Below are 72,089 nucleotides of genomic sequence, written 5' to 3' on the forward strand. Positions count from 1 at the left end.
TCAGATATATGTTGATGATATCATCTTTGGTTCTACAAATGACAGACTTTGCAAGAAGTTTGTCAAACTGATGCAGTCAAGATATCAAATGAGTATGATGGGGGAACTCAGCTATTTTCTGGGCCTTCAAGTCAAGCAGAATGAAGAAGGCACTTTTATTTGTCAAACCAAGTACACCAGAAATTTGCTGAAAAAATTTGGAATGCAAGATTGTTCAAGTGCATCCACTCCCATGGCCACTGCAACAAAACTAGATAAAGATACTGGTAAATCAGTAGATATCACTGATTACAGAGGTATGATTGGCTCTCTACTCTATCTAACTTCTAGTAGACCTGATATCATGTATGCTACCTGTCTTTGTGCAAGATTTCAAGCAGATCCAAGAGAACCTCACTTAACAGCTGTGAAAAGAGTTTTCAAGTATCTTAAGGGAACAGCTGATCTGGGATTGTGGTATCCTAGAGAATCAAATTTTAAACTAATAGGTTACTCAGATGCAGATTTTGCAGGTTGCAAAATTGACAGGAAAAGCACAAGTGGAAGCTGCCAATTTCTTGGAGGCAGATTGGTTTCTTGGTTTAGCAAGGAACAAAAGTCAATTTCTACATCTACTGCAGAAGTAGAATGCATTGCTGTAGGAAGCTGTTGTGCACAGATTCTTTGGATGAAGAATCAGTTACTGGATTATGGGTTAACATATTTTAAAATCCCTATTTACTGTGATAATCAAAGTGCTATTGCTATGACAGGTAATCCAGTTCAACACTCAATGACAAAGCACATCAGCATTAGGTACCACTTCTTAAGGGAACATGTGGATGAAGGTACAGTGGAATTGCACTTTGTTCCAACAGATCAACAACTAGCAGATATCTTCACAAAACCACTATGTGAAGCTACTTTTACAAGATTGGTAAATGAACTTGGAATGGTTTCAGGTTCTTTCTCTAAATCTGCCTAGCTTTTGTTCTGATGCATCAGTTTATGATCAGTATTTACAGAAATTACTCTCTTTGTGTATTCTGTGCTTAATTGAAAATTGCTTAAGTACTGATTGTTGTCTGATGTAAATTTCTAAACTCTGATAGTGATATGTCTATTTATGTGACTATTCAATCCTATGAGGACAACTGTGCTAGATGCTGACCTAGTAGTCTTCAATATACTAGAGATCCCATATTATACGTAGTTATTTATGTGGAAATCCATTGACACAAGCAAATTCTGATATTGAGCTTAGTTAAGTTTACTTTTTCTATCTTATTACTAAGTCAAAAACTAGAAGAATGCTTCTCATCTGTTAAGTTCTGATGTTAGTAAATCTGTTGAATGTACTAAGTGCTGATAAACCTCACTTATCAAATAAAAAATAAAAAAAATAAAAAAATCAGGTACTCCTTTGAGGTCTAGAGTAAAAATGTGGAAGGGACGACCCAAGTGCATTGCTGGTATTAAGTAATATGCATCAGAAAAGCAAATAATTATTTTTCTTGGTGACTTTTCACACTCTATGATTACTAGAGAAATACTCTGTAAATAGCATAAATTTTGACAAGCAGTCGTGACTCACTTACACTGAGAAGCCACTGTAAAATGGAATTTCAAAAGATGCATAAAATAAGCACAAAACAGTTGAGGTGGACTCATGTATGAACTCATTCAATAGTAGGCTTCAGAATAATGACAAATTTTAAGTAAAGTTTTAGTTATGCCTTATTTCTAAGATGTACTGAAGTGAATCAGACTTTACTCTTTGTCTGATATTTAGCTTAATGCACACACTAATATTTCATATGAATGATAAAAATTACTGTGGTGACCAATGTTGTTTTAGATGAACAGTTTATGTGTCAGATTGCATAAATTCTGAGGACAAGTTCTGATGGAAGTTCTGATAAATAAGTCCTGAAGAACCGAAATCAGAATTTGTGTGCAGAATCACAAAGATAGACATTCATTTTTTGAGTTAAGAAATCATGTTCTGATGACTGTTAAGTTCTGATATAAGTCTAAGTTCTGATATTAAATTCTGATCCTTTACTAGACTTATTTGTGGTTAAAATCTGAAACAGTCTCATTTTAAATCAGAATTTGTTTGGGTGGAATATTAACAGTCAATCTAATTAGGGATAGTGGTACACGTACATGCACAGTATTTTTTACTTGTTTCTTGTGCGCATTAAACCCTGTTTTACACTTCCAATGACTGTTTTTCTTCTTCCCGGTCTAGGGAGACGAGGTAGAATTATTTCTACCTGTCAACATTAAATTTCCTTGCGTCTCCTAGCATTCTCTTGCCTATATAAACCAACACCTCAAATCAGCCTACACATCATTTCTTTTCTCACATACTCACTCTTCTTTTCTTCATACCAACACAAACATGGTCAACTACAATATGTTTTTGAACTATGAGACCTTCAACATGGAGCTGAGCTGTGAGGACTGGCAGCAGGAATGGCACGTAACTGTCATTCCTGATGAGATTTGGGACTCGGTTCCCCAGGAGGTTCTCACACACCTCATGTTCTTTTACATGGACTACCATCGCCATCTGGAGCGATTGGAGGAAGAAAGGCTGGAAGCTCTCCGCCAACAAGAGCGAATAATACGACTCGCTATTCATTTTGTAGAGAGTCGGAAGAAGAAATAATTTATTTTCTTCTTCCTGTTTTTCTTTATCGTCAGCTTTGTCCGGCTTCTTAGCCAAGGACAAAAGCTATTGATGTTAGGTTTAGTAGCTTAGGACAGTCTTGTAATGCTCTGATGTAATTTCAATTTCATGAATGTATTCTCTTAATATATTAATGGAATTTTATATTTTTGCAAGATTCTGTCTCTGAGATGTTTGCAATTTTACTGCACTGTTAAATCCTGATATATCCATATTCTGATGACCATTTTTATTATTGATATTAAGTTCTGATTTTAAAATATCAGTACTTGTTTACTTGATTTAATTTTGGTCATCCTTACATTCGAATTTTTTTTAATATTGGTTTTGCAGTGAAAATAATTAAATACGCGGGAACAGTTTAAATTTTGAATTAAAACTGACTTTCCACAATTAATGGGATTACTGGGTAAGTGGAACGGTTTTTCCTTGAAAAACTGCATGTGCTAAGTAATGATTACTGTTTTCCCGTGCCCATTAACTATTCATTATTGATGCATGTCTGACAGGTGTCCAACGGTTATATTTTTTTAACCAAGTATAAGTAAGGGAGAGAGAAGATTATTTAATCTTTTATTTACTTTTACACTTTATCTCTCTTTCTTTGCTTTTACTTTCTCTCATCTCCTGACGTTGGTTTTTCAAATAGACATTTTATCAAACACCTTACAGGCAATCTTAATTTTCAATTTTTCTCATGGCACCTAAGGATTTGATCATCGATGGAGCTAAGTTCGTTCCTAACAACTATGCTGCAATTCTAAATCATGATGAAGCTCCGTCTGAGTTGCATTTTGTGCAAGATCTTCTTGCACACAGTGAAATTGGGTATGCATTGACCCAGCCTTCAGTCTTTTCAAGTCAACAAGTTCTGACATTTTGGCGGACTGGGCATTTTGATAACGGTGGTGCTAATGGTTCTCTCAGCATTGTTTTTGAAGTGGATGATTCTGAACATATGGTAACTCCTGGAACAGTTCGAAAGGCTTTACATTTACCAGAAGGCTGCATTTTCTCAACATCGGATGAACCAGCTCTACAGCAGCTCATGGCCAGTTTGGGGTATGAGAGGAGTTTGGCTAAGCTTGGACAGTTGAAACGAGCACACATCAGAAAAGAATGGAGCTTTTTCTTCGACTGCATCACTAAAGCCTTCGGGAATAAGTGTTCTAACTTTGATGCCATTCCTATAATGAGTCAGCACATCGGGTATGCTATTATTAACCAAACTCATTTTGATTTTGCAAGTGCTGTGATAGGTTTTATTGGGGATAGGATGACAGAGGTTAGGAATGTTGTCTACTTTGCTAGATTTTGTCAGCTTATATATAATTTATGTTGATGAACCCCAACCTACCACTAACTTATACCCACCCTTTAAAATTGCTAAACGAGCCTTTAATGACTTGGTAAATGCTGACCTTAAGAAAACGGTGGTTAGACCTTTACAGATTCCTCAGTCTGTCAAACAGATCCTGGTAAATGTTGATCCTCAAACCTATAGATCTGTTTATCCTGATGTTCAATCGACCACCACATCTCAAACACCATACCAACCATCAGAACTAACCATAGATACATCTATACCTCAACCCTCCCTCAGAACATATCTTAAAACATATCTCACACCTTCACAGACAACTCAACCTTCATCCTCAGCACCTAATGTGAAGCCTTCATCTTTCAAGCCCAAGAGGACAAAGACTGTTCCTCAGACACCACAGAAGAAAAGGAGGATTGTTCTGAGAGATGAGTCTGATAGTGAGGAACTCGTTTCTGCATCAGAACCTGTTGTTACAGAAGCTGAGAAGGTTCCTTCTCAGAAGGATTCTGGAATTGGGGGATCTAAGCTTCTCAAAAGGCTTAGAAGAATGACTTCTGCTGAACCTCCCAAGGACTCCCTACCTTCAAAGAGATACAAGAAACAGAGAGCTAAAAGGCCAGCTTCAGATGATGAGGAAGCAGCAGCTAAGGAAGGAGATCAGGAATCTCTGATCTCAAAAGAGACAGAATTTACTGAAGCTACTGCATCTCCCTCTTCATTGTCCCCAACTCAGGAAGCTGCTATAGACAAGGCAAACACACCATTTGTGTCTCCTGTACATGAAACTGTATCTCCTGTAGACCCAGACACAAGTGCTGAAATTGATATTCAAAACCTGGTTATGCCTGAGGTTCTCTACTTAGAAGCTCCAACAGCATTTAATCCTTCAACAACACATTTTCCTGATGTTACTCAAACTCCAGAATTGTCTACAACACCTTCTCTGCATCTAGATGTTGATGATCAAAATATAGGTGAGCATCAGGATATGGCTGTTGATCAGAACTTGGAAACAGATCAACACTTAGAGGATGATGATGAAGCCTCGATTGCTTCTCATACTGTTATTTTATCAGAAGATGCTGATTCTATAAGTTCTGATGCTGCCAATACTGATGATACTGGTGATGCTGCTCCAAATGCAGATGCTGATGAAGCTGGTCCTTCAGGACATGCACCTCCACAAACTATTTCTAAATCTGAACTAGTCAAGAAGTATGTACGAGGAGAAGCACCAGTACCTTGGAGTGAAACTCCTAGAGGACAGGAGTGGACTCAGGAATGGAACTCAGTTACCTTTGTTCCATCTGAAAAGATTCTTGCTGAGCACTTGGACAAAGCTGATCAGATGTTAATTAATGATGATTTCAAGACACAGCTTCGAGTCACTGCATTGAGTACTAGACATCTTCAAGGTCTCCACTCAACAACTCATGCAGAGTTACATAAAATTCAGGAAGAATTGCTCAAGCAAGAAATAGTTAAGAAACTGGAAAAGAAAAGTTTCTTTCAACCTACCTTTGACAGAGTTGCTTACATTGAGAAGACCCAAGAGAAGCAATAGTCTCAGATTGATGATATTTTGAAAAATCAAGCTTCTCAACAATCTCAACTCGATGAAATCCAAGCTTCAGTGGACTTGCTTGTCTCTCTTCTATTACCTGCTGATGCCAAAAAGGGGGAGAAAGTAATTAAGTCCAAATGCAAAACTGATCAGACACTGAAGGGGAAGGATGATGAAAAAAATGACCAGGGAAACTCTAGAATGGGTGGAGGTCATGGTCAAGGTAGAAGTTTCTCATCAAGAAGAGTTGAAACTACAAGTCATAAGAAAAGTTCTGATACTGGAAAAAGAATTACTTCTGCTACTGGTAAAAGGATAAGTTCTGATGAACTTTTGGATCTTGATGAAGAATTATCAAGACAGTTATTTCTTAAGGAGAATCCAGGAATGGACTTGGAAAGTCTGATGGAAGAAGAAGCTAGACTTAAGTCAGAAAAAGTCAAATCTAAATCTGAAGCATCTGTTGGTAAAAAGAAATTTCCAAAAGTCAAAGGCATTGTGATAAAAGAAAGAACAAATCTTGAAGCAACCAAGGCTAAATCACAATTGCAGATAAATCCAAGGTCTAAGGGCAAAGAGATAGTTGGTGAACCTATCAAGGTTTATGTGCCTCCTGTGGATGAAGAAATTACTGTTGAAGATGATGATCTTGCTCTGACTTCAAGAAAAATTTCCAAGACAACCTCTGACATGTCTCAAGTTGTTCAGAGTAAAGATAGAGTTAGTTCTGATATCTCAAAGAAGCAAGTAACCTCTGATATAGCTCAAGTTAAATTGATATCAGAAGATAAATCAAAGGAAACCTCTGACATTGCTCATGTTAAACCTTCAAAGATACTCCTACCAGGATTCACCAACGCCAAACAGACTCAATCTTTGAAGACTGCTGCAAGTGGTTTTGAAGCAAGAGTGGTTACTGGAAAGGAAGCAAGAGACAAAACTGGATCGGGAAGTGCTGATGAAAGAAGAATACAGAACACAACCAATGATCCAACTTCCTTAAGTGAACCAGGTATTGGAGAAACTCCTGAAAGATTGAATCAACTAGAATCTGTACAGATGGTTTACCATACCTACTTGAAAGAACACATCTTGTTGTACTTCATGACAGATGGTAGGGTTTATCATATAAGGGAAAATGCCATTCCACTGAAGTATTTTGAAGAACTGGAACATGTATTATTCTTACTTCAAGTGAATGACAAAATAACTGAAAGTGCTGCAAACTATGTGAAGAGTCAAATTCAGAGACAGAAAAGACTTTATTCTGTTAAGTCTGACAGCACATATCTTCCAAAGTACAGAGATCACAAGGGTGATATTGTTGAGATGAAGCCTAACTCTGCTAAGATTATAACTACCTTTCTGGGTTACAAGGCTATGGAATTCAATCTTGAGTCTGACAAGGCGTATTTGATCAGACTGGATCAGGACATAAAGAAAGCTAAAATTAATGATCTCAGGGCTGCAATCTTTCAAACTGGTGAAGATTCTGCAGAACTTAAAGATGCTAAAAGGAGGATGATTGATGAACTCAGATATGCTGAGAGATGTTTGTTAAAGAACTATCTCAGAACAACTCCTGACATCAGAGAGATCATAAGATGAAGCCAAGTCAAGATCTACAACTGCTCAAATTCTGATATGTATACAGATTGAAGTTGTTATCAGAAGTTAAAGTTGGTAAAGCTTTAAGGACTGTAAGTTGTAGTTATCTAGTCAAATTCTCATGCATTTGTACTTAATGTTTTTGACATCATCAAATATCTGTTAACTTGTATATTATGCTAATTTACAAGTTGGGGGAGATTGTTAGATATATTTGATAATGTCGTGACTAACTGAAATCAGCACTTATACTGAAGTCAGAACTTAAGTCATCAGTACTTAAGGTTCAGGAGATATTTATCAGAAGATAATATCAGGACTTAAAGGAAACGTTCAGATAAGGAAGACAGCTGATTTACAGGAAGAGAAGATCGAGACAAATATAAGAAGAGATATGCATGAAGAAGGAATTCTATGAAGAATAGAATACTTGGAAGAAAAGATATCTGATTGATATATTTTAGAAAGCAGAATTATATTCCATATCAATTAGCGATTATCTTGTAACTGTGTAGTATATAAACACAGACATAGGGTTTATACTATAAGTGTTATCATTATCGAGAAGATTATTCATTATAACCCTAGCAACTCTCGTCATATTTGTTCATCACTGAGAGAGGATAGTTGATAAGTGGCATTTTATACCACTTAGAACGTCTTAAAATAGCTTAAATTGGTGTCTTGAAATCAAGTATTTTGTGTATTTGATGCGTTTTTCTAGTGTTTGTGCGTTTCAGGGTAATAGTTGCATTTCGGGGGAGTAATCATCAATAATAAGCCTTGGCATGTGTCTAGCATTGCGAGAGGAATGAGTAGAGCAGATTACAGCGAAGAAGCGGAGCAAAATCAGATATTTTCCAGTAGGGGTCTGAGCGCCCGCTCAGAGCGCCCGCTCAGCTATGCTGAGCGGCCGCGCAAGGTCGGGAAATTAAAATATTTATTTTAGACTTTTACTTCTGTTTGGCTTCCAACTTCTGAGTAATCTGAGTTTTATGGGACTTCTATATAAGTAGATTCAGAGACGTTTCACGTGTGTTGGATCGTTGTATTAATCGAGGAGCAAAGGAGATAAGGAAGAAGACCGTTTTAGCACACCTCAACGAAGAGGAAGCATATTTTCTTGTGATTCTTTATTTCGTTGTAACGTTGGATGCTAGTTTTCTTGCTTTGAACCTATTTACTCTTGTGATGTACTCTGGTTTAATATAATTAGTTTAGTTATTATTCTCTTGTGTTTATTTATCATGTTTTCATATGAACCCATGATGACGATAAGTGCTATCATGGGCTAATCGTGATCATGGGGTCGTAACGGATTTACTATGGAATTCTTTAGTTAGTTGTTTAATACCTTAGTGTGTGATAATTGTATGATATCTAGTATTGGTTGTGCGTATTCGTCTTATGTGCGTCGCGAACATATAAGATAGGGTGTTAATCTCTTGTGAAGCGACGGTGGATCTCGAGATTTAGAACTTACCATGCTAGCATAGGTTCATGTATGATGTTGCATGATTAGTGGGTAACTCTAACCATTTTATTCGCCTTGTGTAATCAAAAGGAATAACTTGTGCTTAATTCATTATGTTGTCAATTTCTGTAGACATATAGGGACTCAATATAATTGATGCCTATTCAACTTCTATCTTAATTGTGGATATTTGGTAGAATGGTATTAGTACAATGAAAGTTGACTTTTATCAGTTTCGTGTTATTCGATTAATATCATCACTATTGCATGCTAAGGGTAATAACAATGACTATTGAAGGAAGTAGTAATGAAGTTGTGATCTCATGAGTATTTTAATATTGTTAATTCGAAGTGTTAATTAAGTGGTTAATTTTAGTAGTTAATTGTAGTTAATAATTAGTTAATATAATTCTAAGTGTTTTTGTCTTAACATTGAGAAGTAAATATACATTGGTGAGTGAGTTTAATTGAACATAATTAGTCTGAGTCTCTGTGGGAACGAACTAGAAAGTATTCTATATTACTTACGAACGCATATACTTGCGTGAATATTAGCGCGTGTTTTCACCCTAACAAGTTTTTGGCGCCACTGCCGGGGACTTGGCGTATTTGTTTAGTTTATGTACTTACCATCATTGGTCGTTAGGACTCAGTGATTAAGACGTATTTGTTACTTATTGTTTCTAGTTGTGTTTCAGGTAGTTTAGCGAGCGTTTATGAAAACTCGTTCTCGTACTCACAAGAGGACTTTAGATACAGCTGAGGAGACAGACGAAGTTCTTGATATTCCGGAGAAGATAGATTTTGAAGATTCGGATTCAGGAAGTGAGCAGAAAGAACCAGTAATCATGGGTGATCGTATTGTTCCGGCTGATCCAACTCTTATGGACTTTTCTCGGCCTAAAATTGATGACATTCAGTCAAGCATTCTTCATCCGGCTATTCAAGCTAAAACCTTTGAAATCAAGCCGGGCACTATTCAGATGGTGCAGAATTCTGTTTCTTTTGGAGGAGCTGCGACTGAAGACCCCAACATGCACATAAGGAATTTTGTCGAGATCTGCAGTACTTTCAAATATAAGGGCGTGACTGATGAGGCTATCAAGCTGAGGCTTTTCCCATTCTCACTGAGGGATAAATCTAAGGATTGGTTACATTCTGAACCAGTTGGGTCCATCACTACTTGGCAAGATCTTGCGCAAAAGTTTCTGGTGAAGTTTTATCCAATGGGAAAGACTGCTGCTATGAGGAGTGCTCTTACTCAGTTCGCGCAGCAACCTACAGAATCTATGTGCGAAGCTTGGGAACGTTACAAGGAAATGCTGAGAAAGTGTCCACATCATGGAATGCCCGATTGGATGGTGATCACTGGTTTCTATAATGGTTTGGGGGCCCAATCTCGGCCCATGCTCGATACAGCAGTTGGAGGCGCCTTGTGGGCCAAAAGCTATACTGAGGCTTATAATCTTATTGAGACTATGGCTGCAAATGAGCATCAAAACCCAACTCAGAGGATGATGCCTGGGAAGGTAGCAGGTATTTTGGAAGTCGATGCAGCCACCGCTATTACAGCGCAGCTCCAAGCGCTGTCTTTGAAGGTCGATTCTTTAGCCACCTATGGAGTCAATCAGATAGCTATGGTCTGTGAGCTTTGTGCAGGTTCTCATGCTATGGAGCAGTGTTCTCTTGTTAATGAATCTGTTCAGTATGTGAACAATTATCAGCAACCGCAGCAGCCTGTGCCAGCAACTTATCATCCTAACAACAGAAATCATCCCAATTTCAGCTGGAGAAATACTCAAAATGCTATTCAGCCACCATATCAGCAAGGTGTGAGTAAACATTTCAATCCACTTGGATTCCAGCAACCACAGCAGTATGCTCAAAGGCAATCATATCCTCAACAAGGAAGTGCAGCTACACCCACTAGTGATGATTTTGAGGAACTTAAGCTGTTGTGCAAGAGTCAGGCGGTTTCTATCAAGACCTTGGAAAATCAAATCGGTCAAATAGCTAATGCAGTGCTCAATCGTCAACCTGGAACACTTCCCAGTGACACGGAAGTACCAGGCAGGAAGGAAGCTAAAGAGCAAGTCAAGGCTATTACCTTAAGGTCTGGGAAAGTTGCTGATGCTGAAAGGGCAAAAGAAGGAGAAGCTGAAGTTGGAGATGAAGAAGCTAAGCAAAAGGAGAAAGCGGCGGAACCAAGGAAGACTACTATTGAACACACTCTGCCTGAGGGTAATACAGGGGAGAAACATCTCTATCCTCCACCACCTTTTCCTAAGAGATTGCAACAACAAAAGCTGGATAAGCAGTTCGGTAAGTTTCTGGAGGTGTTCAAGAAACTTCACATCAATATACCTTTCGCTGAGGCTGGAGCAAATGCCTAGTTATGCGAAGTTTATGAAGAGTATTCTTTCAAGGAAGGTGAAACTAGATGACCTTGAGACCGTTGCTCTAACGGAAGAATGCAGCGCTGTGCTGCAGCAAAAGTTACCTCCAAAGCTTAAAGATCCAGGTAGCTTCACCATTCCTTGCACCATTGGCAAGTTGTCGTTTGACAAGTGCCTTTGTGATTTGGGAGCAAGCATCAATCTGATGCCGTGGTCGATCTTTAAAAAGTTGGATTTTCCTGATCCAAAACCCACCTACATGTCTCTACAATTGGCTGATCATTCTACTACTTACCTAAGGGGCATAGTGGAGGATGTGCTAGTCAAGGTGGATAAGCTCTTCTTTCCTGCAGACTTTGTTATTCTGGATTTCGAGGAAGATAAGAAGATTCTCATAATCTTGGGAAGACCTTTCTTGGCTACTGGCCGTACCTTGATAGATGTGCAGAAAGGTGAACTTACTATGCGGGTGCAGGATCAGGATGTGACCTTCAATATATTCAAAGAAATGAAATTCCCTACAGAAGATGAGGAGTGCTTAAAAGTGGATGTTATTGATTCTGCGGTTACTTTAGAACTCGATCATATTCTAATGTCTGATGCATTAGAAAAGGCCTTAGTGGGGGATTTCGACAGTGATGATGAAGATGGCAATGAGCAATTACAATATCTTAATGCTTCTCCCTGGAGGCGAAAGCTGGACATGCCGTTTGAATCTCTTGGTACTTCTGACCTCAAGAATGCTGAAGGAAAGCTCAAACCATCAATTGAGGAAGCACCTACCTTGGAGCTTAAGCCATTACCTGAACATTTGAGGTATGCTTTTTTAGGTGATGCATCTACTTTACCTGTTATTATTGCATCTGACCTTTCAGGTAGTGAGGAGGACAAGCTCTTAAGGATTTTGAGAGAATTATGCATATGACTGGATTAATTTGAGGTTACAGGATTTTAAATCTGTAGCTGAATATAATTATGCTCTTTCAAGATAAGCTCAAAATTAATTTTATGTGGTGAAAATATTATTGATTTTGAAATGATTTAAAAGACCCTCTCAACCTTTTACCCCAACACTATGATCCTAGCTCAACAATGTAGGGAGCGGAATTTTCAAAAATATAGCGATTGAGTTGATATCTCTCCTTTTTGTGGATGAAAAGAATAATGAGTTGCTACTGAAAAATCATCTGATACGTCCCACAAGTTGTACCCAGTTACCTGAAGTACATAACACGTCATTCCTGAAGAATAACGAGGGAAAGGGCATAGAGGAGAACAGGGTTATGGACGAAACCGTGGACGTGGAAATTTACGTGGCCGGTTTCGCAATCAATATCATTCTGGCCACCTGAAGTGGCAACATGATGGTTACAACTCTGGCCACCAGAAATGGCAATGTGAAATTCCAAATAAAAGAAAGGCACCCCAAGAAGGAGGGAACTGAGGCATCTATCATAGGTGCGAATTTGAGGGGCACTGGCAACATAATTGTCGCACACCCAAACATCTTGTTGATCTCTACGAGTCATCCAAAAGGAATAATGGAAAGATAGTAGAAACCAACTTCACTAATTATAATATAGTTAATGAACCAGTCAATAAGGTCTCAAATGAAATAGAAACTGGTGCTAATCTTTATTATGGTTTAGACGACTAGACTTCATATGTATTGTCTTGCTTTACTTATTTCCTTTGTGTTTTACTTATTTTCATTATGTACTCATTTTATGTACTTGTTTCATATTGTTATTCTATGTACTCGGTATGTTTTTAATAAAGATGTTTTTTGTTTATATATGTATAGAGATGGAAGATATATGCATTGTTTACTGCGCAACCACACATATTATTTTATAAAGTCAGAAATACTTCTCACAGTTGACTAAAACCAACTCACATGTCCGGACGGTATCGGGTACATCAAATATAATTGAAGGTTTTGGGAAAGCTAGTTTTCTTCTACCAAATAAGACACACATACACATACAAGAGGCTCTATACTCTACCAAGTCAATTAGAAACGTACTGAGTTTTAAAGATATCCGTCTTAATGGGTTTCATGTTGAAACTACTAATGAGAATGAATACCTTCTCATCACCTCAAACACCGTTGACAATAAAAGGGTCTTGGAAAAATTCCACTCGGTTTCTTCAGGATTATATGTTACGAGTATACCAGTTCTTGAATCTCATAGTGTCAACATCCCCAAAGTCATAGACCCGAAACTACTTTCCCTTTGGCACGAAAGACTCGGTCATCCAGGAGTATCTATGATGCGTCGTATTGTTGAAAATTTTGTGGGACATCCTCCTAAAACTCAAAAGATAATATCCTAACATGAACTTCATTGTTCAGCATATTCCTTAGGAAAACTGATTGTCCGACCATCCTCAGTTAAGCTTCAAACTGAGTCCCCGAAATTCTTAGAAAGAATTCAAGGTGACATTTGTGATCCTATTCATCCATCTTCTGACCCATTTAGGTACTTTATGGTTTTAATTGATGTGTCAACTCGATGGTCTCATGTATGTCTACTTACAACCCGAAATACAGCCTTTTCCAAATTACTTGCCCAAATAATTAAACTCCGAACTCAATTTCCTGACCATCCCATTAAATTAATCCGATTAGATAATGCTGCTGAATTTACATCTGTAACTTTTAATGATTATTGTATGTCAGTAGGAATCTCGGTCGAACACCCGATAGCTCACGTACATACACAAAATGGTTTAGAAGAATCCTTAATTAAAAGACTTCAACTTGTTGCTCGTCCCTTACTCCTAAGAGCAAAGTTACCCATATCTGTTTGGGGTCATGCAATACTTCATGCGGAAAATATAATTAGAATAAGGCCTTCTGCTTACCACAAACAATCCCCTCAAGAATTAGTTCTTGGTTAAGTACCTAATATATCAAATTTAAAAGTATTTGGTTGTGCTGTGTATGTTCCTATATCACCACCACAAAGAACTAAAATGGGACCTCAAAGAAGAATTGGTATATATGTTGGTTTTGATTCTCCGTCTATTATAAGGTATCTGGAACCATTAACTGGTGATGCTTTTACTGCTCGCTATGCTGATTGTCATTTTGATGAATACATGTTCCCTAAATTAGGGGGAGATAATGATTTACATAAATTAAATTCCGAAATATCATGGAATGCATCAAGATTAAATTCTATTGATTCACGTACTAATCAATGTGAATCCGAAATTCAAAGAATTATTTATATGCAAAATATTGCTAATCAAATGCCAGATGCTTTTAGTGACACTAGACATATTAAAGTCACATATACATGCTGTTAATGCTCCGACATGAGTTGAAATCCCTACTAAGAAATCAATTCCTGAAGAATTGATTGGTGATTTAAAGCCACTCCAGAAGCGTGGTAGACCTGTTGGTGCAAAAGATGTACCACGAAAATGGAAATTAATTGGACCTGGCAAGTGTTCCAAAAAATACCCCAGAAGTGGTATTACTTCTGAAGAGGTTCAATCCCATAAAATGGCTATAACAAAACTCCCAGACGTGGGATTTCCTCTAGAAGAGAATGTTACCCCATAAGTGGCACATGCCCCAGAAGTGGCAAATGCTTCCACAGAAGCGGCAAATGCTTCCACAGAAGCAAAGGTACCTGAAAATTATGAGATCTCAATGAATTATGTCCATAACGCGAAATTACGGGATCGTGGGAGTATTGAGATTGATGATGTATATGCTTCTTTCGTGGCATCTGACATTATTATGAACTCCGATCGTGAACCACAAAGTGTGGAAGAGTGTCGACACCGAGATGATTGGACAAAATGGAAAATTGCGATTCAAGAAGAATTGCAATCCTTGCGCAAGAGAAATGTATTTGGACCTGCAGTCCAAACACCAGCTGGTGTAGTCCCCGTCGGGAATAGATGGGTGTTTGTACGAAAACGAAATGAGAGAAATAAAATTGTGAGATATAAAGCCCGGCTAGTAGCCCAGGAATTCTCTCAAAGACTTGGTTTTGATTACCAGGAAACATACTCTCCTGTGAAGGATGGAGTTACTTTTCGTTTTCTAATAGGTATGGTTTATATGGAAAAACTGAAAACACGTTTGATGGACGTTGTGACAGCATACCTATATGGATCACTTGATAGTAATATTTATATGAAAATTCCTGAAGGATTAAATATCGAGGACACTAAGTCTCGACATTTATATTTTTTTAAATTACAATGATCATTGTATGGTTTGAAACAATCTGGTTGTATGTGGTACAACAGGCTTAGTGAATACTTATTGAATGACTGATATGTTAATAATCAAGTGTGTCCTTGCAGTTTTATTAAACGATCATCCACTGGTTTTATTATTATTGTTGTATATGTGGATGATTTGAATATTATCGGTACTACTGAAGATATTACTAATGCTGTTAACTATTTGAAAGATGAGTTTGAAAAGAAAGATATTGGAAGGACAAGATTTTATTTAGGTATACATGTGGAGCACTTATCTTCAGGAATATTTGTTCATCAATCAAACTACACTGAAAAGATTCTTGATCGGTTCTACATGGACAAAACTCATCCACTAACCACACCAATGGTTGTTCGATCACTCGAGGTTGAAAAGGATCCTTTCCTTCCTAGAAAATAAGATGAAGAGGCTCTTGGACCTGAAGTTCTATATCTCAATGCGATTGGCGCTCTCATGTATCTTACAAACAACACACGACCTGATATTGCATTTGCAGTAAACCTGTTGTCAAGATTTAGTTCTGACCCTACTAAAAGGCATTGGGATGGAATAAAACATATATTCGCATATCTTCAAGGGACAATCGATCTTGGACTATTCTTACCAAACAATTCAAGATCACGGCTAGTTGGATATGCAGATGCTGGATACATGTCAGATCCTCACTTTGGGCGATCACAAACAGGTTACCTATTTACATATTGTGATACTGCTATCTCTTGGAAGTCTACAAAACAGACTATGACTGCAACTTCATCAAACTACGCAGAGTTACTAGCAATTCATGAAGCAAGCAGAGAATGTATTTGGCTAAGGTCGTCATTCAACATATTCGAGAATCATGTATATTATCAAGTATTTTAGACAATCCTACAGTTTTATTCGAGGATAACTCGGCATGCATCAAACAACTTAAGGAAGGATATATTAAAGGGGATCGAACAAAATACATATTGCCAAAATTCTTGTACACTCATGAACTTCAAGAAAATGGTGATATTGATGTCCAACAAGCTCGCTCATGCGATAATCTGGCGGATATACTTACAAAGTCAATACCTACATCAACATTTGAGAAGCTGAGAAATAATATGGGTATGCAGAGGTTAAAAAGTTTGCTACATCAAAATATCAAAATGTGAGACATTTTATTCAGGGGGAGGCTGTACTCTTTTTCCTTCGTCAAGGTTTTTTATCCCACTGGGTTTTTCTTTGCAAGATTTTAATGAGACAGTCAATCTTTGCAATAACTCGCATTTGACAATCAAGGGGGAGTGTTATAATATTTGAATAAATATAAAGTGATTGTCAAATCGTATCGAGGAAGACTCTCAAATCTTGCTGAAAAAGACTTGCACAGCTTCTTAAGAAAGAAACTTAATCAAGTTGACATGTAAAACTTATCGAGGAAAACTTGTAAAGCTTATCGAGAAAGTTTTGTAATACTTAATGAAGAAGATTTGAATAATTTATTTAGTAAGACTTATAAACCAACTACTATAAATAGTTCATTTAACTAATTAAATGAGACACAACTTTCTCTTTATATCATCTATTCTCCTATACCTTCTTTACATTAAACATAACTAATATTTTAAGTCAAGATTTATAACAAAATTATTAATTTATGGAGATTTAACAGAATAGATGTTCTAAAAAAGAGAAAATAAAAAAAACTTATTTTACATAAAATTAAATTATTAAAATGAAAAGTAAAACGCGCTAAAAAGGAATAATAAAATATCCCCTTTTCTTTAGTACCGTTACATAAAAATATTCAATATTCACCTCAATAATCATCCTCCGTCTCCATCAGCTCGCGCCTTCTTCAGCCCCTTTCACTCTTTTTTCACTACACACACAAACCCCAAGAGAGAGAGAGAGAGCGAGGAAAAGAGAGAGAAAAGGGGGGAGAGAGAGACATAGAGAGAACGAGAGAGATATATATAGAGAGAGAAGCTTTTGATATAACCCAATGAAAAGCACGAGCCAATGGTTCACAATTGGGCTCGTGTCAGCATGGTACATATCAAACATAGGTGTACTACTACTAAACAAGTACTTGTTAAGTAATTACGGATTCAAATATCCAATCTTTTTAACCTTGTGTCATATGACTGCTTGTTCTTTATTAAGTTATGTTGCTATTGTTTGGTTGAAGATTGTTCCATTACAAACAATAAGGTCTAGACTTCAGTTCTTGAAGATCTCTGCTCTGAGTTTGGTGTTTTGTGCTTCTGTTGTTAGTGGGAATGTGTCACTTAGGTATCTTCCGGTTTCGTTTACGCAAGCTATTGGCTCTACTACGCCTTTTTTTACTGCTGTCTTTGCGTATTTGATGACGAAGAAGAGGGAAGCTTGGTTGACTTATGCTGCACTTGTTCCGGTTGTTACGGGTGTTGTTATTGCCAGTGGGGTAATTTTCTCGATTCTTGTCTTTTGGGTTGTGTGTGTCGGTGTTGAGTTGTTGAGGTGGAATTGGATGCTTGAATTTAAGGGCTTTTCGAGTTTTTACTATTACTAGGGTAATAAATTAAAACTTTTGTTATATTTGTTAAATTGGTAATGTACATGACATTGAGAATATAACAATCAAAGTATGACCTTTAGGAGGGAGTATTATTAAGCAAAATAAGGATGCTGTTTATTTTAGGATTTTTTGTGGGGAAATGAATTGGGGTTTGGTCCACTACGTATGTTTGTGGGTTAAGAACAATTAATAATTATGGTTGGTAATGTGTATTGATCAAGATTTGAATTTTAAAGGATAACCTTCAGCTGGGGAATTAGTTGGTGAAATATTATAAAATATGTTAGATGTTATGTTTACAAGTGATATATAAGAAAGCAGTCCTGATTTATGTTACTTTTGTATCTGACTATTTGTGTATGGGTTAATATATCTCTAACACAATGTGATTTACTAGCGTGACTTCTTTAAGATAGGAACTAGCCTTTCATGGGAACTTCTGGTATAGTAGCAGTGATACTTATGAGTTATGCCCAATAGAGAGATTATGAGTGTGCGGCCATCTTTATCTGCTTCTTGCAACATACCAACATTGAGCGCCTCTGGTCTTATAGATTTATTATTGAAGCGCATTAGTAGATGCAAGAATATTTTTTAGTGACCAAGTCTGGCAGGCTTAACTTGTTTACCAGCGGTTCATATACACATTTATCTTAATAGATAATGAATATAGATTGTTTGAACCAGGAGTTATTTCAGCCTTTTGTAAAAAATGACTAAATGTTTTAAAACAATGAGTAATTCTTTACCAGGATAGACAGTTATTTTGTTTGTATCTGGATTTTCTTGTATACAAACTTGTATCACTGCATGTCACCCACAATGGCATATATTATCTACTATGCTAGTTAAACTTACAAAGTTTCTTTTTCTTTTTTATCATTCCTGTCTGGTTATTGGAATCAGAATTTCATACTGACATCTGCCATTCCCTCACACGGTTTTATGTGATATATATGTATTTATATTTTAGGTACTTACGTTTCTATCGAATCAGGGATAATTCATTTGCAACCCACATCTCGTGCTCTATCTCATCCCCTACTGTTCTTTAAGTGCAGATTGTCCTCTAGCTCTTGTATACTTTTAGGTGAAACATAAGATCTGTTGGATTATTAACTGATTTAATATAAAAACAGCGATCCTTGTGCAGTGAAATGTTTTGTAATCCAATATGCATTAATTCTTATACTTTGGTAAGTGTAGCAAAGCTCGGATCTTAATTAGCAAACAGATCAAACACTTAATTGAGATGCTTTTGTTTTACCGGGGAAACCTTAAAAAGTGTACATATCTAGCAAGTTTCCATTTAGTAAGAAAATAGTAATGTATTAACCTTAACTATCTGCCTGCAGGGTGAGCCAAGTTTCCATTTATTTGGTTTCATAATGTGTGTTGCTGCTACTGCTGCAAGGGCTTTAAAGTCGGTGCTTCAAGGAATTTTGTTGTCCTCAGAAGGGTATTATATCTTCTTTGTTGCTTTCTGTCAATTCTTCTCCAGAATTGCTTCTTTTCTTGTAAAACTTTACTCACTTATTATAGTCATAGCATGCTAATAATTTGAGGGCATTGATTTACTCTACTACATAGCTACTACTTACATTATGCAGCATAAAGGCTGCCGGGTCACTGACTTTTGCAACTTTTTAGGGAAAAGCTGAACTCTATGAACCTTTTACTCTACATGGCACCAGTTGCTGTTATATTCTTACTACCTGCAACAGTATTGATGGAGCATAATGTTGTTGGCATTACAGTGGCTCTTGCAAGAAATGATGTGAAGATAATTTGGTATCTGCTCTTTAATTCTGCCTTGGCATATTGTGTGAACTTGACAAACTTTTTGGTGACCAAGCACACCAGTGCTTTGACACTCCAGGTATTGCTTAATTTATCATTGGATAATTGTTTTATATTCTGTACTATTTATTAATGAGCAATGCTAGTGGCCCCAAAAACTTGTAGCAAAATTCTCCCCAAATGACTCATGTCAAAGTATAAGTTTTGGGCACGTATGTATGCACAATGGGCCTATCATTTTATGAAATCTACCCAACAATTGAATCTTGCTAGGTGTTACTTGGAAAGAATTTTGGGAAACGTTTTAGGTTCTTAATCATTTCTCTTTATTAATTCTCCAGTGTACACTATGGTTATGCATCACTCATGATGAATCTACGTACTATTCTGATCCAAAAATTCTACTCTGTTTTTGAATCAAATACATATTGCACAGAATATGATGCTAAATGCGGGGAGGTGGAAGGGCAAAACTATAGTGAAAACACTCCGTAGTTGAACATTTTTTTTTAATGGTAAAATCATTTTTAAAATGGTGGATTGAAAGCAGTATGTGATATTGCTCCAATAACTGCTGCATTTTTTTAAAAGAAAAAACATATTCCTCTGATTATTTACTACTACAAAGAGTTCCGGTTTCTAGGCGAACTCTTTTCCGGGATTCTATTTGTAACTTTTTTAAAAAGATTAGAATTAAACTACGAACGTGTTAAATCTTGTCTTTCTTAAATTAAGGTATTCAAATATCTTTGTTGCTAGGTCTTGGGAAATGCAAAAGGGGCTGTTGCCGTGGTGGTTTCAATTTTAATATTCAGGAATCCCGTCTCAGTAACAGGAATGATGGGATACTTTCTGACAGTTATTGGAGTTGTTTTGTACAGTGAAGCCAAGAAGAGGAGCAAATAGAACCCTTTTTTTATCATCGTTTGAAACGATCAATTTTTTTCACATCCAAAATATACCTTGATTATGTTGTTAAAAACATATATTACCCCTTCTACCGCTCCTTTCCGGAAAAAAAGGAGATCCTGCCTGTTGGTTCAGAAAGATACCTTGTTTTTTGGTGGAAAAATTGGAAGCAGGCACTTTTGGCTTCCCTTCCGGTAACCTTCAGGTGATGAAGTGTTAAACAATTTTTAGGGAAACTCAATTCAGTCAATTTATTGTTTGCTAAACCAGTGTACCATAAATTCTCAGGCTTGTACACTTGCGCATGATCATATGTATAAATATTATAGTTTATCGATCAAATTTTTTTTCTCAGACTACTGGTTTAGTTGGTGCATTGATGATAATTATGCAGAGTCCGATACTGGGGTATATATAAATTTCCATGTGCTACCATGTTCGAATATAGACGTTCATCAGTCTTTATGAGAACTTCTCTCGTCTGCTATGAGTATACTAGAGTCTGCACGAAAACATATCTTAACTCATCTATGTTTAAAGGCAAGGTCAAATACATTGCATTCTCTGATTTGGTTGGATGAAGTTAAAGTAACAAGTTGAAGCTTGTACGGGTGAATTAAAGATCACCACTCCACCTTACGTAGTTTATGCCTTACTTTACTCAAAGAAACAGGTCCACTTGCGGTTGTTGGTCAAGTATCTGGTGCTGTATAATCTCATTGGCAATTTTGATAATGGCTATGACTATACACCAACGAGGTGGATAGAGGTGTTGTCCATTTGGGACTTGCGGCTTCTTTTGTTCTTCCTCCTCGTGTATAATTAACCATTGCACCGTCAATCTCTTCATCATAATCATCATCATCATTATCTTCTCTCTTCTTTTCTTTATAATAATCTTATAATAGCAAATCATAAAGAATATAAATGATCCCGGAGTTTCTAAATATCTTTTTAAAATATTTATTAGTACGCTTATCAAAGTAGTAGTTATACAGCCGCCGCCTCCCTCCTTTCATCCCTTCAGCTAGGATTTGTCATTTTCGAGTAAATCAAGTAAATTGAGGGGTTTTCACTGGTTTTCTCTGGTGGGAAGGCCAACCCCTTCATTCTATTTTATTCTCGTTAATTTCCTTTCAATAAAACCCAATTTTTTGAGTGTTTGTGTGTCTCTCCTCTTGGAATGTGTTTTTGTCTCTATTTTTGGAGTGTTTGTTATGTTTTTGTTTTAGTCATGCTTGGGTTTATCTGGTATTGGATTTGTTGAGAACGAATTTATTGATATTTTTGTTGATCTGCAAAGCCTGCATCGCATCTGGGACGATGGTGATTATTACAAGAGCCCACCTTTCACAATCAAAGATTGTTCATCTTTCATGGATTTACACTTTCGGCATGTCTATAGCTGGTATCCGGCATGTCTATAGCTGGTATCCGGCATGTCTATAGCTGGGGTGCCTTCGGCATATCTATAGCTCGTGTCCGATATGTAGATAGCTGTGGTGCCGCTTCTCCAATCTCATTTTATGCGGGTGATGTTTCTGAACATTGAGCTAACCATAATTTTTATATGATATGGTCAATTGCGATGTTGCTATTTTCAGAGATGTTTGGGCAATTTGGATCGCTTGGGATGTCTTTGATTTCATTTTTAGCTTCAAGAATTTTAAAATTCTATGTGTTAAACGATCAGGAAACAAATTATCTAATTGTTTTTAGTATGTTATTTGTTTTATCACCGTTTGTATCGACAGTTGGGGGTTTGTCCCGGCTGTACTATATTCAATTTAATGAAAATTTTCTGCATTTGTCAAAAAAATTGAAAAATTGCCCGAAATGTCACTTTGGGCGTAAAATGGTCCGAAATATCTTCTTCTTTTTTTTTTGCTAAATCCGAAATATCATTTTTAAAAATTATGACCTAAATTGTCACTTATAACATTTAAAAAACCACTTAAAACGCTACACGATATAGCGTTTTGTTTATTTTTTTATTTTTAATGTGGCAACATTAATTCATGTAACGTTTTATGTCAGTTTTGTTTTTTTTCTTAGTTTGAGCTTATTTTGGTGTATTGTTTATGGGTCCAGAAACATCACTTAATGTTATATTTTCGATATTTTTTTATTTTAATATTTTTTAAATTTAAGATTATAACATAATTTAAAAAATTTTAAGATTTAAGGTTCACCAATCCCTTTTTAGGTTTTAGAAATATTAAAAAAAAATTAATAAATATTACACCAATTTAGGGTTTAGGGTCCCTAGAGCCTAAACCCTAATTTAAGTTTAGGCCCTAAACTCTAGAAACAAAAAATATAAACTTTAAATTAAACAAATTTAAAATTTACGAGTGTAGTTTTATTTAATTTTTTTTAACATTTTAGGGTTCACCAATCTCCTTTTGGATTTTAGAAACAATTTGAATAATTTTTTAGTATTTTAGGAATTAACAATTTTATATTTGAGGTTAATTTTTTTTATAAAAAAAATTATATGTGTAAAATGCTAGATGAAGTAGTATTTTAGGACCAAAACTTTACATAATGTAGGGTTTAGTGCCAAAATACTGCTTAGTGTCACGTTTTGTACATTCAGGGGAAAATTTGCGCTACACGATATAATGTTTTGGATATCTTGCCTAAATACTACACGATATAGTGTCTTGAGGTGACATTTTGGGGCATTTTTTTTTTAAAAAAAATGACCTTTTAGAACATTTTTCATCACAAAGTAACATGCAGGGCCACCATCTATCAAAATTACAAATTCATGACATCAAACTATATTTTTGATAAACTATAATGTGTCAACGAATCAGAAAAAATAGCCTTTAACAATACGCATGAAATAATGTCAATAAAAGGGTTGGTGCAGAAGATTGGGGTCGAGCGAGTCGAGTTTCGAGTGGGGTGTAATTCGAACCTAGTTTAATCGAGTCGAGCCGACTCGTTTAATATATCGAGTCAAACCTCTTTCTGAACTCGACTCGTTTAGCCAAACGAGCCGGTTTTAACGATTCAAGCAAGCCAGCTCGTTTAATTTTACACTTTAATCGAGACTAAATTTCTACCCGAACTCTACTCATTTAATTTCATGAGTCGAGCCGGCTTGTTTAGCTAAACGAGGGGGTTTTAATGATTCGAGCGAGCGGGATCGTTTAATTTTACACTTAATCGAGTCTAAATCTCTACCCAAATTTGGCTTGTTTATTTTCATGAGTTGAGTCGAGGCATCTCGTTTAATTAAACGAGTCGGAACCTCTTCCCGAACTCATCTCGTTTAGTTAGTGAGTTGAGTCGAGTCCACTTAAACGATCTTGCGAGTTGTTCGACTCGAATTACAGCTTTAACATGATTGGATTGAGCTCTTGTTGCATGTTAGGAACTGTAAGTTGCTAAAACATAATTCAGAAATTGACAACTAAATTGAATGTGTTTTTGTGTGATTAATAAGCTAGATAGAAGATAGAATAATAGAAGAAGTAGAGAATTAGAGATTGAGATAGATTGCAGAGGAAGAAACAGTTTAGAGAGTGATAGGGATAAATAAATCCTGATTACATAATTAAATGTTACAGTTTGAGCTGCAAGACCCAATAAGAAGATGTATGACATTCAGACCAGAAAGGTTAACACGTCGATCAGGCCTGATGGACCAGATCAGGCCTGATGGACCAAAGAAGGCCCAAAAACCCTGATTATCTATTAATTTCGTAATTAATAAATAAGGGAGAAAAACAGCTATTAAGATAAGTCCTAATGGGGATATAAATCCTTGTAGATTGGCCTCCAAGGAACCTCATGGGATAAGGAATCAGCATCCTACTTCCTAGGACTCCTAAGTCTATCCTAATTCAGAGGCTTGACCATAAAGTCTCCTATACTAAGTCCAATTCAAGGACTCCCACATCTATATAAAGGGCCTCACCCCACAAATCAGAACTACATTTTTTGACTTGATCATTGGCAATCAGCAAGGTACGTAGGCATCTTGTTAAGGCATATTGAGTCAGGAAACACAAGAGCAGTCAAATCAAGCTTCGCAGCTCACGTTCCTTAGTATTAAATACAGCAATTATATATATTAGTTTTTTATCCATAACATTTGGCGCCGTCTGTGGGAAACTGAACAACAACCATGGCGAGAACACGGAGAACAACTAGCGCTCTGGAGGAGGGAACACCATCAGGGACAACTCAGGTGATTTCGTCAACCGTGGAGATTCCTCCCCACTCAACTTATGCATCTACTCAAGTGGAAGCCCAGATAGGGGCAACTCAACCTCAGCCACAAGGGACGACTCCCCCGAATATTCAAGGTACGAATCCTTAAGTTCAACAAGTACATATACCTGTGAATTCTCGACCCGTCGGGTATGAATATTCAACTGTTGTTACTACTAACCCCCCGTATGGGATGCCCCTTTACCCCGAGGTTGGAGGAAGTGGATATGCTGGGCGAAGTGAAGCACGAGGGCAATCGCCCCCTTATATACGAGGTTTGGCGCCTATCCCCGAGGATCGGGAATTTTCTGGTCCTTACACTGAGAGAGATTCCGAATCTTCGGATGATGAAGTGGCCCCAAGAAGGAGACGTCCTGGCAAGGAGCCGATGGCCGATGGAAGGCAACGCCCTCGAAGCACCCAAGGGGCGAATCCCCAGGAAGTGCAGGAAAAAATAAGGGCTCATGAGGCTGAGATCCAAAGGCTGAGGCGTGACTTGGAAGCTCACCAGGCCACCAGACCCCAGATACCTCCTAGGGGGAGAAATCCTCCTCCTGTCATAGACCTGGATGGTCTGGTACGAAGAAGGGCTGTTGTCCCAAGAACTGATCCAAGCAATCTCCTTCCCCTTGGAGATCCTGATGATCCAACTGCACCCTTCACAGAAGAGATAATGAATGCCCATATCTCAAGGAAATTCAAGATGCCCACTATCAAAGCCTATGATGGCATTGGAGACCCCGCTAACCATGTCAGGACATTCTCTAATGCACTGCTGCTGCAACCCGTGAATGACGCTATTAAGTGTCGGGCCTTCCCTCAAACCCTGTCGGGTATGGCTCAAAGATGGTATAGTCGCTTACCCCCAAACTCTATTGGATCGTTCAGAGAGTTAAGTCAGGCTTTTATTAAGCAATTCATCAGCGGGAGAGTCCATGAGAAAAGTTTAGCATCTCTTATGAGTATTGTGCAGGGAGCTAAGGAATCCTTGAGAGATTACCTGAATCGTTTCACAAAGGAGGCTTTAAAAGTCCCGGACCTTGATGATAAGGTAGCCATGATAGCACTGCAACAAGGAACTAGGGACGAGTTTTTCAAGATGTCCTTGGCCAAACATCCCCCTGAAAGCATTTTGCAGCTCCAAGAGAGGGCAGGGAAGTATATCAAGGTTGAAGAAAGTATGAGGAAAACCGTAGTAAGTAATGAGCCCACTGGAGGCAAGAAATGGAAAACTGATTTAGAATATATTGCAAAGGACAAATATCCTAGAACCGAACAAAACCCAGATTTAACCCCCAAGAAGGGAGGACCTGGGCAAAAGTTCACTGAATACGCTAAGTTGAATGCTCCTAGAAGTCAGATTTTGATGGAGATTGAGAAAGATAGAGATATTCGCTGGCCTAAGCCCTTGAAGGCTGATCCCGCCAAGCTAGATAAGAGCAAGTATTGCAGGTTTCACAAGGATGCTGGCCATGACACCGATGAGTGTAGGCAATTGAAAGATGAAATTGAGTTTTTGATTCGAAAAGGAAGATTGAACAAGTATACTGGAGATGGAGGGGACATAAATAATAATGGAAGGAAGAACTTTGAAGATCGTAGGAGGGACCAAGACGATCAGGGGCGGAATCCCCAACCTAGAGGGCCGGTTATAAATGCAATTTTTGGGGGACCGCGACGCCCTCGAGGACCTGTGATAAACACGATCTTTGGAGGTCCAACTGCTGCTGGATTGTCCAAAAATTCAAGAAAGGCATATACTAGAGAGGTTATGCATATTGTTGGAGAAGCCCCGAAGAGGGCCAGGACAGAAGTAACATTGGCTTTTGATGATTCTGACCTAGAGGGCGTAAAGTTTCCTAATGACGACCCGTTGGTCATAACACCAATAATAGGAAATAGCCCGGTTAAGAGGGTTCTTGTGGATAATGGTGCTTCTGTGGATATATTGCTCCACGACGCCTTTCTAAGGATGGGGTATAATGATTCCCAGTTGACAGCAACCGACATGCCGATATATGGATTTGCTGGAGTAGAATGTCATGTGGAAGGGATAATCAAACTGCCAACCACCATAGGTACGGAACCAAGACAAGCAACGCAGATGTTGGATTTCGTGGTAGTAAAGGCTAGTTCAACTTATAATGTTATCATGGGGAGAACAGGGATACATGCCTTTAAGGTAGTCCCCTCTTCCTACCATTCAGTTATGAAGTTTCCCACCCGAAACGGGATTGGAGAAGAGAGAGGAGATCAAAAAATGGCTAGAAGCTGTTATGTGGCCTCTTTGAGGGCAGATGGAGTCGGGGGGCAGGTTCTTCCTATTGAAGATATGGATGTCCGAGAAAATGACGAGAAGAGAAGAAAGCCAGCAGAAGACTTGGTTTCGGTTCCTTTAGACCTCGAGAATCCTGAGAGGATGACTTTCATTGGAGCCACATTAGAGGAGCCCCTTAGAGGGAAGTTGGTGAAATTTTTGCAAGAAAATAGTGATGTGTTTGCATGGTCAGCAGCTGATATGCCAGGCATAGACCCGGAATTGATTACTCACAGGTTAAACGTGGATCCAAGACGGAAGACAGTGAAACAAAAGAAAAGAATTTTTGCCCCGGAAAGACAAGAGGCTATAAAACAGGAAGTAGAAAAGCTCTTAGAGGCTGGTTTCATTGAGGAGATCCAATTTCCGGAGTGGTTAGCAAACCCTGTAATGGTGAGGAAGGCTAATGGAAAGTGGAGGATGTGTATAGACTTTACTGATCTGAATGATGCATGCCCTAAAGACTGTTTTCCGCTGCCAAGGATTGATACTTTGATTGATGCCACTATTGGGCATGAGATACTGAGTTTCATGGATGGATTTAGCGGATACAACCAGATCAAAATGCATAAGGATGACATTCCAAAGGTATCATTCATCACTGACTTTGGTGTTTATTGTTATCTTGTTATGACGTTTGGTCTCAAGAATGCAGGAGCCACCTATCAAAGGTTGGTGAATAAAATTTTTAAGGACTTTATTGGAAAAACTATGGAAGTCTATGTTGATGACATGTTAGTCAAGAGTCTAGTAAAGACTGATCATATAACCCATTTGAGGGAAGCTTTTGAGGTCCTGAGGTACCACAAGATGATGTTGAATCCTACGAAGTGTGCTTTCGGAGTAGGATCTGGGAAATTCTTGGGATTGATGGTCTCAAAGAGAGGAATTGAGGCTAACCCCGACAAAATAAAGGCGATCCTGGACATGGAACCACCAAAAACTGTCAAGGATGTTCAGAAACTCACCGGAAGGGTTGCTGCGCTAGGACGATTCGTCTCCAAGTCAGGAGACAAGTGCCTATCATTCTTCAAGTCACTAAAGAACATCAAGGACTTTGTATGGAATGAGGAAAACCAGAAGGCATTCGAAGAGTTAAAGAAGTATATGGCTCAGGCCCCATTGTTGGCCAAACCATCTTTGAATGAAGTTTTATTCTTGTACTTGGCTGCTTCAGAGAGCGCCTTGAGCGCGGTGTTGGTTAAGGAGGAACTGAAAGTTCAGAAACCCGTATACTATGTCAGCAAAATTTTGCATGGTACTGAGTTGAATTATTCAACTATTGAGAAATTCGCTTTAGCCTTGGTAATGGCTTCGAGAAAGCTGCGTCCTTATTTTCAGGCTCACCAGATTGAGGTGCTAACAAATCAGCCCCTGAGAAATATCATTCATAATCCCAAGGCAAGTGGGAGATTGATTAAGTGGGCGATAGACCTGGGAGAGTTCGATCTCAAGTATAAGCCACGTACGACAATAAAAGCCCAGGCACTAGCTGACTTCGTGGTGGAATGTACCATACCCAACCAAGAAGTCGGGGGGCAGGAAGATGCCATACCTCAAGACAAGGGAGTCGATAATAGGGGCAAAGAGAAGGATGATAAATAATATTGGGTTCTCTATTTTGATGGAGCATCAAAAACAAACTCCAGTGGAGCAGGATTGGTTTTGCAAAGCCCTGATGGGTTCTTAATTGAGTATTCTATGAAGCTAGACTTCCCAACCACAAACAATGAGGCAGAATATGAAGCCCTGATAGCTGGCCTTGGTCTGGCTGGGACACTTAGAGTCAAAAACTTAAAGGTCCGGGGAGACTCGAAGCTGATCATATCCCAGGTAAAGGGAGAATTTGAGGCAAGGGATGATACGATGGCTAAGTATGTCGGCCTAGTAAGGGCTGTGATGACCAATTTAATGAATGCCATGTTGAACACATTCCAAGGGAAGAAAATGCTAAGGCAGATGCGCTATCAAAGTTTGCTTCATCTGAGATAGAAGAAAGTTCGGGAAGTGTGTACTTCCGTGTTTTGAAGACACGAAGCATATATGTTAAGCTTGTGGCTCCCATAGGCCTGGGGACGTCATGGATTGATCCTATCAAGGCTCACATTCAAACCGGTTGGTTGCCAAGTGATGCAACTGAAGCACGGAAGTTAACTGTTCGAGCACTAAGGTACTCTTTGATAGATGGGATTCTTTACAAAAGATCTTTTGTGGTTCCCTACTTGAGGTGTCTCAGGCCCGATGAGGCACGCTTGGCTCTTGAAGAAGTGCATGAAGGTATTTGTGGACAACACTTGGGGGGCAGGGCCTTGGCTCATAAGATAACTCGTCTAGGCTTTTATTGGCTGGAAATGATGGCTGATGCCAAAGAATATGTGAAGAAGTGTGACCGCTGTCAGAAGCATGCACCTGTTGTTAGACAACCTCCCGAGATGCTGACATCTATCAACTCGCCTATTCCCTTTGCTATATGGGGGATGGATATTCTAGGGCCTTTCCCTATGGCCACGACACAAAGGAAGTTTCTGATTGTAGCCATTGATTATTTCACTAAGTGGATTGAAGCCAAACCCTTGGCCAAAATCACAACTAAACAGGTTACACAATTCATGTGGGAAAACATTATGTGCCAGTATGGAATTCCCCGTGTCCTAGTCACCGACAATGGAACGTAGTTTAACAACGAGGAATTCAAGAAGTATTGTGAAGAAAATGAAATTGAGTTACGGTTCACCTCCGTGGCTCACCCACAAGCCAATGGGCAAGCGGAAGTAGCAAATCCAATAATCCTGGATGGACTAAAGAAGAGGATCGAGAAGTCAAGAAATAATTGGGTGGATGAGATACTTCCCATATTATGGGCCTATAGGACTACCTGTAGAGTCACGACAGGAGCAACTCCTTTCATGTTGGCATATGGGGCAGAAGCAGTAGTTCCCGTGGAGATATCACATTCCTCTCCAAGGATTCAGGCTTTCAATGCTGAGGAAAATGAGGAAGGACAAAGGTTAGCTCTCGACTTAATCGATGAAGTACGAGATGGGGCACATGCAAAGATAGTAGAGTATTAGAAGAAGGCTTCATTCTACTACAACCTAAGGGTTAAAGAAAGATTTTTCAAACAAGGTGACCTAGTCTTGAGGAAGATAGAAGCTTCTGGGGTAGGACAGAAAGGGAAACTTGCCCCAAATTGGGAAGGGCCGTACAAAGTTAAGAGCGTTCAGGGTAGAGGAACCTACAAGCTGGAGACTATAGATGGTTTTGAAGTCCCGAGAACCTGGCACGCGCAAAACCTGAAGGTTTACTACGTGTAAGATAGTCGAAGTACGATTCTCACTTGTCATTGTGACAAGTAGGTTTGAGAGCACCTTGAAGCTTTGTTTGCGTAGGATTTTTATTTTCTAGCTATTATTGATCAGGGTCGAACCCATATTATGTAAGGTTTTGGAAAACTAGACTTGAAATTGAAGAGTTCGAAATTATTTCAACCTATGGATTTGTGATAATACTTGTGTGGCCCATTAGGTCAAGTTTGAATGCATATTAAAGTATCGGAAAAATAAAGGAGAGAGATGTGAATAAGGAGAGTAGCATATAAAATAACCCCGGAGGGTAATAAGTTTTAATACAAACAAAAGTCCAGACATAAGTTAAGGATAAAATTACAGAATAAAAAAACTACTCCTCCATGCGGGAGCCTTCATTCTCTTGCTCCTTATCAGCGCCTTCAACATCCTTCGCAGGAGAAGCGGGAGGAAAAGCAGTGTTAGGATCCAAGATGCGATCATCTGGCTGAGGGGAGTTGAAGAGGGCATCTATGCTGTCCTCCGACTCAGCCTGCTCAGGACTTATAAAGTCCTTAGGGTCGACTAAGCCCGGGTGCTTCTCAGAAACCGCCTTTACGGCCGCATCCCATCCCTGAGTAAACTGTAGGGAATAAAGGCCCTCATCATGAATCTCCATGAGATTCTTAAACTTGTCAGAATCCATGTAGTCATCAATGAGCTTATCCTTATCGCTCCTAAGTTTCACCAGCTCGGAATGAGCCTTAGCCAACTCCTCTTTCTTCGTGTCCAGCTTCTTCTCCAGGACCTTGGCTCTCTCCTCCCATTTCTTCATCTCCTTCTCAAACTCATCTAAGTTACCCTTCCAGGACCTAGCCTGATGGAGGGCCGCCTGGAAGTAGGTATTACTCTGCAAAGAAATATGTATGAGTTAACACAAGTTCGTTGAAATACAAGAAAGTTGGGATTCAAAGAAAAAGAGAAAAAAGAAAGTTACCGCAGCTTGGGCTTGAGAACCCAGAAGCTCAATAGTCTCGATATCACTCCCCGTAACAATGTCAGTAAAGTCGTGGGGAGTGATGGAATGGTACGACCAATCCTTAGCATGTTTGGTGGATTCAACCACCGTATCGCTCCTCCTGAAGCCCCAGTTAGGCCTGAAGGAATGTGCCTTAAGTGGAGGATCCACATCGTCCCCCAGCTCGACCACCGGGACATGGGGCTTAAGAAAAGAAGGACCGTCAGGTTTTCTCCTGGGGTCCCTGTTTAGCTTGGCCCTCTTCTGGCGGCCTGACTCCCCTTCCTTGGGCCTATTGACATTATTGATGGCCTCGCAAGCTGAAAAAGAAAGATAGAAAGAATATTAAATTGCAGGAGAGATAAAATGTTACGATTAAAGGGAAGGAAAAATGGTTATCCAGTTATAAATTTACCCTTATCACTGGCCTGAGAGAGACCAACTTTATTCAAGGAAAACTCCTCTAAGTGGGTCCAGGTGTCTGTTTTCCCATCATCTGAAATTAAGGCTTGGTAGGCCACCTCCTCCTCATCAGATAATCTGATGCTACCTGGACTCCCATCTGACACTTTGCAAAAGGGCCTACGGAAGAGTGTGGCCCAATCACCCCCAGCCCAGGTCAGCCTCACAAACTCGTCCCTCCATTTGGGGTTGTTCTCAACTATGGAATTACTATCAAAGATATGAGGGATTTTGGGCCGTTGACGAATTAAAACCCAACCTGGTTGACTCATGGAGCTATTATAGAATTGGAAAACTTTCCTAAAGACAGCTACGGAAAGAGGAAAATTGTTTCTAAGACAAAGGACCATAAAACAGATAATGTTCCTCCAAGCGTTAGGAGGGAGTTGACAAGGGTTGATTTGTACATCGGCAAGTAAGCGAGGAATAAATTCATGGAATGGGAACCTAAGACCCGCGGTCAGGGCTCCTCGATAGATAAACAAAGTATCCCCCTCCCAATTACAAGTCCTATCCCCAGGGGCGGCTGTAGTGATCCTAAGGTGGGGTGGAAGTCTGTACAGGGTGTTCATGGACTTTATCCTACCATCTAACTCATAAAAGGTGTTACCATGGTTATACGAATCTAACTCAGATAGAGAGGGATATTCATCACCTCTCGAGTTAATCATATCAAGTAGGGAAGTATATGGAGATTGAATTTGAATGTTTGTACCTCTCTTAGAGACATTCATCTTCTGCAAACGAGCCAAGTCACGATCCGCCATTGATATGCTTCGATTGAAGGCTTGAAACCCAGAAAAACCTGAGAAAGGTGGAGCTGCGGTGGCTGAGGTCGCCGGAAATCGCCTTCTCAAAGGGAGAACTCTAGAGAGATTTGTGAGAAAAAATGAGAAATATGAAGTGAAGTGAGGATTCTCACTTCACACTACACTTATATAGGCGAAAAGCTCGGAATACGAGGCGTTTCTAGGCCCATTTAGCCAGGCCCAACCTAAAAGCCCATCTACCAGAAATATCAGGAATAATCTAGAAGCTCCTGTGGAAAATGAAGGGTCGAAAATCGACCAGAATTTTAAAATGGTTCGATCAGAGTCCTAATCGACAAAGAAGAAAATCCTAATCGATACTTCAATCGATCAAGAGGGAAGAAACCTATTAAGTTTGATCAGAGTCCTGATCGACGCCAAACAGGATCCTGATCGATACCTCATTCGAACAGAAGGAAAGAAATCCCCTAAGTTCGATCAGAGTCCTGATCGACCCCAAAAAGGATCCTGATCGATATCTCATTCGAGCAAGAAGGAAGAAAACCACTAAGATCGATCAGAGTCCTGATCGACACAGAAGAGGATCCAGATCGATATTTCATTCGATCAGAACGGTAGAAAGCCATCTAGTTCGATCAGAATCCTGATCGAAATCGATCAGGAATTCTGGTCGATTATGCCCATGTTTCAGTCAACTAGAGTGTCACTTTGAAGGCCAGTTCGATCAGAGTCCTGATCGAAATCGATCAGGAATTCTGGTCGATTATGCCCATGTTTCAGTCGACTAGAGTGTCACTTTGAAGGCCAGTTCGATCAGAGTCCTGATCGAAATCGATCAGGAATCTTGATCGATTCCGCATAGATCCTGATCGAAGATCCCGTCGACCAGAATGTTACTTCCTGAGCTAGTTCGATCAGGATCCTGATCGAAATCGGTCAGGAATCCTGATCGATTTTTTATACATCCTGATCGATTTTAAGGCAGAAAATTAGGGAAAAATCCAGAAATTAAGGATAAATCCCAGAAAATTACGGAAAAATCCAGAAATTAAGGATAAATCCCAGAAAATTAGGGAAAAATCCAGAAATTAAGAATAAATCCCAGAAAATTAGGGGAAAATCCAGAAATTAAGGATAAATCCCAGAAAATTAGGGAAAATCCAGAAATTAAGGATAAATCCCAGAAAATTAGGGAAAAACCCAGAAATTAAGGGAAAAATCCAGAAAATTAAGGAAAAATTCCTGGAAATTAAGATAATTCCTGAATTAAAGGAAAAATCGTTGTAAATGTGTAGGTCGTTCCACACTTTACGCAAAAACGAAACTCTGTAAGGACTTAAGGATATCAGTACTTATATTATCAGGAGATAATCATCAGAAGATGGATATCAGAACTTAAGTACTAAAGGATGTTCAGATATGGAAAGCAGCTGGTTAAAGTAAAGAAGATCGAGACAAACATAAGAAGAGATATGCATGAAGATGGAATTCTATGAAGAATAGAATACTTGGAAGAAAAGATATCTGATTGATATATTTTAGGAAGCAGAATTATATTCCATATCAATTAGCGATTATCTTGTAACTGTGTAGTATATAAACATAGACATAGGGTTTATACTAGAAGTGTTATCACATTCGAGAAGATTATTCATTGTAACCCTAGCAGTTCTCGTGATATTTGTTCATCACTAAGAAAGAACAGTTCCATACTGTAACAGAGTTTATTGTTTCAATAAAGTTTGTTTTCTGTTACTTGAGTTATTAAAGTTTGATTTGATTATACTATACACTGTATTCACCCCCCTCTACAGTGTGTGTGACCTAACAAGTGGTATCAGAGCCTATCTGTTGACGCACAAACAGTTTAAGATCCAAACACAATCATGTCTGAAACAGAAACTCCAACTAAGCCCACCAAAACTGAAGAACCTCCAAAGAAACAAATTCAAAGCCGATATGAGACTATCAGAGTTCCCATATTGAGATCATCTGAATATCCCATATGGAAGGTGAGGATGACCATGTTCCTGGAAGCGACAGATCCAGAATATCTTGATAGAATCAAGGAAGGGCCTCACAAACTAACCAAGCTCGTTGTTGCAGTTGCAGGTGAAACAACAAAGACTGTACCAAAAGAGAAGAGTGATTACACTGCTGAAGATATCACATCAATTGCTAAGGATGCTAAGGTACGGCACTTACTGCATAGTGGCATTGATAATGTAATGTCAAACAGGGTAATAAACTGTAAGACTGCAAAGGAGATATGTGATGCCCTGGAAACAAGATGTCAGGGAACTGATACGATTAAGAAGAACAGGAAGACAATACTCACTCAAGAGTATGAACACTTTGACTCAAAGGCTAATGAGTCATTGACTGATTTATATGATAGATTTGTCAAACTCTTGAATGATTTGTCACTGGTTGATAAGGAGTATGATCTTGAAGATTCAAACCTTAAATTCCTGTTAGCTCTTCCTGAATGCTGGGATTTGAAGGCAACAACAATAAGAGACAACTACAATCTTGATGAAACAACTCTTGATGAAATTTATGGAATGCTCAAGACTCATGAACTTGAGATGGAACAAAGAAGAAAGAGGAAAGGAGGAAAGTCAAGGACAGTTGCTCTTAAGGCTGAAGAAGAATCACCCAAAGCAGCTACCTCAAGGAAAGACAATGGTAAAGCTCTCTTCACAAAGTCTGATACTGAGTCATCAAGTTCTGAAGGTGATGATGACTAAGAATCTGAAAGCTTGCCTGAAACGGATGCTGATGAAGAGATGATGAAGCTGTGTGCTCTTATGGTGAAAGGGATCACAAAGATTGCATACAGGAAGTTCAGTAAGGGAAAGAAGTTTTCTAGGAAAGGCACAAGTTCTGATAAGAAGAATTTCAGAAAATCTGAGGGCAGAGGAGGAAAGTATGACAGAGGAGATTATACAAATGTCAAATACTACAACTGTGGTGAGAAAAGCCACATATCTCCTGATTGTAAGAAAGTGAAGAGTGACAAAGGCAAGGCTCTATCAACAAAGAAGAAAAGCTGGACAGACATCTCAGATTTCGAAAGTGAGGAGAATTATGCCTTGATGGCAAATGCTGATAAAGCAAGTGCTGAAAGCAGTTCTGAAGCTGCTGAATCAAAGGTACCTCAAACTACTTATGCTTTTCATACTGATGATATTAATGAGTTGAGAAAATATCTTAAAACCATGTTTATTAGTTATAGAGATCAAATTTTAACATGTGAAAGATTAACTTCTGAAAATCTTGCTTGCAAAAAGAGGATTGATTATTTAGAAAAAGAGTTAGTCATGTTCCATCAAACTCAGAAAGATAGAGATGATGCTTTCTATGTTAGGGATGAAGTGCTTAAAATGAATGAATCTCTAAAAGCTGAGTTAGAAAAGGAAAGAGAGATTATCAGGACTTGGACTAACTCTGGCAGAACAACTCAGAATTTGTTAAGTAGTGAAAACTGGAAAGAGGGCTTAGGTTATGGAGATGATAAGAATGATAAAGGAACTGTAGATATTAAGCCTGTAGTTGTTAAACAAAAGCCAAAGTTAAAACCTGTTAAGATTGTAGCTGTAAAGTCTAATAATGAGAAATCAGAAGTTAAAAAGGAATTAACTTCTGACAAACTAAAACAGGAAAAGACAACTGAAGTAAACGCAGGCTTAATGACTAAGAAGCAGCTTAAGCATAAGCTGAAAGATGTTAAGAATGCAAACAAGGCAAAATCACCTAGGAAAAATAGGAATGGAAAGGAAGGTGTGAATAAAAGCAATGATTATAAGCCTGTTCCTGAAGCTCCTAGGAAAACGTGTCATAACTGTGGAAGTTCTAACCATCTGGCTTCTTTTTGCAGGAAAAATAAGAACATAAACTCCTTACCTTCAAAGTCAGGAGTTAAGAGTCAGTTTGTTAGATATAAGCCACAAAATCCTTGTTTTCATTGTTGTAGTTTATGGTATTCCATTTATACTTGTAAGAAATATCATAGTTTGTGCTATGATTATTATCAAATAAAACCTTCTTTAAATAAAACCTTCTTAAAATAAATAGTTCTGTTTCAAAGTCTGATAGTGTAAATTCTGATAAGAAAAATGTTAACATAAACTCTGATGCTAAATCCGCTGCAAATGTTAACAGACTTAATAAGGCCAAAGGATCCAAGCATGTTTGGTTCCTTACAACTAATAATTAGTGGTCTTTGTGATTGCAGGGCAACAGAAAAAACATCCTAGTTCTGGATAGTGGATGTTCAGGACATATGACTGGAAATAAAGCCCTACTATCAGACTTTGTGGAGAAGGCTGGCCCAAGTGTTTCTTATGGAGATGGCAACATTGGAAAAACATTGAGATATGGCAATATCAATCTTGGGAATTTCATCATTAAAGAAGTAGCTCTGGTCTCAGGACTTAAACACAATCTGCTGAGTGTTAGTCAAATCTGTGACAGAGGTTATCATGTGGATTTCTTTGAAGAACACCGTGAAGTTGTAAGTAAATCTACAGGAAAAGTTGTTCTGAAAGGATACATGCATGATAACATTTATGAAGCCAAGCTTTCAACAAATACTGATGGTTCTGCAATCTGTCTGATGAGTAGAGCATCAATTGAAGAATGCTGGAATTGGCACAAGAAACTCTCTCATTTAAATTTTAACAATATAAATGAGTTGGTCAAGAAAGATCTTGTGAGAGGACTGCCAAAGTCAGTATTTGCTTGTGATGGCCTTTGTAATTCTTGTTAGAAGGCCAAACAAAGAAAATCTTCATTCAAGAGCAAGACTGAATCATCAATTCTTGAGCCTTATCACCTACTACATGTTGATCTATTTGGTCCAGTAAATGTCATGTCTATTGCAAAGAAGAAATATGCTATGGTCATAGTGGATGAGTTCACCAGATACACATGGGTGTATTTCTTGCACACAAAAAGTGAAACTACATCTATCTTGATTGATCATGTCAAGCAACTGGATAAATTGGTCAAGGACTCAGTGAAGATAATAAGAATTGATAATGGTACTGAGTTCAAGAATTTGATAATGGAAGAGTTCTGCAAAAACCATGGAATCAAGCAGGAATTTTCTGCTCCTGCAACTCCACAGCAAAATGAAGTTGTTGAAAGGAAGAATAGAACTCTCATTGAAGCTGCACGTACAATGCTTGATGAAGCAAAGCTTCCAACCTATTTCTGGGCTGAAGCTGTGAAGACTGCTTGTTTTACTCAGAATGCAACACTCATCAACAAGCAAGGAAAGACACCATATGAGATGGTGAAGAAAAAGAAGCCAAATCTGAAGTATTTTCATGTATTTGGATGCAAGTATTTTTTTCTTAAGACTCATCCTGAACAACTATCCAAGTTTGATCTAAAAGCTGATGAAGGGATCTTTGTTGGATATCCATTTTCCACAAAAGCCTTCAGAGTCTATAACTTGAGAACAAGAGTGGTCATGGAATCTATCAATGTCTCTTTTGATGATAAGAAGATTACTGGACTTGAAGATTTTATTGATCATGATCAGCTGAGCTTTGAAAATGAAGACTCAAATTCTGATACTGAAAATCCTGACAATCTAAATCCTGATACTGCAAACTCTGATGGATCAAACTCTGATGTTATAGAAACTGTGGTAACTACGCCAAAGGAAGATGCACCTATGCAGGGGTAGCATACTCAAGATATAACCACATCTCAAAAAACATCAGAACATACATCTGGCTCTTCAAGTTCTGATTCGTCAAGTTCTGATTCGTCAAGTTCTGATAAGCCAAGTACTGATAGTTCTGAAAATCTAAATTCTGAAGAATCCAACTCAGAGAGCATAATTTCAGGGGGAGCATCAGAAAATGTTAATGAAGACAGCATGGATCATGGGGGAGCATCCAATTCTAGAGAAAACCTTCCATCAGCAAGGAAGTGGACTAAATCACATACACCTGATTTGATAATTGGAAATCCTGATGCAGGTGTCAGAACTAGAACAGCTACTTCAAGTGAATGTCTTTACAATTCTTTTCTTTCTTAGACTGAGCCAAAGAAAGTGGAAGAAACTCTTCAAGATGCTGATTGGGTGCAAGCAATGCAGGAATAGTTAAATGAATTTGAAAGAAACAAAGTCTGGACCCTAGTGCCAAGACCAAAGAACAGATCTGTTGTTGGTACAAAATGGGTATTCAAAAAAAAAACTGATAGTGATGGCATAATTACAAGGAATAAGGCAAGGCTGGTTGCAAAAGGATATTCTCAACAGGAGGGAATCGATTATGATGAAATATTTGCACCAGTTGCTAGATTGGAAGCCATAAGGATATTTTTGGCTTATGCTGCTCACAAAAAGTTTAGTATCTTTCAAATGGATGTGAAAAGTGCTTTTCTCAATGGAGAATTGGAGGAAGAAGTATATGTTGAACAACCTCCAGGCTTTGTAGATTCCAAATATCCAGATTATGTCTATAGGCTTGATAAAGCACTTTATGGACTTAAGCAAGCTCCAAGAGCATGGTATGAGACTTTAGCTCAGTTTATTTAGGAAAGTGAATTTAACAGAGGAACAATAGACAAAACACTGTTCTACCTCAACCATGGAAAGGACTTACTTCTGGTCCAGATTTATGGTGATGATATCATCTTTGGTTCTACAAATGACAGACTTTGCAAGAAGTTTGCCAACCTGATGCAGTCAAGGTATCAAATGAGTATGATGGGGGAACTTAGCTATTTTCTGGGCCTTCAAGTCAAGCAGAATGAAGAAGGCACTTTTATTTGTCAAACTAAGTACACCAGAAATTTGCTGAAGAAATTTGGAATGTAAGATTGTTCAAGTGCATCCACTCCCATGGCCACTGCAACAAAACTAGATAAGGATACTGGTAAATCAGTAGATATTACTGATTACAGATGTATGATTGGCTCTCTACTCTATCTAACTGCTAGTAGACCTGATATCATGTACGCTACCTGTCTTTGTGCAAGATTTCAAGCAGATCCAAAAGAACCTCACTTAACAGCTGTAAAAAGAATTTTCAAGTATCTTAAGGGAACAGCTGATCTGGGATTCTGGTATCCCAGAGAATCAGATTTTAAACTAATAGGTTACTCAGATGCATATTTTGCAGGTTGCAAAATTGACAGGAAAAGCACAAGTGGAAGCTACCAATTTCTTGGAGGCAGATTGGTTTCTTGGTTTAGCAAGAAATAAAAGTCAATTTTCACATCAACTGCAGAAGCAGAGTACATTGCTGCAGGAAGCTGTTGTGCACAGATTCTTTGGATGAAGAATCATTTACTGGATTATGGGTTAACATATTTTAAAATCCCTATTTACTATGATAATCAAAGTGTTATTGCTATGATAGGTAATCCAGTTCAACACTCAATGACAAAGCACATCAGCATTAGGTACCACTTCATAAGGGAACATGTGGATGAAGGTACAGTGGAATTGTACTTTGTTCCAACAGATCAACAACTAGCAGATATCTTCACAAAACCACTGTGTGAAGCTACTTTTACAAGATTGGTAAATGAACTTGGAATGGTTTCAGATTCTTTCTCTAAATCTGCTTAGTTTTGTTCTGATGCATCAGACTTTATGATCAGTATTTACAGAAATTACTCTATTTGTGTATTCTGTGCTTAATTGAAAATTGCTTAAGTACTGACTGTTGACTGATGTGACTTTCTAAACTCTGATAGTGATATGTCTGTTTTTGTAACTATTCAACCCTGTGAGGATATATGTACTAGATGCTGACCTAGTAGTCTTCAATACACTAGAGATCACATGTTAGAAGTAATTATTTATGTGGAAATCTATTGACACAAGCAAATTTTGATATTGAGCTTAGTTAAGTTTACTCTGTCTATCTTATTACTAAGTCAAAAACTAGAATAATGCTTCTCATCTGTTAAGTTCTGGTGTTAGTAAATCTGTTGAATGTACTAAGTGCTGATAAACCTCACTCATCAAAAGAAAAAGGAAAAAGAAAAAGAAATAAAATCAGGTACTCCTTTGAGGTCTAGAGGAAAAATGTGGAAGGGACGATCCAAGTGCATTGCTGGTATTAAGTAATATGCATCAGAAAAGCAAAATATTTTCTTGGTGACTTTTCACACTCTATGATTACTGGAGAAATACTCTGATAATAACATAAATTCTGATAAGCAGTCGTGACTCACTTACACTGAGAAGCCACTGTGAAGTAGAATTTAAAAAGATGCACAAAATTAGCACAAAATAGTTGAGGTGGACTCAAGCATGAACTCATTCAATAGTAGGCTTCAGAATAATACAAATTTAAGTAAAGTTTTAGTTATGCCTAAGATGTACTGAAGTGAATCAGACTTTACTCTTTGTCTGATATTTAGCTTAATGCACACACTAAACACTCAATATGAATGATGAAAATTACTGTCGTGATCTATGTTATTTTAGATGAATAGTTTATGTGTCAGATTGCATAAATTCTGAGGACAAGTTCTGTTGAACGTTCTGATGATTAAGTTCTGAAGAATTTAGATCAGAATTTGTGTGAAGAATTACAAAGATAGGCATTCATTTTTTGAGTTAAGAAATCATGTTCTGATAACTGTCAAGTTATGATATAAGTCTAAGTTCTGATACTACATTCTGATCCTTTACTTGACTTATTTGTGGATAAAATCTAAAAACAGTCTCCTTTTAAATCAAAATATGTTTGGGCGGAATATTAACAATCAATATAATTAGAAATAATGGTACACGTACATGCACATTAATTTTTACTTGTTTCTTGTGCGCATTAAACCTAGTTTTACCTTTCCAATGACTGTTTTTCTTCTTCCAAGTCTAGGGAGACGAGGTAGAATTATTTCTATCTGTCAGTATTCAATTTCCTTGCGTCTCCTGGCATTCTCTTGCCTATATAAACAAACACTTCACAACAGCCTACACATCATTTCTTTTCTCACATACTCGCCTTCATTTTTCTTCATACCAACAAAACCATGGTCAACTACAACATATTTTTGAACTATGAAACCTTCAACATGGAGCTGAGCTGTGAAGCCTGGCAGCAGGAATGGCATGTCACTGCCATTCCTGATGAGATTTAGGACTTGGTTTCCCAGGAGGTTCTCACCCACCTCCTGTTCTTTTACATGGACTACCATCGCCATCTGGAGCGATTGGAGGAAGAAAGGCTGGAAGCTCTCCACCAGCAAGAGCGAATCATCATACTCGCTATTCTTTTTTGTAGAGAGTAGGAAGAAGAAATAATTTATTTTCTTCATCCTGTTTTTCTTCATCGTCAGCCTTGCTCTGCTTCTTGAGCTAGGACTAAGGCTGTTGATGTTAGGTTTAGAAGCTTAGGACAATCTTGTAAAGCTCTAATGTAATTTAAATTTCATGAATGTATCCTCTTAATCTATTAATGGAATTTCTACTTTTTGCAAGTTTTTGTCTCTGAGATGTTTGTAATTTAAATGCACTGATAAATCCTGATGTATATTCATATTATGATGACCATTTCATTTTTGATTTAAATTAAGTTCTGATCTTAAAATATCAGTACTTGTTTACTTGATTTATTTTGGTCATTCTCACACTCGATTTTTTTTCTTCAGAATATTGGTTTTACAGTGAAAATAATTGAATAAGTGGGAACAGTTTAAATTTTGAATTAAAACTGATTTACCTAAATTACTGGAATTACTGGGTAAGTGGAACGGTTTTTCCTTGAAAAACTGCAAGTGGGTAAGTAATGATTACTGTTTTCCCGTGCCCGTTAACTATTCATTATTGCTGCATATCTGACAGGTGTCCAACGGTTATATTTTTTTTACCAAGTATAAGTAAGAGAGAGAGAAGATTATACAAAGTTTTATTTACTTTTACACATTATCTCTCTTTCTTTGCTTTTACTCTCTCTCATCTCCTGACGTTGGTTTTTCATACAGACATTTTCTCAAACACCTAACAGGCGACTCTTAATTTTCGATTTTTCTCATGGCACCTAAGGATTTGATCATTGATGGAGCTAAGTTCGTTCCAAATAACTATGCTGCAATTTTTGATCATGCTGAAGCTCCGTTTGAGTTGCATTTTGTGCAAGATCTTCTTGCACACTGTGAAATTGGGTATGCATTGACCCAGCCTTCAGCCTTTTCAAGCCAACAAGTTCTGACGTTTTGGCGGACTGGGCATTTTGATAATGGTGGTACAACTGGTACTCACGATATTGTTTTTGAAGTGGATGATTCTGAACATGTGGTAACTCCTGGTACAATTTGCAAGGCCTTACATTTACCAGAAGGATGTACTTTTTCAACACCGGAGGAATCAGCTCTACATGAGTTAATGGCCAGTTTGGGGTATGAGCAGAGTTTGGATAAGCTTGGACAGTTGAAACGGGCTCATATCAGAAAGGAATGGAGCTTCTTCTTCGACTGCATCACTAAAGCTTTCGGGAATAAGTGTTCCAACTTTGATGCCATTCCTATAATAAGTCAGCACATCAGGTATGCTATCATTAACCAAACTCATTTTGATTTTGCAAATGCTGTGATAGGTTTTATTGGGGATAGGATGATAGAAGATAGGAATGTTGTCTACTTTACTAGATTTTGTCAGCTTATATATACTTTCTGTTGTGCTGATGCCCCTCAACTAGCCAGTTCTTTATATCCACCCTTTAAAATTGCAAAAAGAACCTTTAATGACTTGGTAAATGCTGACCTTAAGAAAAATGTGGTTAGACCTTTACAGATTCCTCAGTCTGTAAAACAGATCTTGGTTAATGCTGATCCTCAAACCTATAGATCTATTTATCCTGATGTCCAACCTACCACCACATCCCAAACACCACAGTAACCATCAGAACATACCACTCATACATCTATACCTCAGCCTTCCCTCAGAACATATCTCAAATCATATCTCTCAACTTCACAGACAGCTCAACCTTCATCCTCAGCACCTACTGTGAAGTCTTTATCTTCCAAGCCCAAGCGGACTAAGACTGTTTCTCAAACACCACCGAAGAGAAGGAGGATTGTTCTGAGAGATGAGTCTGATAGTGAGGAACAGGTTTCTTCATTAGAACCTGTTGTTAAAGAAGCTGAGAAAGTTCCTTCTCAGAAGGATTCTGGAATTGGGGGATCTAAGCTTCTCAAAAAGCTTAGAAGAATTACTTCTGCTGAACCTCCCAAGGAATCCCCACCTTCAAAGAGATACAAGAAACAGAGAGCTAAAAGGCCAGTTTCAGATGATGAGGAAGCAACATCTAAGAAAGGAGATCAGGAATCTCTGATCTCACAAGAACCAGAATCTGCTCAAGCCACTGCTTCTCCATTGACTCCAACTCATGAAGCTGCTACATAAAAGGCCAACACACCATCTGTGTCTCCTATTCATAAGACTGTATCTCTTGTTGATCCAGGCACAAGTGCTGGAATTGATATTCAGAACCTGGTTGTGCCTGAGGTACTTTACTTAGAAGCTCCAACAACAATTAATCCATCAACAACACCTGTTACTGATGATAACCAGACTCCAGAATTATCTACTACACCTTCTCTGCATCTAGATGATGATAATCAGAATATAGGTGAGCATCAGGATATGGCTGTTGATCAGAACTTGGAACCAGATCAATACTTAGAGGATGATGTTGAAGCCTCAATTGCTTCTCATACTATTGTTTTATCAGAAGATGCTGATTCTGTAAGTTCTGATGCTGCACATGCTGATGATACTGGTGATGCTGCTCCAAATGCAGATGTTGATGAAGCAGGTCCTTCAGGACATGCACCTCAACAAACTGTTCCTAAATCTGAACTAGTTAAGAAGTTTGTTACAAGAGAAACACCAGTGCCTTGGAGTGAAACTCCTGCAGGACAGGAGTGGACTAAGGAATGGAACTCAGTTATCTGTGTTCCATCTGCAAAGAATCTTGCTGAGCACTTGACAAAAGCTGATGAGATGTTAATTACTGATGATTTCAAAACACAACTTCGAGTCACTGCATTGAGTACTAAACATATACAAGGTCTCCATTCCACTACACATGCAGAGTTACATAAAATTCTGGAAGAATTAATCAAGCAAGAACAAGTTCAGAAACTTGACAAGAAAAAATTCTTCCAACCTACCTTTGACAGAGTTGCTTATATTGAGAAGACTCAAGAGAAACAACAATCTCAGATTGATGATATTTTGAAAAATCAAGCTTCTCAGCAATCTCAACTTAATGAAATCCAAGCCTCAGTGGAATTGCTTGTCTCTCTTCTCTTACCTGCTGATGCCAAAAAGGGGGAGAAAGTAATTAAGTCCAAATGCAAAACTGATACGACACTGAAGGGGAAGGATGATGAAAAAGATGACCAAGGAAACTCTGGAATGGGTGGAGATCATAGTCAAGGTAGAGGTTTCTTATCAAGAAAAGCTGAAAACACAAGTCACATGACAAGTTCTGATGCTGGAAAAAGAATTACTTCTGCTACTGGTAAAAGGATAAGTTCTGATGAACTTTTAGACCTTGATGAAGAAATGTCAAGACAGTTATTTCTTAAGAAAAATCCAGGAATGGACTTGGAGAGTCTGATGGAAGAAGAAGCCAGACTTAAATCAGAAAAAGTCAAATCTAAATATGAAGCTTCTGGTAAAAAGAAACTTCCAACACTCAAAGGCATTGTGATAAAAGAAAGGACAAATCCTGAAGCAACCGAGGCTAAATCACAACTGCAGATAGATCCAAGGTCCAAGGGCAAAGAGAATGTTGGTGAACCTATCAAGGTTTATGTGCCTCCTCTGAATGAAGAAATTACTGATGAAGATGATGATCTTGCTCTGACTTCAAGAAAAGTTTCTAAGACAACCTCTGACATGGCTCAAGTTGTTCAGAGTCAAGAGATAGTTAATTCTGATATCTCAAAGAAGCAAGTAACCTCACACATAGCTCAAGTTAACTTGATATCAGAAGATATATCAAAGGAAACCTCTGACATTGCTCATGTTAAACCTTCAAAGAAACTCCTACCAGGATTCACTAAAGCCAAACAGACTCAACCTTTGAAGACTGCTGCAAGTGGTTTTGAAGCAAGAGTGGTTACTGGAAAGGAAGCAAGAGATAAAACTGGATTGGGAAGTGCTGATGAAAGAAGAATACAGAACACAACCAATGATCCAATTTCCTTAAGTGAACCAGGTATTGGAGCAACTCCTGAAAGATTAAATTAACTAGAATCTGTACAAATGGTGTACCATACCTACTTGAAAGAACACATCTTGTTGTACTTCATGACAGATGGTAGGGTTTATCATATAAGGGAAAATGCCATTCCATTGAAGTATTTTGAAGAGCTGGAACATGTATTATTCTTACTTCAAGTGAATGATAAAATAACAGAAAGTGCTGCAAACTTTTTGAAGAGTCAAATTCAGAAATAGAAAAAGCTTTATTCTGTTAAGTCTGACAGCACATATCTTCCAAAGTACAGAGATCATAAGGGTGATATTGTTGAGATGAAGCCCAACACTGCCAAGATTATAACTACATTTCTGGGTTACAAGGCTGTGGAATTCAATCTTGAGTCTGACAAGGCATATTTGATCAGACTGGATCAGGATATAAGGAAAGCTAAAATTAATGATCTCAGGGCTGCAATCTTTCAAATTGGTGAAGATACTGCAGAACTTAAAGATGCTAAAAGGAGGATGATTGATGAACTCAGATATGCTGAGAGATGTTTGTTGAAGAACTATCTCAGAACAACTCCTGACATTAGACAGATCAGAAGATGAAGCCAGGTCAAGATCTATAACTGCTTAAATTCTGATATGAATACAGACTGAAGTTGTTATCAGAAGTTAAAGATTGGTAAAGCTTTAAGGACTGTAAGTTGTAGTTATCTAGTCAAATTTTCATGCGTTTGTACTTAATGTTTTTGACATCATCAAATATCTGTTAAACTTGTATATTATGCTAATTTATAAGTTGGGGGAGATTGTTAGATATATTTGATAATGTCATGGCAAATGTGATTTATGTTTAGTTTTCAGATCTTACTTAAACAGGATAAATCAGTACTTACTGGAAATCAGGACTTAAGGATATCAGTACTTATATTATCAGGAGATAATCATCAGAAGATGGATATCAGAACTTAAGTACAATATGATGTTCAGATAAGGAAAGCAGCTGGTTAAAGGAAAGAAGATCGAGACAAACATAAGAAGAGATATGCATGAAGATGGAATTCTATGAAGAATAGAATACTTGGAAGAAAAGATATCTGATTGATATATTTTAGGAAGCAGAATTATATTCCATATCAATTAGCGATTATCTTGTAACTGTGTAGTATATAAACATAGATATAGGGTTTACACTAGAAGTGTTATCACAATCGAGAAGATTATTCATTATAACCCTAGCAGTTCTCGTGATATTTGTTCATCACTGAGAGAGAACAGTTCCATACTGTAACAGAGTTTATTGTTTCAATAAAGTTTGTTTTCTATTACTTGAGTTATTAAAGTTTGATTTGATTGTACTATACACTGTATTCACCCCCCTCTACAGTGTGTGTGTGTGACCTAACAGAGTTTTAGAGAGAGAAAGAAAGAAAGAGAGAAAGAGAATTGGTGGAAAAGGATTTCTATTTTCTGTTATCATATCATAAACTGAATTCAAATTACAACTGATTGAGTATTTATACGACAACCCCACTTGGCCTGCTAAAAGACTTAAATACCCTTTCCATATTAATACTACTTATACATATTCTTTTAGTAAGCCTATTCTCTTATTCCTAACATCCCTCCCTCCTTGAAATTCAACCAGTCTCATGGTTGCTGAATAAAATCTGGAAAGTTATATTGCAACAACTCTTCATCCTCCCATGTAATGCTGCATCCCTTCCACTGTATAAGCTGTTGGTATACTACCTTCTTATCCCTTAGAATGCTTCTGCTGTCTAATTTTCTCAGAGGTTTAAGCTCAATAACTCCATCTTCATTCACCACAGGAAGCTGCTGATGCACCTTGAACTGATCTCCTATAGCCTTCTTGAGTTGTGACACATGAAACACAGGGTGAACTCTAGAATTAGCAGGGAGTGCCAACTTATAAGCTACTGGGCCTATTTTTTCCACCACCTCATAGGGCCCAAAGTACTTAGCTGATAACTTGTGTTTCTTCCTGATGGCCACAGTCACTTGCCTATAGGGTTGCAATTTTAGATACACCTTATCACCCACTAGAAAGTGTCTTTCTGTCCTCTTAGTGTCTTGATAACTCTTCATTCTAACTTGATCCTATTTCAGCAAGCTCTTTAGGGACTCCCATTGCCTCTGTCTCTCTTCTAGCATATTTTCCAAGGTGCTGAGATTGGTTTTGGATCTGTTTTGCCAAGCAATGTGCCTTGGTTTGAGTCCATAAACCACCTGGTAAGGAGTGCAATTCAGGGTTGTATGAAAAAGGTGGTATTATACCACCATTCAGCAGCAGCTAACCAAGAAGCCCAGTTCTTTGGATTATGATAGGTCATGCACCTCAAATACTATTCCACACACTGATTCACTCTTTCAGTGCTACCATCAGATTGAGGATGGTAGGCTGTGCTCATATTCAGCCTTGTACTATAAATTTTGAAGAGTATTTGCCAGAATTCACTCAAAAATAAGTTATCCCTGTCACTGACTATCGATTCTAGAAGGCCATGCAACTTGTACACATTTTCAAAAAAGATGTGAGCCAATCCTTTAGCTGAAATAGGGTGGGTTAGGGCTAGAAAGTGTGCATACCTACTGAATCTGTCCACCACTACCCAGATGACTTCAAAACCTTTAGACTTTGGTAACCCAGTGATGAAGTCCATAACAACATCTCTCCAAGGTTCACTAGGAATAGGGAGTGGTTTGAGCAATCCAGGGCTATGAATACGTTCAGATTTGACCTGCTGACAAGTAGGACAAGCCCTCACCCAAGTTCCAATGTCTTGTCTCATGGTACTCCAATAAATATATTCACTGATCCTTTTGTATGTTGCCCTATTTCCTGAATGGCCTCCAATTCTATTACAATGGAGTTCTGTGAAGATCTGTTCCCTTAACTCCCCATGATTTCCAACCACCCATTTTCCTTTGTATTTCAGCAACCCATTGCTCATATAATACTGTTTCGGTCCCATGGTAATCACTACTTCCATGGTGATCAAGTCCTTAACATCCTAATCTCCCTCGTAGCTCTCAATTAATTGCTCCATCCATAAAGGTACTATGGTAGTTAAGGAGTTACATTGGCTCTCCAACTTTAAAGTGGTATCTTTTGTCAGCTTCACTTCCTTACCCTTCCAATTAAATTGCATGCTTCTATTACTGTAATTACAGCTGATATTTCCCAAGTCTGACAACCATTGAATTCCTAGAATGATATCACAGTCTTGCAGTTCCACCATCCACACTTCAGCAACAAACTCCGTATGTCCCCAACTCCACTTGAACTCCTTGCACTTAGTGTCACTAATTAGATTAGTTCCATTAGGAAGCTTAATTTACATAACAACTTGCTTTTCCAGTACTAAATCTCCATCCTGAAAACACGCAGTGCTAATGAGGTTACATGAGCTACCTCCATCTACCAAAATTCTTAGTGCTTTGTTATTGTAACATCCTTTGAACTGTAGGGGTTGGTACTGAGATGCTGGTGTAAGCCCTAAGGCTGCCAGAATCAACTCATTTTCTTTCCATTCCTCCTTATCTTCCCCTGGAGCTTCATCATAGATTGGATCTCCATCATAGCCACCCACTTCTGCATCCTCAGCCACCATTAGAAATGTTTGAGGTTTTTTACATTCATGCCCCTTGGTGAATTTCTCATCACAATAAAAAAAAATCCCTTTTGCCTCCTCTCTTCTCTCTGTGAAAAAGTCAAGGGGCTTGGTTTGGATTGTATAGCTTCAGTGACTTTAGGCTGAGTTAGTAAAGACTTAGCTCCGGTAGTAATTATTGGAGTATCCCTGATTCCTTAACAATCACCTGAGATGCTCCAATGTTTTTGCTGCCTCCATAACTGAAATTCTTTCTAGGAGTATTACTCAAGTTTTGTTCATAGTACCTCGCCAACTTAAGAGCTTGTTCCAGTGACTTAGGCTCCAAAAGTCTTATCATTCCTTTAATCTCACCCTGTAATCCCCCCACAAAATTTTCTAAAAAATACTCAGTCGTGAGTACTGGAATTTTCTTCAAAATTTGGCCCCTGCATCTCTCAAACTCATCATAATAGGCTGCCACTGTAGTTACTTGCTATAATCTCTTGAACTTTTCAAATACTAGCTCTGTGTCAATTTCTCCAAATCTGGCTAAAAAAGCTTCACAGAATTGTCTCCAACTTACTTGCTCCTGTCCCAACATATTAGACTTATACCATGACCTAGGAACTCCAGTCAAGTGCATTGCAGCTATGGCAGCTCTTCTTCTGTCACTGACCTCATAGATTGTGAAATATTCTTCACAAGCTCTCAGCCACTCCCCAGTGTCACTCCCTTCTTTGAAGACTGGAAAACTGAGTTTCAAGTGCTTCAAGCTTTGTTGATCATTGACATAGGTTCTACGCATCAGTTTATCCTCATAAGTCCCAATCTCTAGTTTGATGTCATGAGAATACACCTTGTCCCGTTCCCAGGCAGCATGTATGGGATTCCTTAACATACCTTTGCCTCTGTGAGTTTTGAATAAGTCATCATCTTCTTCTATGTACTCGTCTTCATAATCTTCAGTGAAATTAGCATTATTACTTATGCCTTTCATGCCTAACACCAACAATTCAATCTGCTCTTGTAACTTGCTCATTTTGTCATCATTTCTCATTAGTTGGCCTTGTATCTCTTGTTGAAACATTCTCAATGAACCTTGATGTGAAGTCTCAGTGTCCAGGCTCCTTCTACAACGCATCCTTCAATTATTCTCTCCTCCATAACAACACAATACTTGTAGCTTAACTATCACACAAGCTACATACTAGATTTGCAATATGAGAGCACAGTTCGAGTATACACTGATAGCTGTCTATTTTTGTTATTTTCTCAACTAATAGCAATCAATTACACTAGATCTAGGAAAACTAAGTGTAAACAACTGTAAAACAACAGTAATTAACATATCTATTTAGTAGATACCAGAGATCAAACACCTGGTGTGCAGAAACCCTAACTCCTTCATTATACTTGCGATTTCCATGATCTTTAGCTCGCTCGACTCGGTTTTGATTGCACAACAAGATAGAAGCAGTGGCTGATCGAATTAGGAAGCTCTGATACCAAATCTGTTAGGAACTGTAAGTTGCTAAAACAGAATCCAGAAATTGACAACTAAATTGAATGTGTTTTTGTGTGATTAATATGCCAGATAGAAGATAGAATAATAAAAGAAGCAGAGAATTAGAGATAGAAATCAGAGATTGAGATAGATTGCAGAGGAAGAAACAATTTAGAGAGAGAGTTTTAGAGAGAGAAAGAGAATTGGTGGAAAAGGATTTCCATTTTCTGTTATCATATCATAAACTGAATTCAAATTATAACTAATTGAGTATTTATACTACAGCCCCACTTGACCTGCTAAAAGACTCAAATACTCTTACCATACTAATACTACTTACACATATTCTTTTAGTAAGCCTATTATCTTATTCCTAATATTACACTTACTCGAATTCGAACCCTGATGTGTGCGTGTAATTAATTAGAAAATTGAATCCGTATACAATAATCAAAGTCTCTATTTTGCTAATTATAATTGATCAAAAATTAAATGCACATGTATATCACAGCTAAATCCACCAAAGACAGCAGGAGGAAGAGAGGTTAGGAGGTAGGACAGATTATGTAAGCAAAAAACAAGGCATAAGCAATTAAGCATGACAATCTAATAATGTAAGCCCATGAAGGAAATGGAATAATATAATGCACATACACTCAGATGACGACTCCTACTCACTTTGCACTTTGCTTTTCCCAAGAATCCCCCGCCACTCTGTTTATCCTCAATATTACACGCACACTTCAAAACTATACACACACATAGCCTGTCTGCATTATTCTATGACGTCTCTTACTTAAACATACAACAATTATATTACATTAATACACAACCAAATAAATAAACCCCTGATCATAAATCCTTTGTGTTTTTGAAGATGGTGGGCGGTGGCAACTCAAAATCAGACATATCATTACCTGGGACTTTTGCTAGTAGTGCTTTTGCTGCTTGTTTTGCTGAGGTACTTTTCAAAGATCATTAACCTCCTCTTTATATATAAATATTCCCAACAAACTTAAATTTTGTACTAGATCCTTGTTTTTCTTAGTTATAACAAGACTAGCTTGTTTGTGTAAATGTAACCATGTCAATTGCATTTCATTTGTAAGTTTCTTGATTTTACTGTTCCACTTTTCAGCCTCATTTCAATTTTTTTATTTTTGCCTGAATTTCGATTTTGATCCATTAGTAGATTGATGAAATTTATGTGCTTTTGGTTTAAAAATTTAGTTCTACAGTGTTTTTATTTTTAGAATTCTTGTGTATGTTTGTCTTTAGTTGACCTACATAGTGTTAGCTGATAAAGATTTTTGAATTGACTAGATCTATTATTTGGCTGTAGTTGCAATAAGAATATTCGCTGATACACACTGTAATAAAAAAAAAAAAAAATTGACCCATTTGTTATATATGTATGGTATGTAGTTAAAGAAGAGGTTAATGTTTACATATCCAGGATGTTTCAAATTTTTAGTGGATTTTACTGATATATTAAATCCTCTATTTTTTCCAAGTTCTGTTATAATGATAGTTGCTATTAATTTTGCACCTTTTGTTACTAGTGATAGTTGAGGTGAAATTATCAGTTATTATGATATTCAATGTCGGAAGCGTCACTAGTTATGTATATTAGTGCTGGTAATCAGAAAAAAAAGTGTGTGCAGATCTGCACGATTCCCTTGGACACTGCTAAGGTTAGGCTTCAACTACAAAAGAAAGCTCTTGCGGGTGATGGAGTAGTTCTACCTAAGTATAATGGCATGTTGGGTACAGTTGGCACAATTGCCAGGGAAGAAGGCCTATCTGCCCTCTGGAAAGGCATTGTACCTGGATTACATCGTCAATGCTTGTTTGGAGGGTTGAGAATTGGATTGTATGAACCTGTATGTTATTTATTTATTTTCTACCACAGTATATTATGTTGTTGTTTTTTGCTCTAACGGTCACTATTTAATTGCATTATCTATATATGGAACAGGTGAAGAATCTGTACGTGGGTGAAAATTTTGTTGGGGATGTTCCTTTAACCAAAAAAATACTAGCTGGGCTAACAACTGGTGAGGATACAGACTTTATTCTTATAAAAGCTGTTAGCACAAGTATAAGAAATGTATGCAACCTATAAGGTTATCACCTATCATTTTATTACAGTTCATCACCTTCCCCGCCGTTATCATATTGTCCCGATAAAAAAAATCAGATTTTCAATGTAGAATAATCTCTGTATTGTGGAGTTTGTGTTGTATCAATTATATATGGTATCAAATAAAACAGGTGCCCTTGCTATTGCGGTGGCAAATCCAACTGATCTTGTGAAAGTCCGACTTCAAGCTGAAGGGAAACTGGCACCTGGTGTTCCAAGGAGGTATAGTGGAGCACTGAATGCTTACTCCACAATAGCGAAACAGGTTAAAATACAATCTTCCGCCCACATAAATTACAAACCAGCTGTCACTATGTATCATTTCTCACAGTGAATTAATAATTTAGGAAGGAGTACGTGCTTTATGGACTGGACTTGGGCCCAACGTAGCACGAAATGCTATCATAAATGCAGCTGAGTTAGCTAGTTATGATCAAGTGAAGCAGGCAAGTCCCAGAATAAATACTAAACTTCACATAAGCTCTTCATTCGTTACCATCTGAAATGTATTGGACTTCTAACTATCTTTTCGTACAGACAATTTTGAAGATCCCAGGGTTTACTGACAATGTTGTTACGCATATATTATCTGGACTGGGAGCAGGTTTTGTTGCAGTCTGCGTTGGCTCCCCGGTTGACGTGGTAACTTATTTGTGCTGAATTTAATGATCTTTTTATTGCAAGATATTTCTGCTAATAAATACAGTGTTGTCTACCTATCACTAAATTTGTCAACAAAGGAATAAGTTGTACGTCTAGCTAGAGTCTCCGTGTTTAATGAATGTTATTCGCATTAGTATTCCTGAATGTTTTCGGGCTTTTCTGCAGTAAGTGTCTTTTATGCATTCAACTGTGTTTATTGCTTTAAGGTCAGAAATGCTATGATTCACAAAATGCTGCAATTTTCATCCTGGACTATTCTGACCAATAAAAAACTGTTATCACGGGAAGGGATATTTATATATAGAGTGAAAAAAGTCTATTAGATTTTGTCATTTATATATGTAATAAAATTGCTGAATATGGTAATATATTTTCAGCATGGTGAAGCATTTAACTAATCCATTATAATGCAAAAACCCCACCAAGTTTTTGGTGGTCGTGAGGTCATTGATACCGATTAATGACAAAAACAACCCTTCCCATTAAAGCCAGTTAGGAGTACACAACTCTTCTCACACAGTGTCATCAAAGGTACATGGGGAGTGGCGAGGGGAGGGTTTTGCACTTCGTTCCAGCGACATCAATAAGGCATGCCCCTGACCTTGAGCCTGAGGCACGGGGTGCTAGAAGCACATCGAGCGCTTTTGTGAAATGAGGTGCAATCCTCTAATTTATTTTATTTAAAAAAGAATCCCATCCCACACATTAATCACTAACCATCAGTACTTAATTGTAAATATGGAAAGAATCCAACCTAATATAAAGGAAAATGTTTAGCCTTTTAGTTGTGAACTCCTTCTAGCTGCTAAAATGTTGACGTAATTTCCTTTTCTGGGAATAGAAAACTGTTGCGCGAATCCTGAACAGAGTATATGAAGGAGTACAGAGTACTCTTCTTTCCTTCTCTTATTTTATTTTTTCCGGTGGTTGAGCTAGGACATCACGAGTTGTTATCTGATTCATTAGTCCACAATACTCGCAGCTTTTTTTCTTTATTAACTTACAGTGATCCTCTCATAATCTCACTCCTTCAGTTTTTTTCTGTAGATAAGGTTATAATTGGCTAATCACCTACTTCTGCCAATGCTATAGTTCAATCTTCCTCTTCCCTGCTTAAGATGTCTTGTTTCTAATCGCCTCACTGTTTTCGGAAAAATTACTTCTAAATTATTCATCTTACATACATTCTTGTTTCTCATTAGTTCACAGGGATAATCACTTCTCCTGCAAAAAGGAATATGGAAAGACTAAAAAAAGAGAAATAGTATCAATTTCCAAAAAAATAATTTAGTCTAGCAATCAATTTTAGGGTAATATTTAAATTTTTATATATCCATGGATATGTGAATTTTTTTTAGATATTTCGGGCACAATGATGGGTTTCACTCTTTACACCTCGGTTTTACCGAGGCTTTTCCGAATTGACCTTTGGTACCCCTCGAAAATTATGTAACTGGTGCTCCCACATATATCTTTGGCTCGGTTTATGCTTGACATGTACAATAAAGATGGCAGTGAAGCCTCTTTAAGTGTGGAAACTCACTGACAAGTGGAGTGGTTTTAGTACACTGTAAAACCATGGCTATCTTTGATGCCTGCCTACACTGGTCTAGATAGCATTTACCATTCAGTTTCATTTGGTCGAAGATAAATGTTACATGAACTTAAATGAAGTAATAACTTCCTCCTTGTTGTAGGTAGATTCCGAACAGATTTAGAAGCACCAGGATCAGGTGTTCGAAGCTACACCATTTTAGGGTGCTTTTAGATCATTGAGATATAAGGTGCACTGATTACATTTTAATGATAATTTATAGTTATAAGTAAATAGAGAAGTGAGGATGGCGCTTTGTGTTGCCTTGTAATTTAGTTATTATAAGCTAGTTCCCTATTTCTTCATCCTTTTACCTCAAATTTTAGTATTTATATTTAGCAAAAATAAATGAATTAGTATTTATAATTAGAAGTACTGTTTAGCAACAAAAAAAAAAGTACTGATGTCTTTTCCCAGAATGAAGGCTCTAAATATCTGCTTAATGTTAAACTTTGGAATCGTTTGCCTATATGTTTATGGTATTCTTAGACATAAACAAATGTATCAGTGTATGTTGATATGATGATTCCTCTCCGTTTGTGTTTTTGTACGTTCTGGGGCTATATATACGATTATTTGGCTCACGATATTTACCGATTTATGAGCTCAATAATCTCATAAATGATCTTGCGTATTTTTATCAAGGTTCTTATTGAAAAAAAGTCTTGCTAGGCCTTACAGTGGTAGGTAGCATTTGAGTGGCATACTTTCATGCGTGATAAGGTGTTTTCCAGTATTAAATATTTGAGTTCTAGTATATGCTTGCCATTTAAGAAATAATTTGGCTGTTGGTTTTGAACTTCAACTCAAATTTCTGTAAGCAGTGGATGACTCAACAGGTTACATTTGCAGGTTAAATCAAGAATGATGGGAGATTCCACCGCATACAAAAACACACTTGATTGTTTTGTTAAGACTTTGAAGAATGATGTAAGCCTATTGTTTGTCACTGATTTTAGTTTTATTTTGCATCATCATCTTTTAAACAATAAGCACCTGACAGATAATCTAGAAGTCTTGAATTGGGGGTGGGTTGCAAATATATCTCTCAAACATGTGGGACATGTCTGTTTAAAAACCCAGAACAGCTCCACCATTTTTTTGCAGGAACAATTTTGGCTAATTTTTTATAAGCAATCATCAGGGCCAAAATTATATGTGACATCTTCTTTTTGTAGTATATGATAATTAAGAATGACTGTACCCAATTTAGTGAAATCTTTTTAACCTTTCTGCGGCTGTAACATGTTTTATAAAACCATTCACAACCCCCGCTTGTGAACATAATGCAAAGGGCATGTCATTATTCTCTGCTTAGTCAAACTTGGTTAGCAAGTCTTGCATTAAATAATACATAGAGCATCTTCCGGAGATACTAAACCAAATATCTCATGATATATACAGGGACCTTTCGCATTCTATAAGGGCTTCATCCCGAATTTTGGACGTCTTGGATCTTGGAATGTGATCATGTTTTTGACACTGGAACAGGTATTACTTTCGATCTTGATCAGAGCATTTTATGTATCTTGTAAGTTGTAATGTTGTATCCCCATAATCTCCTCCTACTGGTTTCAAAGTCCTCCCTTACAGACCCAATAATTATCTTGACCACTTGTAACAGCCGGCACTTCCCGGACTATTAATTCTAATACAAATCTTAAATAAAATAGATTCTTTATTTGATAAATAAAAAATCCACTAAACTCAAAGCAAAGATCAATCTTATTAAATCAAAATCATAAAATATGAGACGCAGCTCCACAAATTCGATAAATAAATGTCTAACAGATAATCAAATTCATTCTTATGGTACGAAAGTCTAATTCAAACTAAATAGCACGAAAATCCACGAAGTTCACATCCTTATTCAAATCCAGAGCTTACCAACCTGAAATAGAGAAAATGGATGAGCTACACAGCTCAACACACAGCTCAGCAAGTACAAATTGACTAACTCTTAAACAGAAAAACAATGGGTGTTTTAATGAAACGATTTTTCTCAAAACAATAATAATTTTGTAAAATATTTTCTAAAAATAGATCTAACCCAAAATTTTATATTTTAAAATTCAGAATTTAAAACAGAACAGAGCAGATTTTATAACAGATCAGAACAAAATAAAATAGAACGAAACGATAATTCATATAAACACCACAGTCTTGATCTACGGCCATATTTTGCCAGTAACCGGCATCTAATTCTTATTCTTATTGTTTATATCACACTTTACCAGTGGTCGGCATCTAAAGTTCAATAATTATGCGCTCTTAACAGGTATCTAAAGTTGCACACTTGTGCGCCTACTAAGGGTATCTAAGGCTTGTTCCGGAACTATAGCGTAAATTACGAACAGGTTCAAAAACGTTGAGACTGGGTTTTAAAATTCACAAATACTTATATCTTATAATTTTGAAATCAAAGTTCTTATATCTTATATGAAATCAAAAACAGAATTGAAATATCTTTTCTGAAAATTAAAAGTAAGTCAAAAGTACTTATCTCAAAGTCGACACTTAAAATCCAAAAATTAATAACATGAACAAATCCTAACAATTTATAAGCACAACACAATTAATTATTTACTATAAACAAATTCTATATATACATTACAAACTGATACCCACTTTAAATCAAATAAAAGTCCGGATACAAAACTAAACAAATATCAACTTAAATGATCAGAAGATACTACATCGAACATAAAAAATATTACATGTCACTTAGAATTATTTGAAAAATCGAACACAAATTATAATCAAACAATGTATAGAAATGGGCCTTCCATCACATGCATGCAACCAGACCGAACCAAAAACCAAGTAGGTGCTCACCACAATTTCTAATTTTAACATGTAAAATATTTTTCTATACTACTTCCCTGTAAATATTAGGCATGCATGGTTTCAAGAAAATGAGCTAATGTACACATGTTGAAAACCCTAACCACTAATCTATTATTTAGGTTAGATTAGTGCATGTACAATATTTAAATTTATTTAAACCGATTTTTTTTTTCTTTAATTATATATATACATAATTTCAAAAATATTATTTTAAATTGACATACAAAACACTACAAATGTACCTAAACATAATATAATTTAACAATAAAAACATGCAACAAAATCAACTAGCATGGCATTATTGCAAAACATGTTAATCATTATACTAACTTAAAAGTACACATGGTATCTAATTAGCTTAAAATCTAAATCACTTATTCAAGAAAATAATATTAATTCTACTAATTCATTATCTTAAACTATTTTAGTAATATTAAATAAATTACTTAAGACAACCACTTTAATAATCAAAACTAACTAATTTACGTGATTGGAGCATAAAGATCACCTCATAGCCATCATCAAAATCATGCAAAATTTGTATAAACTAAATCATATGATAAAGACAAATTTAATCCAATTTCCTGATTAGAATTTCAATACAAGAAAACAAATTAAATAACAAATAAATTAATGGAGAGCAGAAATAAAACAATTATCAACATGTACTTTATAAACCTCAAAATCAGTGTGTAGCACGAAAACAACAAATAATAATTTAGTTAACAATTAAAAGCACGGATATGCATGAGCATTAAAATGAGACGTACCTCTGGTTTGGTGCGCCTGTACACCTATTGTTTGTTATGTTCGGTTCTTATATAGGCACACAAACACACAATCCTAATTTTAATTAGGATATAATACAATTTCCTTCTAATAATTTACAACCTCTCCAAGTAAATTTCAAAAATAAAATATTTGACATACACAAATAACTAAAATAAAAAGATTTCGATTTTTTAATTTATTTCTCACACTTCTTTCCATAAATAACAAATTTTTTCCCAAGTCAAATAACTTACACAAAAAGTTTCCAGAATGTTCTAAATAAATATTTATCTAAACGAATTGATATCTAATATTTAATAAATAAATAAAAATAAAATTATGGATTTTACATTCTTTCCTCCTTAAAAGAATTTGGTCCCCAAATTCAAAAAAATAAATAAATTGAATTAAATAAGTCATAAAAAAAAAATCATACCTTAATTGCGATAGTTGTCATTTCCTGTGAGCTGAAACACACGTCCAACGCCCCTCTTATTATCTGCTTCCTTCCTTGGTGGTGGTGGCGGGTTGTGCGGGCAATTCGAAATCTTGTGTTCTACTTCTCCGCAATGAAAACGAGCACCTGTATTCCAATGGCAGACTTTGTCGGGATGATTCTTGCCGCACCTCGAACACCTCTCTCGATCACCTTGACCTCCAATGTTATCGTACACATGTGGTTTCTTGAGTGGTCCCCCTTGAAAAGATTGCCCGTTATTTTGAGTGAACCGCCTCTTATTCCAGCTGCCAGTTGTCTTATCAGATTTTGCCAAGCCTCTCTCGATCACTAAAGCCTTGTTGAGCACAGCCTCGTACGTCTGAAGTTCAAACGACGCCACAGAGTTCCTGATGTTGCTTCGAAGTCCCTCTTCCAATCTTCGTGCTCGAGTGCCCTCATCTGCTACTAAGGTCGACGCGTACTTCGAAAGCTTTGCAAATTCTGCTTCGTATTCAATTACGGTTCTTCCACCTTACTGAAGCCGAATGAAGTCCCTCTCTTTCTACAAACGAACTGTTCTAGAAAAGTATTTGTCCTCCAAAGCCTTCCTGAACTTTGCCCAAGTGTACGGTTCAGGATTTTTTTCAAGATTTGCCGTCTCGTTCTTCCTCTTCTCCATGAGCCACCAGTCGTAAGCGCTTCCTTGCAATTGGTACACAGCTAAGGTCACCTTCTGCTGCTCATTGCTCCCAAGAAGTCCGAAAGCTTTTTCCATCTCTTGGATCCACATCTCGACTACTGCTGGATCAGTTGTTCCGTCAAAAGTTGGCGGGTTTAAACGCTTGAACTGAGAGACAATGTTGGGCTTCAGTTGTTGATTCACAAGTACAACTAGAGTTTCAGCCAGCTGGTCAAAGACGTTTCCTCCTTCATCATTGTTGCCCTAATTGCCATTGTTGTTCTGATTTTCGTTGTTCTGGTTGTTACCGTTCTCCCCATCCATCTTTTCTAAAACACACAAAACAATTTCTACACTTATAGTCAATGATCAAAAAGCACAAAGTCAAACATATCAAATAATCACACAGACAAATGCCTAAATCCAAAATAATTTCCTAAAACCTATACGATAGTCCACATGATCACATCCTAGGAAATGTACTAGTCCCATACTTAATACACTCCGAAGGACAGTTTGCTCTTGATACCAACTGTAACAGCCCGCACTTCTCGGACTATTAATTCTAATACAAATCTTAAATAAAATAGATTCTTTATTTGATAAATAAAATATCCACTAAACTCAAAGCAAAGATCAATCTTATTAAATCAAAATCATAAAATATGAGACGCAGCTCCACAAATTTGATAAATAAATGTCTAACAGATAATCAAATTCATTCTTATGGTACGAAAGTCTAATTCAAACTAAATAGCACGAAAATTCACGAAGTTCACATCCTTATTCAAATCCAGAGCTTTCCAACCTGAAATAGAGAAAAGGGATGAGCTACACACCTCAGCAAGTACAAATTAACTAACTCTTAAACAGAAAAACAATGGGTGTTTTAATGAAACGATTTTTTTCAAAACAATAATAATTTTGTAAAATATTTTCTAAAAATAGATCTAACCCAAAATTTTATATTTTAAAATTCAGAATTTAAAACAGAATAGAGCAGATTTTATAACAGATCAGACCAAAATAAAACAGAACGAAACAATAATTCATATAAACACCACAGTCTTGATCTACGGCCACACTTTGCCAGTACCCGGCATCTAATTTTTATTCTTATTCTTTATACCACACTTTGCCACTGGTCGGCATCTAAAGTTCAATAATTACGCGCCATCTAAAGTTGCACACTTGTGCGCCTACTAAGGGTATCTAAGACTAGTTCCGGAACTATAACGTAAATTACGAACGGGTTCGAAAACGTAGAGACTGGGTTCTAAAATTCACAAATACTTATATCTTATAATTTTGAAATCAAAGTTCTTATATCTTATACAAAATCAAAAACAGAATTGAAAAATCTTTTCTGAAAATTAAAAGTAAGTCAAAAGTTCTTACAAAATATGTTAATCATAATACTAACTTAAAAGTACTTATTGTATCTAATTAACTTAAAAATATAAATCACTTATTCAAGAAAATAATATTAATTCTACTAATTCATCATCTTAAACTATTTTAGTAATATTAAATAAGTTACTTAAGACAACCACTTTAATAATCAAAACTAACTAATTTACGTGATTGGAGCATAAAGATCACCTCATAGCCATCATCAAAATCATGCAAATTTGTATAAAGTAAATCATATGATAAAGACAAATTTAATCCAATTTCCTGATTAGAATTTCAATACAAGAAAACAAATCAAATAACAAATAAATTAATGGAGAGCAGGATAAAACAATTATCAACATGTACTTTATAAACCTCAAAATCAGTGATGACTATCAATGTGTAGCACGAAAACAACAAATACTAATAATTTAGTTAACAATTAAAAGCACTGATATGCATGAGCATTAAAATGAGACGTACCTCTGGTTTGGTGCGCCTGTACACTTGTTTGTTATGTTTGGTTCTTATATCGGCACACAAACACACAACCCTAATTTTAATTAGGATATAATACAATTTCCTTCTAATAATTTACAATTCAAAGTAAATTTCAAAAATAAAATATTTGACATACACAAATAACTAAAATAAAAAGATTTCGATTTTCTATTTTATTTCTCACACTTCTTTCCATAAATAACAAATCTTTTCCCAAGTCAAATAACTTACACAAAAAGTTTCCAGAATTTCTAAATAAATATTTATCTAAACGAATTGATATCTAATATTTAATAAATAAATAAAAATAAAATTATGGATTTTATACCACTATACTAGGATCCCAAGTCGTTCTCTTAGACTGCCATGTTACTATGTTAATTCTATTAGTTAAGTGTTTTGGATGTGACCCTAAGTACACTCTTCTGACTAAAATTAGATTCCAGGTTATATAGGCTGTATTTTGTTGGCTTTTGACACATGCTTCCTTATTTTCTTGTGGCAGGCCAAGAAATTGGTTAAAAGCATCGAGTCAACTTGATATCAAACAAAGCCGCAACAGAATTTGTGATCCTCAATTTAGTGCTGATCAGCAAATTATACCTAATAATTATCCATTAAAGGAACATTTGTAATCAAATTATAAAGTTGTAGGCCATTTAGTTCATCAGAAGTTTCTGCTTTTCATATAGCAAACAGGTTTTGCTCTATATTTTAGTAACAGCTTTACAGAGGAAATTGTCGAACGGAACTCATGGCTTTGCTTAAGAAGCATGCATCATCAGGGAGATAGATAAATGAAGATGCTACAACCATACTCGACTCTTTGTAGACTACATCTTGAACTAGAGTTTAAATTGCTCCCACTTTTGGGTTCTCCTCTGCTACCATAATTTGAAATATGGTGACCGGAAAATCTTAAAATAAATAATTATGACTTAAAATAAAAAACTGTCTTATAAGTTGTGTTTTGTAAGTTGTAAGTAGATAAATACATATAAATTATAAAAGTATTTAGATAATTTTAATTATAAGTTAGAAATTTTTTTAATTAAATAAACTATATTGAATAATTTTTAAAATAAAATTATCTTAATTTGCGAAGTTTAAATTAGATTAACATTTAAAAACATATATTTTAAAACTGAAGTTCATAAAAAATGAAAAATTAAAATAAGCTTAAAAAAAGTCTGTTATTACCAACATGCAATTATCAATTTATAAGTTATAAATTTAATTTATAAATTGAATCGATAAATCGTATTAATGACTTATAAATTGGGTCGATAAATCATTATCGATAAATTATTAACTTATAAGCTGACTTATAAACGTCTTCCAAGCAAGCTCATCATTGCCGAAAGCTATAAATATGAAACAGGAAATTTGAGTTCACTACTTGTCATGGAGGAAATAAGAGCCCCTTTGGCTGGATTTTTGACTTTTAAGTTAAAAATGTGTTTGTATATAGGAAAATGAAAAATAGCTTAAAGTTTGAAATTAAAGTGCATGTGCACAATTTATATCAGATAATCTGTTCACCAATTATATTTACGTGTTTAATGAACGGTATAAGTTCACAAATAATCCAACAAGTTCATAAATTCTATAATTGAACTTGTTCGTATTGTACTTGAATTCAATTTATTTATAAATAGAACATAATAATTGGATTCACCGACTTATATATATATAGAATCAGATCTTAATTCCTGACAAAAAAAAAAGAATCAGATCTTAATTAAAATTTTAATAAATAGAATTTATATTATACCACCATAAATGAGTTTATCTTATTATATATAGCAACATTAAACTTTTCAATTTTTAATACTAAAATTTACTTTTTCATGTCATATTGCAATAAAGATTATAACTATTTTAAAACTAATCTTGAAAAAACTATATTACCGCTAGGTGTTTACAGTTGTTGTAGTCATGTAAAAGAAAATAAATATCGGCTTCCAAAAAAAATTCATTGACTTTCGAGAAAATAAACATTTTAAACATGAATACAATTTTGAGAATTTATTGAAAATACCAAAAAGTATTTATTTATTTGCAAAAATACCCTCTGTCTTAATTATTGCAAAATTATCGTTATTTTAAAAAGTTCAGCATTTAATTTGCAACTATACTTGCAATAACCGAGCCCACTTCTTTTACACCCACTTTTGTATCTATGTTGTTTCTTCTCCATTTTCTTCATCTCTTTCTTCTTTTTCTATTCAATTTTTGATCTCTCTCCGTTTTTGTTACTCGCTCCGTTGGATTTGTAAGTCTCTCTCTCCCTCTCTATTTCTCCCTTTCTTTGTAATATATATTTTACCTTTTTTTTTTGTTTTAGATCCGGTTTTAGTTGTTGTTTAGGCTTGTATGTTTGGTTGGTGTTGATTATGTTATTTTAGTTGCATGGTTATATGATCTTTCTCTGATTTGTGATTTTGTTGTTATTTTTGACATAAGATACTAATGCTGTGTTTAACTCTATGAATCATTGTGCATTTGCATAATTTAGTTGTGCAAACTGATGTTCATGTTAGCTTGAATGCAACTGCTGCTAACATTTCTGATGACGATTTTGTACAACCTGTTGCAAGACCTGTGAATCCTGTTTCTTCTTCATCAGATAAATCTGTGAAGAAAATGGAAAAGCAGCTAAAAAGACTTGAGGCTAGTCATAAGAAATTGTATTCTGAAGTTGATCAAGTTAAAGTTATTGTTGCTGAACAATGCTCATACTTTGATTCTCAAATTTTAAAGCTCCGTGCTCTTTTATTGAGTAAGGTATGTAGACATTTTTTATTTGCATATTTAGTTGCATTTTACTATTCAATTATTGTAATATAGGTGCATATTTAATTTAATATGTGACTATATATATTTGTAATTTACAGGTTTGGGTAGATGATGATACTGTGATCAAGATTCTATTGATGAAGATAATGATCCTTGTATGTCAGAAGTTAATATTCAGAATGAGGTTATTATTTGTTAGTTTTAAGTTGTTATTGTAGATTAATTGTTACTTATAGTTCGTTTATTTTAAATTTATTATTTATTGTATTTTTTCTTTTTCCTACAGGTTCCTGTTGATAATGATGCTGGTGCTAAAGATACTCCAGCTGAAAAAATTGATATCCCTGTAGATGGAGTTAATGCTCAAAATGAGGTTGACACTTTATTTATTAGTTTTTACTTTATTTTTTTGTTATTTGTAGATTGGAATAAAATTTAATTTACATTTGAAATTTAAAAACTAGGTTTCAGATAATGAAGCTGTTCGAGCAAGTAGTGGAAAAATTGATGGTTCTTTTTTTGAGAAATGTGATAAGGTCGAACATATAACGAATGACAGAAATGAAGTTTCACGTGACGATAAAATTGCTGACATTTCCATTGGTGTTGGGGTTGAAGGTGGTGTTGTGGATGAAATGTCTTCAATACGTTGAATGAAATTGAATTGGAGATGACAAAGTTTGATAATAGGTTCTCAGAAGCAAAAGTTAATCCGGGTGCTCCTATTAGCTATGTAGATGGAGTTAATGTTGCAGGGGAAGTTGCAAATGATGTGGAGGCTGTTGATAAAAATGGAAGCAAATCTGAACAAGTTGCGAAAAATGTTGATTCTATTGTTGCAGAGTTGTCAGTAGTTGCAGATGAAGCTAAAGAAGATGTTGTTTCAGTTATTTCACATGTGCCAGGAGCTGAAGTTGAAGTTGCAACATTATGTAATATTCTGTCGCGTTCAGAATTGTCAGTAGTAGAACATGACAATATTGATGATAAAATTCTTGAAGTTGCAAGAGAGGCTTTGCATAATGCCATATGTGATGAGGGGATGGATGATTTGGCAAGTTGTTTCAATAAATCTAGTCATGATGATATGAAAGATGCTGGAATGGTAAATTTATATTTTTAGGTCACACAACACTATAGAAGGGGGTTGAATATAGTGTTTATACAATCAAATCGATTTCGAACAAAAGTATGTAACAGTAATTGTTAGGTCACACACACACTGTAGAGGGGGTGAATACAGTGTATAGTACAATCATATCGAACTTTAATAACTCAAGTAACAGAAAACAAACTTTATTGAAACAATAACCTCTGTTACAGTATGGAACTGTTACCTCTCAGTGATGAACAAATATCACGAGAGCTGCTAGGGTTACAATGAATAATCTTCTCGAATATAATAACACTTATAGTGTAAACCCTATGTCTGTGTTTATATACTACACAGTTACAAGATAATTGCTAATTGATATGGAATATAATTCTGCTTCCTAAAATATATCAATTAGATATCTTTTCTTCCAAGTATTCTATTCTTCATAGAATTCCTTCTTCATGCATATCTTTTCTTATGTTTATCTCGATCTTCTTTCCTTTAATCAACTGCTGTCCTTATCTGAACGTCTTTCGGTACTTAAGTTCTGATATCCATCTTCTGATGATTATCTCCTGATAATATAAGTACTGATATCCTTAAGTCCTGACTTCCAGTAAGTACTGATTTATCCTGTTTAAGTAAGATCTGAAAACTAAACATAAATCATATTAGCCATGACATTATCAAATATATCTAACAATCTCCCCCAACTTGTAAATTAGCATAATATACAAGTTTAACAGATATTTGATGATATCAAAAACATTAAGTACAAATGCATGAGAATTAGGCTAGATAACTACAACTTACAGTCCTTAAAGCTTTACCAATCTTTAACTTCTGATAATAACTTCAGTCTGTACAAATATCAGAATTTAAGCAGTTGTAGATCTTGACTTGGCTTCATCTTCTGATCTCTCTAATGTCAGGAGTTGTTCTGAGATAGTTCTTCAACAAACATCTCTCAGCATATTTGAGTTCATCAATCATCCTCCTTTTAGCATCTTTAAGTTCTGCAGTATCTTCACCAATTTGAAAGATTGCAGCCCTGAGATCATTAATCTTAGCTTTTCTTATATCCTGATCCAGTCTGATCAAATATGCCTTGTCAGACTCAAGATTGAATTCCACAGCCCTGTAACCCAGAAATGTAGTTATAATCTTAGCAGTGTTGGACTTCATTTCAACTATATCACCCTTGTGATCTCTGTACTTTGGAAGATATGTGTTGTCAGACTTAATAGAATAAAGCCTTTTCTGTCTCTGAATCTGATCCTTCAAATAGTTTGCAGCACTTTCTGTTAATCTGTCATTCACTTGAAGTAAGAATAATACATGCTCCAGTTCTTCAAAATACTTCAATGGAATGGCATTTTGCCTTATATGATAAACCCTACCATCTGTCATGAAGTACAACAAGATGTGTTCTTTCAAGTAGGTATGGTAAACCATTTGTACAGATTCCAGTTGATTCAATCTCTCAGGAGTTGCTCCAATACCTGGTTCACTCAAGGAAGTCGGATCATTGGTAGTGTTCTGTATTCTTCTTTCATCAGCACTTCCCAATCCAGTTTTATCTCTTGCTTCCTTTCCAGTAACCACTCTTGCTTCAAAACCACTTGCAGCAGTCTTCAAAGGTTGAGTCTGTTTTGCTTTAGTTAATCCTGGTAGGAGTTTCTTTGATTTATCTTCTGATATCAAGTTAACTTGAGCTATGTCAGAGGTTACTTGCTTCTTCAAAATATCAGAACTTATTGTCTCTTGACTCTGAACAACTTGAGCTATGTCAGAGGTTGTCTTAAAAACTTTTCTTGAAGTCAGAGCAAGATCATCCTTTTCATCAGTAATTTCTTCATTCACAGGAGGCACATAAACCTTGATAGGTTCACCAACTTTTTCTTTACCCTTGGATCTTGGATCTATCTGCGGTTGTGATTTAGCCATTGTTGCTTCAGTATTTGTCCTTTCTTTTATCACAATGCCTTTGAGTTTTGGAAGTGTCTTTTTACCAGAAGCTTCAGATTTAGACTTGACTTTTTCCGATTTAAGTCTGGCTTCTTCTTCCATTAAACTCTCCAAGTCCATTCCTGGATTTTCCTGAAGAAATAACTGTCTTGACATTTCTTCATCAAGATCTAAAAGTTCATCAGAACTTATCCTTTTACCAGTAGCAGAACTAATTCTTTTTCCAGTATCAGAACTTGTCCTGTGACTTGTGATTTCAGCTTTTCTTGATGAGAGACCTCTACCTTGACTATGACCTCTACCCATTCCAGGGTTTCCTTGATCATCCTTTTCATCATCCTTCCCCTTCAGTGTCTTATCAGTTTTGCATTTGGACTTAATTACTTTCTCCCCCTTTTTGGCCTCAGCAGGTAAGAGAAGAGAGACAAGAAATTCCACTGAGGCTTGGATTTCATTAAGTTGAGATTGCTGAGAAGCTTGATTTTTCTGAATATCATCAATCTGAGCTTGTTGTGGCTCTTGAGTCTTATCAATATAAGCAACTCTGTCAAAGGTAGGTTGGAAGAATTTTTTCTTATCAATCTTCTGAACTTGTTCTTGCTTCATTAATTCTTCCCGTAAGTGATGTAACTCTGCATGAGTAGTTGAATGGAGACCTTGTAAATGTTTAGTACTCAATGCAGTGACTCTAAGCTGTGTTGAAATCATCAGTATTTAACATCTCATCAGCTTTTGTCAAGTGCTCATCCAGATGCTGTGCAGTCGGAGCACAGGTAACTGAGTTCCATTCCTTAGTCCACTCCTGTCCTGCAGGAGTTTCACTCCAAGGCACTGGTGCTTCTCTTGTAACAAACTTCTTAACAAGTTCAGATTTAAGAACAGTTTGTTGAGGTGCATGTCCTGAAGGACCTGCTTCATCAGTATCTGCATTTGGAGCAGCATCACCAGTATCTCCAGCATTTGCAGCATCAGAACTTACAGAATCAGTATCTTCTGATAAAACAACAGTATGAGTAGCAATGGAGGCTTCAACATCATCCTCTAATTGCTAATCTGGTTCCAAGTTCTGATCCATGGTGTTTTTGATATAAAGAGAATGAAGGTGAGTTTGTGATAAAAGAGTTGATGTGAAGGCTGATATGAAGTGGTTGTTTATATAGGCAAAAGAATGCCAGGAGACGCAAGGAAATTTAATGCTAACAGGTAGAGTTAATTCTACCTCGTCTCCCTAGACTGGGAAGACGAAAAACAGTCATTGGAAGTGTAAGTCAGGGTATAATGCGCACAAGTAACAAGTGAACATTACTGTACATGTACGTGAACCACTATCCCTAATGATATTGGCTGTTAATATTCTACCCAAATATATTCTGATGTAAAATGAGACTATTTTAGATTTTATCCACAAATAAGTCAAGTAAAGGATCAGATTTTAATATCAGAATGTAGACTTATATCAGAACTTAACAGTTATCAGAACATGATTTCTTAACTCAAAAAATGAATGCCTATCTTAGTAAGTCCTCACACAAATTCTGATATAGATTCTTCAGAACTTAATCATCAGAACGTGCAATCAGAACTTGTCCTCAGAATTTGTGCAATGTGACACAGAAACTGTTCATTTAAAATAACATAGATCACCACAGTAATTTTCATCATTCATATGGATTGTTTAGTGTGTGCATTAAGCTAAATATCAGACAAAGAGTAAAGTCTGATTTACTTCAGTACATCTTAGAAATAAGGCATAACTAAGACTTTACTAAAAATCTGTCATTATTCTGAAACCTACTATTGAATGAGTTCATGCTTGAGTCCACCTCAACTATTTTGTGCTAATTTTGTGCATCTATTTATATTCCATTTTACAGTGGCTTCTCAGTGTAAGGGAGTCACGACTGCTTATCAGAATTTATGCTATTATCAGAGTATTTCTCCAGTAACCATAGAGTGTGAAAAGTCACCAAGAAAATATTTTGCTTTTCTGATGCATATTTACTTAATACCAGCAATGCACTTGGGTCGTTCCTTCCACATTTTTACTCTAGATATCAAAGGAGTACCTGATTTTAATCCTTGATTCTTTTCTTTTTTCTTTTGATAAGAGAGGTTTATCAGCACTTAGTACATTCAACAGATTTACTAGCCTCAGAACTTAACAGATGAGAAGCATTATTCTAGTTTGTGACTTAGTAATAAGATAGAAAAAGTAAACTTAACTAGGCTCAATATCAGAATTTGCTTGTGTCAATAGATTTCCACTGGATATGATTACTTCTAACATGGGATCCCTAGTTTATTAAAGACTACTAGCTCAGCATCTAGCACATGTATCCTCATAGGATTGAATAGTTACATAAACAGACATATCACTATCAGAGTTTAGAAAGTTACATCAGACAACAGTCAGTACTTAAGCAAGTTTTCAATTAAGCACAGAATACACAAATAGAGTAATTTCTGTAAATGCTGATCATAAAGTCTGATGCATCAGAACAAAACTAAGCAGATTTAGAAAAAGAACCTGAAACCATTCCAAGTTCATTTACCAATCTTGTAAAAGTAGCTTCACACAATGGTTTGGTGAAGATATCTGCTAGTTGTTGATCTGTTGGAACAAAGTGCAGTTCCACTGTACCTTCATCCACATGTTCCCTAATGAAGTGGTACCTGATGCTGATGTGCTTTGTCATTGAGTGTTGAACTGGATTACCTGTCATAGCAATAGCACTTTGATTATCACAGTAAATAGGGATTTTGAAATATGTTAACCCATAATCCACTAACTGATTCTTCATCCAAAGAATCTGTGCACAACAGCTTCCTGCAGCAATGTACTCTGCTTCTGCAGTTGATGTGGAAATTGACTTTTGTTTCTTGCTAAACCAAGAAACCAATCTGCCTCCAAGAAATTGGTAGCTTCCACTTGTGCTTTTCCTGTCAATTTTGCAAGCTGCAAAATCTGCATCTGAGTAACCTATTAGTTTAAAATCTGATTCTCCGGGATACCACAATCCCAGATCAGCGGTTCAATTAAGATACTTGAATATTCTTTTTACAGCTGTTAAGTGAGGTTGTCTTGGATCTGCTTGAAATCTTGCACAAAGACAGGTAGCATACATGATATCAGGTCTACTAGCAGTTAGATAGAGTAGAGAGCCAATCATACCTCTGTAATCAGTAATTTCTACTGATTTACCAGTATCCTTGTCCAGTTTTGTTGCAGTGGCCATGGGAGTGGATGCACTTGAATAATTTTGCATTCCAAATTTCTTCAGCAAGTTTCTGGTGTACTTAGTTTGACAAATAAAAGTGCCTTCTTCATTCTGCTTGACTTGAAGGCCCAGAAAATAGCTAAGTTCCCCCATCATACTCATCTGATACCTTGACTACATCAGTTTGGAAAACTTCTTGCAAAGTCTATCATTTGTAGACCCAAAAATGATATCATCAACATAAATCTGGACCAGAAGTAAGTCCTTTCCATGGTTGAGGTAGAATAGTGTTTTTTCTATAGTTCCTCTGTTAAATCCACTTTCCAGAAGAAACTGAGCTAAAGTCTCATACCATGCTCTAGGAGCTTGCTTAAGTCCATAAAGTGCTTTATCAAGCCTGTAGACATAATCTGGATATTTGGAATCTACAAAGCCTGGAGGTTGTTCAACATATACTTCTTCCTCCAATTCTCCATTGAGAAAATCACTTTTCACATCCATTTGAAAGACAGTAAACTTTTTATGAGCAGCATAAGCCAAAAATATCCTTATGGCTTCCAATATAGCAATTGGTGCAAATGTTTCATCATAATCAATTCCCTCCTGTTGAGAATATCCTTTTGCAACCAGCCTTGCCTTATTCCTTGTAATTATGCCATCACTATCAGTTTTGTTTCTGAATACCCACTTTGAACCAACAACAGATCTATTCTTTGGTCTTGGCACTAGGGTCCAGACTTTGTTTCTTTCAAATTCATTTAACTCTTACTGCATTGCTTGCACCCAATCAGCATCTTGAAGAGCTTCTTCCACTTTCTTTGGCTCAGTCTGAGAAAGAAAAGAATTGTAAAGACATTCATTTGAAGTACCTGTTCTAGTTCTGACACCTGCATCAGGATTTCCAATTATCAAATCAGGTGTATGTGATTTAGTCCACTTCCTTGCAGATGGAAGGTTTTCTCTAGAACTGGATGCTCCCCCATGATCCATGTTGTCTTCATTTTCATTTTCTGATGCTCCCCCTGAAACTGTGCTCTCTGAG

General features: G+C 36.7%; 5 protein-coding genes and 1 non-coding gene across 6 annotated transcripts; 4 read left to right on the forward strand and 2 right to left on the reverse strand.

The window, feature by feature from the left end:
• Positions 1-9,888: 9,888 nt before the first annotated feature.
• On the reverse strand, positions 9,889-9,995 carry LOC141709431 (small nucleolar RNA R71). Its single transcript, XR_012570007.1, has one exon. It is a non-coding gene; the product is annotated as a small nucleolar RNA R71 (small nucleolar RNA).
• Positions 9,996-15,745: 5,750 nt separating this feature from the next.
• Positions 15,746-16,156, forward strand: LOC141689832 (secreted RxLR effector protein 161-like). Its single transcript, XM_074494309.1, has one exon. It carries the CDS (start codon positions 15,746-15,748, stop codon positions 16,154-16,156), a length of 411 nt encoding a protein of 136 aa, XP_074350410.1.
• Positions 16,157-17,072: 916 nt separating this feature from the next.
• LOC141707439 (putative sugar phosphate/phosphate translocator At3g11320) lies at positions 17,073-20,885 on the forward strand. Its single transcript, XM_074510603.1, has 4 exons — positions 17,073-17,708; positions 19,178-19,281; positions 19,473-19,701; positions 20,382-20,885. The coding sequence occupies exons 1-4, from the start codon at positions 17,268-17,270 to the stop codon at positions 20,526-20,528; spliced, it is 921 nt and encodes a 306-aa protein (XP_074366704.1). The 5' UTR covers positions 17,073-17,267; the 3' UTR covers positions 20,529-20,885.
• A 26,578-nt stretch (positions 20,886-47,463) lies between these two features.
• Positions 47,464-47,922, reverse strand: LOC141689834 (uncharacterized). The gene has a single exon (XM_074494322.1). It carries the CDS (start codon positions 47,920-47,922, stop codon positions 47,464-47,466), a length of 459 nt encoding a protein of 152 aa, XP_074350423.1.
• Positions 47,923-51,539: 3,617 nt separating this feature from the next.
• On the forward strand, positions 51,540-62,928 carry LOC141707440 (mitochondrial uncoupling protein 1). Its single transcript, XM_074510604.1, has 9 exons — positions 51,540-51,895; positions 52,599-52,817; positions 52,913-52,991; positions 53,209-53,342; positions 53,425-53,523; positions 53,615-53,719; positions 56,187-56,264; positions 56,739-56,825; positions 62,472-62,928. The coding sequence occupies exons 1-9, from the start codon at positions 51,812-51,814 to the stop codon at positions 62,505-62,507; spliced, it is 921 nt and encodes a 306-aa protein (XP_074366705.1). The 5' UTR covers positions 51,540-51,811; the 3' UTR covers positions 62,508-62,928.
• Positions 62,929-64,434: 1,506 nt separating this feature from the next.
• On the forward strand, positions 64,435-65,815 carry LOC141705946 (uncharacterized). Its single transcript, XM_074508804.1, has 4 exons — positions 64,435-64,753; positions 64,864-64,949; positions 65,052-65,138; positions 65,230-65,815. Exons 2-4 carry the CDS (start codon positions 64,923-64,925, stop codon positions 65,416-65,418), a joined length of 303 nt encoding a protein of 100 aa, XP_074364905.1. The 5' UTR covers positions 64,435-64,753; positions 64,864-64,922; the 3' UTR covers positions 65,419-65,815.
• The last annotated feature ends 6,274 nt before the right edge of the window (positions 65,816-72,089 follow it).

Source organism: Apium graveolens, chromosome 2, assembly GCF_009905375.1.
Source record: "Apium graveolens cultivar Ventura chromosome 2, ASM990537v1, whole genome shotgun sequence".
Lineage (NCBI taxonomy): Eukaryota > Viridiplantae > Streptophyta > Magnoliopsida > Apiales > Apiaceae > Apium > Apium graveolens.

Excerpts from the sequence above, each read along its gene's own strand:
- LOC141689832 (XM_074494309.1), top strand. The coding sequence starts at position 15,746 with ATGTATCTTACAAACAACACACGACCTGATATTGCATTTGCAGTAAAC.
- LOC141707439 (XM_074510603.1), top strand. The coding sequence starts at position 17,268 with ATGAAAAGCACGAGCCAATGGTTCACAATTGGGCTCGTGTCAGCATGG. Across the intron at positions 17,709-19,177 it reads GTGTTGTTATTGCCAGTGGG|GGTGAGCCAAGTTTCCATTT; the intron begins GTAATTTTCTCG and ends ATCTGCCTGCAG. Across the intron at positions 19,702-20,381 it reads CCAGTGCTTTGACACTCCAG|GTCTTGGGAAATGCAAAAGG; the intron begins GTATTGCTTAAT and ends CTTTGTTGCTAG.
- LOC141689834 (XM_074494322.1), bottom strand. The coding sequence starts at position 47,922 with ATGAAGAGTTATCAAGACACTAAGAGGACAGAAAGACACTTTCTAGTG.
- LOC141707440 (XM_074510604.1), top strand. The coding sequence starts at position 51,812 with ATGGTGGGCGGTGGCAACTCAAAATCAGACATATCATTACCTGGGACT. Across the intron at positions 52,992-53,208 it reads ACTAGCTGGGCTAACAACTG|GTGCCCTTGCTATTGCGGTG; the intron begins GTGAGGATACAG and ends CAAATAAAACAG. Across the intron at positions 56,826-62,471 it reads TGTTTTTGACACTGGAACAG|GCCAAGAAATTGGTTAAAAG; the intron begins GTATTACTTTCG and ends TTCTTGTGGCAG.
- LOC141705946 (XM_074508804.1), top strand. The coding sequence starts at position 64,923 with ATGTCAGAAGTTAATATTCAGAATGAG. Across the intron at positions 64,950-65,051 it reads AAGTTAATATTCAGAATGAG|GTTCCTGTTGATAATGATGC; the intron begins GTTATTATTTGT and ends TTTTTCCTACAG. Across the intron at positions 65,139-65,229 it reads GAGTTAATGCTCAAAATGAG|GTTTCAGATAATGAAGCTGT; the intron begins GTTGACACTTTA and ends TTTAAAAACTAG.